Source organism: Symphalangus syndactylus, chromosome 22 (genome assembly GCF_028878055.3).
Source record: "Symphalangus syndactylus isolate Jambi chromosome 22, NHGRI_mSymSyn1-v2.1_pri, whole genome shotgun sequence".
Lineage (NCBI taxonomy): Eukaryota > Metazoa > Chordata > Mammalia > Primates > Hylobatidae > Symphalangus > Symphalangus syndactylus.
The window spans coordinates 5,642,900-5,714,988 of record NC_072444.2 but is presented as its reverse complement, the minus strand read 5'-3'; positions in this window follow the sequence as shown (position 1 = coordinate 5,714,988).

Below are 72,089 nucleotides of genomic sequence, written 5' to 3'. Positions count from 1 at the left end.
GACACTGCAATTGGACATTCTGAGCGCCAAGAGGCCTATATGGGGAAAAATAATATCTTCAAATAAAAACTACACAGAAGCATTGTGTGAAACTTATTTCTGATATGTTCATTAAGCTAACAGAGTTAAACCATACTTTTGATTGCGCAGTTCTGAACACTCTTTCTGTAGAAAATTCAAGTGGACATTCGGAGCGCTAAGAGGGTAATAGTGGAAAAAGGAATATATTCAAATATAAACTACACAGTAGCATTCTGTGAAAATTCTTTCTGTTCTGTGCATTCAACTAACAGAGTTGAACCTTACTTTTGATTGAGTCGTTCTGAAACACTCTTTCTGTAGAAACTGCAATTGGACATGCTAAGCGCTAAGAGGCCTACATTGGGAAAAAGAATATCTTCAAATAAAAACTACACAGATGCATTCTGTGAAACTTATTTCTGATCTGTAAATTCAGTTAACAGAGATAAAACATATTTTTGATTGAGCAGTTATGAAACACTCTTTTTGTAGAAAATGCAAGTGGAGATTCGGAGCGCTAAGAGGGTAATAGTGGAAAAAGGAATGTCTTCAAATATAAACTACACAGAATCATTCGGTGAAACTTCTTTCTGATCTGTGCATTCAGCTAACAGAGTTAAACCATACTTTTGATTGAGCAGATCTGAACACTCTTTCTGTAGAAAATGCAACTGGACATTTGGAGCGCTAAGAGTGTAGTAGTGGAAAAAGGAATATATTCAAATATAAACTACACAGAAGCATTCTGTGAAACTTCTTTCTGATCTGAGCATTCCGCTAACAGAGTTAAACCATACTTTTGATTGAGCAGTTTTGAAACACTCTGTCTGTAGAAAATGCAACTGGACATTCGTAGCGCTAAGTGGGTAATAGTGGAAAAAAGAATATGTTCAAATATAAACTACACAGAAGCATTGTATGAAACTTCTTTCTGTTCTGTGCATTCAACTAACAGAGTTGAATCTTACTTTTGATTGAGCCTTTCTGAAACACTCTTTCTGTAGAAACTGCAATTGGACATTCTGAGCGCTAAGAGGCCTATATTGGGAAAAATAATATCTTCAAATAAAAACTACACAGAAGCATTGTGTGAAACTTATTTCTGATATGTTCATTAAGCTAACAGAGTTAAACCATACTTTTGATTGCGCAGTTCTGAACACTCTTTCTGTAGAAAATTCAAGTGGACATTCGGAGCGCTAAGAGGGTAATAGTGGAAAAAGGAATATATTCAAATATAAACTACACAGTAGCATTCTGTGAAAATTCTTTCTGTTCTGTGCATTCAACTAACAGAGTTGAACCTTACTTTTGATTGAGTCGTACTGAAACACTCTTTCTGTAGAAACTGCAATTGGATATGCTAAGGGCTAAGAGGCCTACATTGGGAAAAAGAATATCTTCAAATAAAAACTACACAGATGCATTCTGTGAAACTTATTTCTGATCTGTAAATTCAGTTAACAGAGATAAAACATATTTTTGATTGAGCAGTTATGAAACACTCTTTTTGTAGAAAATGCAAGTGGAGATTCGGAGCGCTAAGAGGGTAATAGTGGAAAAAGGAATGTCTTCAAATATAAACTACACAGAATCATTCGGTGAAACTTCTTTCTGATCTGTGCATTAAGCTAACAGAGTTAAACCATACTTTTGATTGAGCAGATCTGAACTCTCTTTCTGTAGAAAATGCAACTGGACATTTGGAGCGCTAACAGCGTAGTAGTGGAAAAAGTAATATATTCAAATATAAACTACACAGAAGCATTCTGTGAAACTCTTTTCTGATCTGAGCATTCCGCTAACAGAGTTAAACCATACTTTTGATTGAGCAGTTTTGAAACACTCTGTCTGTAGAAAATGCAACTGGACATTCGTAGCGCTAAGTGGATAATAGTGGAAAAAAGAATATGTTCAAATATAAACTACACAGAAGCATTGTATGATACTTCTTTCTGTTCTGTGCATTCAACTAACAGAGTTGAACCTTACTTTTGATTGAGCCGTTCTGAAACACTCTTTCTGTAGAAACTGCTATTGGACATTCTGAGCGCTAAGAGGCCTATATTGGGAAAAAGAATGTCTACAAATAAAAACTACACAGAAGAATTGTGTGAAACTTCTTTCTGTTCTGTTTGTTCAACTAAAAGAGTTGAACCTTAGTTTTGTTTGAGCCGTTCTGAAACACTCTTTCTGTAGAAAATGCAAGTGGAGATTCGGAGCGCTAAGGGGGTAATAGTGGAAAAAGGAATGTCTCCAAATATAAACTACACAGAATCATTCTGTGAAACTTCTTTCTGATCTGTGCATTCAGCTAACAGAGTTAAACCATACTTTTGATTGAGCAGATCTGAACACTCTGTCTGTAGAAAATGCAACTGGACATTTGGAGCGCTAAGAGAGTAGTAGTGGAAAAAGGAATATATTCAAATATAAACTACACAGAAGCATTCTGTGAAACTTCTTTCTGATCTGAGCATTCCGCTAACAGAGTTAAACCACACTTTTGATTGAGCAGTTTTGAAACACTCTGTCTGTAGAAAATGCAACTGGACATTCGTAGCGCTAAGTGGGTAATAGTGGAAAAAAGAATATGTTCAAATATAAACTACACAGAAGCATTGTATGAAACTTCTTTCTGTTCTGTGCATTCAACTAACAGAGTTGAACCTTACTTTGAATTGAGCCTTTCTGAAACACTCTTTCTGTAGAAACTGCAATTGGACATTCTGACCGCCAAGAGGCCTATAAGGGGAAAAATAATATCTTCAAATAAAAACTACACAGAAGCATTGTGTGAATCTTATTTCTGATATGTTCATTAAGCTAACAGAGTTAAACCATACTTTTGATTGCGCAGTTCTGAACACTCTTTCTGTAGAAAATTCAAGTGGACATTCGGAGCGCTAAGAGGGTAATAGTGGAAAAAGGAATATATTCAAATATAAACTACACAGTAGCATTCTGTGAAAATTCTTTCTGTTCTGTGCATTCAACTAACAGAGTTGAACCTTACTTCTGATTGAGTCGTTCTGAAACACTCTTTCTGTAGAAACTGCAATCGGACATGCTAAGCGCTAAGAGGCCTACATTGGGAAAAAGAATATCTTCAAATAAAAACTACACAGATGCATTCTGTGAAACTTATTTCTGATCTGTAAATTCAGTTAACAGAGATAAAACATATTTTTGATTGAGCAGTTATGAAACACTCTTTTTGTAGAAAATGCAAGTGGAGATTCGGAGCGCTAAGAGAGTAATAGTGGAAAAAGGAATGTCTTCAAATATAAACTACACAGAAGCATTCGGTGAAACTTATTTCTGATCTGTGCATTCAGCTAACAGAGTTAAACCATACATTTGATTGAGCAGATCTGAACACTCTTTCTGTAGAAAATGCAACTGGACATTTGAAGCGCTAACAGCGTAGTAGTGGAAAAAGGAATATATTCAAATATAAACTACACAGAAGCATTCTGTGAAACTTCTTTCTGATCTGAGCATTCAGCTAACAGAGTTAAACCATACTTTTGATTGAGCAGTTTTGAAACACTCTGTCTGTACAAAATGCAACTGGACATTCGTAGCGCTAAGTGGATAATAGTGGAAAAAAGAATATGTTCAAATATAAACTACACAGAAGCATTGTATGATACTTCTTTCTGTTCTGTGCATTCAACTAACAGAGTTGAACCTTACTTTTGATTGAGCCGTTCTGAAACACTCTTTCTGTAGAAACTGCTATTGGACATTCTGAGCGCTAAGAGGCCCATATTGGGAAAAAGAATGTCTACAAATAAAAACTACACAGAAGAATTGTGTGAAACTTCTTTCTGTTCTGTTTGTTCAACTAAAAGAGTTGAACCTTAGTTTTGATTGAGCCGTTCTGAAACACTCTTTCTGTAGAAAATGCAAGTAGAGATTCGGAGCGCTAAGAGGGTAATAGTGGAAAAAGGAATGTCTCCAAATATAAACTACACAGAATCATTCTGTGAAACTTCTTTCTGATCTGGGCATTCAGATAACAGAGTTAAACCATACTTTTGATTGAGCAGATCTGAACACTCTTTCTGTAGAAAATGCAACTGGACATTTGGAGCGCTAAGAGAGCAGTAGTGGAAAAAGGAATATATTCAAATATAAACTACACAGAAGCATTCTGTGAAACTTCTTTCTGATCTGAGCATTCCGCTAACAGAGTTAAACCATACTTTTGATTGAGCAGTTTTGAAACACTCTGTCTGTAGAAAATGCAACTGGACATTCGTAGCTCTAAGTGGGTAATAGTGGAAAAAAGAATATGTTCAAATATAAACTACACAGAAGCATTGTATGAAACTTCTTTCTGTTCTGTGCATTCTACTAACAGAGTTGAACCTTACTTTTGATTGAGCCTTTCTGAAACACTCTTTCTGTAGAAACTGCAATTGGACATTCTGAGCGCTAAGAGGCCTATATTAGGAAAAATAATATCTTCAAATAAAAACTACACAGAAGCATTGTGTGAAACTTATTTCTGATATGTTCATTAAGCTAACAGAGTTAAACCATACTTTTGATTGCGCAGTTCTGAACACTCTTTCTGTAGAAAATTCAAGTGGACATTCGGAGCGCTAAGAGGGTAATAGTGGAAAAAGGAATATATTCAAATATAAACTACACAGTAGCATTCTGTGAAAATTCTTTCTGTTCTGTGCATTCAACTAACAGAGTTGAACCTTACTTTTGATTGAGTCGTTCTGAAACACTCTTTCTGTAGAAACTGCAATTGGACATGCTAAGCGCTAAGAGGCCTACATTGGGAAAAAGAATATCTTCAAATAAAAACTACACAGATGCATTCTGTGAAACTTATTTCTGATCTGTAAATTCAGTTAACAGAGATAAAACATATTTTTGATTGAGCAGTTATGAAACACTCTTTTTGTAGAAAATGCAAGTGGAGATTCGGAGCGCTAAGAGGGTAATAGTGGAAAAAGGAATGTCTTCAAATATAAACTACACAGAATCATTCTTTGAAACTTCTTTCTGATCTGTGCATTAAGCTAACAGAGTTAAACCATACTTTTGATTGAGCAGATCTGAACACTCTTTCTGTAGAAAATGCAACTGGACATTTGGAGCGCTAACAGCGTAGTAGTGGAAAAAGGAATATATTCAAATATAAACTACACAGAAGCATTCTGTGAAACTTCTTTCTGATCTGAGCATTCAGCTAACAGAGTTAAACCATACTTTTGATTGAGCAGTTTTGAAACACTCTGTCTGTAGAAAATGCAACTGGACATTCGTAGCGATAAGTGGATAATAGTGGAAAAAAGAATATGTTCAAATATAAACTACACAGAAGCATTGTATGATACTTCTTTCTGTTCTGTGCATTCAACTAACAGAGTTGAACCTTACTTTTGATTGAGCCGTTCTGAAACACTCTTTCTGTAGAAACTGCTATTGGACATTCTGAGCGCTAAGAGGCCTATATTGGGAAAAAGAATGTCTACAAATAAAAACTACACAGAAGAATTGTGTGAAACTTCTTTCTGTTCTGTTTGTTCAACTAAAAGAGTTGAACCTTAGTTTTGATTGAGCCGTTCTGAAACACTCTTTCTGTAGAAAATGCAAGTGGAGATTCGGAGCGCTAAGAGGGTAATAGTGGAAAAAGGAATGTCTCCAAATATAAACTACACAGAATCATTCTGTGAAACTTCTTTCTGATCTGTGCATTCAGATAACAGAGTTAAACCATACTTTTGATTGAGCAGATCTGAACACTCTTTCTGTAGAAAATGCAAGTGGACATTTGGAGCGCTAAGAGCTTAGTAGTGGAAAAAGGAATATATTCAAATATAAACTACACAGAAGCATTCTGTGAAACTTCTTTCTGATCTGAGCATTCCGCTAACAGAGTTAAACCATACTTTTGATTGAGCAGTTTTGAAACACTCTGTCTGTAGAAAATGCAACTGGACATTCGTAGCGCTAAGTGGGTAATAGTGGAAAAAAGAATATTTTCAAATATAAACTACACAGAAGCATTGTATGAAACTTCTTTCTGTTCTGTGCATTCAACTAACAGAGTTGAACCTTACTTTTGATTGAGCCTTTCTGAAACACTCTTTCTGTAGAAACTGCAATTGGACATTCTGAGCGCTAAGAGGCCTATATTGGGAAAAGTAATATCTTCAAATAAAAACTACACAGAAGCATTGTGTGAAACTTATTTCTGATATGTTCATTAAGCTAACAGAGTTAAACCATACTTTTGATTGCGCAGTTCTGAACACTCTTTCTGCAGAAAATGCAAGTGGACATTCCGAGCGCTAAGAGGGTAATAGTGGAAAAAGGAATATATTCAAATATAAACTACACAGTAGCATTCTGTGAAAATTCTTTCTGTTCTGTGCATTCAACTAACAGAGTTGAACCTTACTTTTGATTGAGCCGTTCTGAAACACTCTTTCTGTAGAAAGTGCAATTGGACATGCTAAGCGCTAAGAGGCCTACATTGGGAAAAAGAATATCTTCAAATAAAAACTACACAGATGCATTCTGTGAAACTTATTTCTGATCTGTAAATTCAGTTAACAGGGATAAAACATATTTTTGATTGAGCAGTTATGAAACACTCTTTTTGTAGAAAATGGAAGTGGAGATTCGGAGCGCTAAGAGGGTAATAGTGGAAAAAGGAATGTCTTCAAATATAAACTACACAGAATAATTCGGTGAAACTTCTTTCTGATCTGTGCATTCAGCTAACAGAGTTAAACCATACTTTTGATTGAGCAGATCTGAACACTCTTTCTGTAGAAAATGCAACTGGACATTTGGAGCGCTAAGAGCGTAGTAGTGGAAAATGAATATATTCAAATATAAACTACACAGAAGCATTCTGTGAAACTTCTTTCTGATCTGAGCATTCAGCTAACAGAGTTAAACCATACTTTTGATTGAGCAGTTTTGAAACACTCTGTCTGTAGAAAATGCAACTGGACATTCGTAGCGCTAAGTGGGTAATAGTGGAAAAAAGAATATGTTCAAATATAAACTACACAGAAGCATTGTATGATACTTCTTTCTGTTCTGTGCATTCAACTAACAGAGTTGAACCTTACTTTTGATTGAGTCGTTCTGAAACACTCTTTCTGTAGAAACTGCAATTGGACATGCTAAGCGCTAAGAGGCCTGCATTGGGAAAAAGAATACCTTCAAATAAAAACTACACAGATGCATTCTGTGAAACTTATTTCTGATCTGTAAATTCAGTTAACAGAGATAAAACATATTTTTGATTGAGCAGTTATGAAACACTCTTTTTGTAGAAAATGCAAGTGGAGATTCGGAGCGCTAAGAGGGTAATAGTGGAAAAAGGAATGTCTTCAAATATAAACTACACAGAATCATTCGGTGAAACTTCTTTCTGATCTGTGCATTCGGCTAACAGAGTTAAACCATACTTTTGATTGAGCAGATCTGAACACTCTTTCTGTAGAAAATGCAACTGGACATTTGGAGTGCTAAGAGCGTAGTAGTGGAAAAAGGAATATATTCAAATATAAACTACACAGAAGCATTCTGTGAAAATTCTTTCTGTTCTGAGCATTCAGCTAACAGAGTTAAACCATACTTTTGATTGAGCAGTTTTGAAACACTCTGTCTGTAGAAAATGCAACTGGACATTCGTAGCGCTAAGTGGGTAATAGTGGAAAAAAGAATATGTTCAAATATAAACTACACAGAAGCATTGTATGAAACTTCTTTCTGTTCTGTGCATTCAACTAACAGAGTTGAACCTTACTTTTGATTGAGCCGTTCTGAATCACTCTTTCTGTAGAAACTGCAATTGGACATTCTGAGCGCTAAGAGGCCTATATTGGGAAAAAGAATGTCTACAAATAAAAACTACACAGAAGAATTGTGTGAAACTTCTTTCTGTTCTGTTTGTTCAACTAAAAGAGTTGAACCTTAGTTTTGATTGAGCCGTTCTGAAACACTCTTTCTGTAGAAAATGCAAGTGGAGATTCGGAGCGCTCAGGGGGTAATAGTGGAAAAAGGAATGTCTCCAAATATAAACTACACAGAATCATTCTGTGAAACTTCTTTCTGATCTGTGCATTCAGCTAACAGAGTTAAACCATACTTTTGATTGAGCAGATCTGAACACTATTTCTGTAGAAAATGCAACTGGACATTTGGAGCGCTAAGAGCGTAGTAGTGGAAAAAGGAATATATTCAAATATAAACTACACAGAAACATTCTGTGAAACTTCTTTCTGATCTGAGCATTCCGCTAACAGAGTTAAACCACACTTTTGATTGAGCAGTTTTGAAACACTCTGTCTGTAGAAAATGCAACTGGACATTCGTAGCGCTAAGTGGGTAATAGTGGAAAAAAGAATATGTTCAAATATAAACTACACAGAAGCATTGTATGAAACTTCTTTCTGTTCTGTGCATTCAACTAACAGAGTTGAACCTTATTTGAATTGAGCCTTTCTGAAACACTCTTTCTGTAGACACTGCAATTGGACATTCTGAGCGCCAAGAGGCCTATATGGGGAAAAATAATATCTTCAAATAAAAACTACACAGAAGCATTGTGTGAAACTTATTTCTGATATGTTCATTAAGCTAACAGAGTTAAACCATACTTTTGATTGCGCAGTTCTGAACACTCTTTCTGTAGAAAATTCAAGTGGACATTCGGAGCGCTAAGAGGGTAATAGTGGAAAAAGGAATATATTCAAATATAAACTACACAGTAGCATTCTGTGAAAATTCTTTCTGTTCTGTGCATTCAACTAACAGAGTTGAACCTTACTTTTGATTGAGTCGTTCTGAAACACTCTTTCTGTAGAAACTGCAATTGGACATGCTAAGCGCTAAGAGGCCTACATTGGGAAAAAGAATATCTTCAAATAAAAACTACACAGATGCATTCTGTGAAACTTATTTCTGATCTGTAAATTCAGTTAACAGAGATAAAACATATTTTTGATTGAGCAGTTATGAAACACTCTTTTTGTAGAAAATGCAAGTGGAGATTCGGAGCGCTAAGAGGGTAATAGTGGAAAAAGGAATGTCTTCAAATATAAACTACACAGAATCATTCGGTGAAACTTCTTTCTGATCTGTGCATTCAGCTAACAGAGTTAAACCATACTTTTGATTGAGCAGATCTGAACACTCTTTCTGTAGAAAATGCAACTGGACATTTGGAGCGCTAAGAGTGTAGTAGTGGAAAAAGGAATATATTCAAATATAAACTACACAGAAGCATTCTGTGAAACTTCTTTCTGATCTGAGCATTCCGCTAACAGAGTTAAACCATACTTTTGATTGAGCAGTTTTGAAACACTCTGTCTGTAGAAAATGCAACTGGACATTCGTAGCGCTAAGTGGGTAATAGTGGAAAAAAGAATATGTTCAAATATAAACTACACAGAAGCATTGTATGAAACTTCTTTCTGTTCTGTGCATTCAACTAACAGAGTTGAATCTTACTTTTGATTGAGCCTTTCTGAAACACTCTTTCTGTAGAAACTGCAATTGGACATTCTGAGCGCTAAGAGGCCTATATTGGGAAAAATAATATCTTCAAATAAAAACTACACAGAAGCATTGTGTGAAACTTATTTCTGATATGTTCATTAAGCTAACAGAGTTAAACCATACTTTTGATTGCGCAGTTCTGAACACTCTTTCTGTAGAAAATTCAAGTGGACATTCGGAGCGCTAAGAGGGTAATAGTGGAAAAAGGAATATATTCAAATATAAACTACACAGTAGCATTCTGTGAAAATTCTTTCTGTTCTGTGCATTCAACTAACAGAGTTGAACCTTACTTTTGATTGAGTCGTACTGAAACACTCTTTCTGTAGAAACTGCAATTGGATATGCTAAGGGCTAAGAGGCCTACATTGGGAAAAAGAATATCTTCAAATAAAAACTACACAGATGCATTCTGTGAAACTTATTTCTGATCTGTAAATTCAGTTAACAGAGATAAAACATATTTTTGATTGAGCAGTTATGAAACACTCTTTTTGTAGAAAATGCAAGTGGAGATTCGGAGCGCTAAGAGGGTAATGGTGGAAAAAGGAATGTCTTCAAATATAAACTACACAGAATCATTCGGTGAAACTTCTTTCTGATCTGTGCATTAAGCTAACAGAGTTAAACCATACTTTTGATTGAGCAGATCTGAACTCTCTTTCTGTAGAAAATGCAACTGGACATTTGGAGCGCTAACAGCGTAGTAGTGGAAAAAGTAATATATTCAAATATAAACTACACAGAAGCATTCTGTGAAACTCTTTTCTGATCTGAGCATTCCGCTAACAGAGTTAAACCATACTTTTGATTGAGCAGTTTTGAAACACTCTGTCTGTAGAAAATGCAACTGGACATTCGTAGCGCTAAGTGGATAATAGTGGAAAAAAGAATATGTTCAAATATAAAATACACAGAAGCATTGTATGATACTTCTTTCTGTTCTGTGCATTCAACTAACAGAGTTGAACCTTACTTTTGATTGAGCCGTTCTGAAACACTCTTTCTGTAGAAACTGCTATTGGACATTCTGAGCGCTAAGAGGCCTATATTGGGAAAAAGAATGTCTACAAATAAAAACTACACAGAAGAATTGTGTGAAACTTCTTTCTGTTCTGTTTGTTCAACTAAAAGAGTTGAACCTTAGTTTTGTTTGAGCCGTTCTGAAACACTCTTTCTGTAGAAAATGCAAGTGGAGATTCGGAGCGCTAAGGGGGTAATAGTGGAAAAAGGAATGTCTCCAAATATAAACTACACAGAATCATTCTGTGAAACTTCTTTCTGATCTGTGCATTCAGCTAACAGAGTTAAACCATACTTTTGATTGAGCAGATCTGAACACTCTTTCTGTAGAAAATGCAACTGGACATTTGGAGCGCTAAGAGAGTAGTAGTGGAAAAAGGAATATATTCAAATATAAACTACACAGAAGCATTCTGTGAAACTTCTTTCTGATCTGAGCATTCCGCTAACAGAGTTAAACCACACTTTTGATTGAGCAGTTTTGAAACACTCTGTCTGTAGAAAATGCAACTGGACATTCGTAGCGCTAAGTGGGTAATAGTGGAAAAAAGAATATGTTCAAATATAAACTACACAGAAGCATTGTATGAAACTTCTTTCTGTTCTGTGCATTCAACTAACAGAGTTGAACCTTATTTGAATTGAGCCTTTCTGAAACACTCTTTCTGTAGACACTGCAATTGGACATTCTGAGCGCCAAGAGGCCTATATGGGGAAAAATAATATCTTCAAATAAAAACTACACAGAAGCATTGTGTGAAACTTATTTCTGATATGTTCATTAAGCTAACAGAGTTAAACCATACTTTTGATTGCGCAGTTCTGAACACTCTTTCTGTAGAAAATTCAAGTGGACATTCGGAGCGCTAAGAGGGTAATAGTGGAAAAAGGAATATATTCAAATATAAACTACACAGTAGCATTCTGTGAAAATTCTTTCTGTTCTGTGCATTCAACTAACAGAGTTGAACCTTACTTTTGATTGAGTCGTTCTGAAACACTCTTTCTGTAGAAACTGCAATTGGACATGCTAAGCGCTAAGAGGCCTACATTGGGAAAAAGAATATCTTCAAATAAAAACTACACAGATGCATTCTGTGAAACTTATTTCTGATCTGTAAATTCAGTTAACAGAGATAAAACATATTTTTGATTGAGCAGTTATGAAACACTCTTTTTGTAGAAAATGCAAGTGGAGATTCGGAGCGCTAAGAGGGTAATAGTGGAAAAAGGAATGTCTTCAAATATAAACTACACAGAATCATTCGGTGAAACTTCTTTCTGATCTGTGCATTCAGCTAACAGAGTTAAACCATACTTTTGATTGAGCAGATCTGAACACTCTTTCTGTAGAAAATGCAACTGGACATTTGGAGCGCTAAGAGTGTAGTAGTGGAAAAAGGAATATATTCAAATATAAACTACACAGAAGCATTCTGTGAAACTTCTTTCTGATCTGAGCATTCCGCTAACAGAGTTAAACCATACTTTTGATTGAGCAGTTTTGAAACACTCTGTCTGTAGAAAATGCAACTGGACATTCGTAGCGCTAAGTGGGTAATAGTGGAAAAAAGAATATGTTCAAATATAAACTACACAGAAGCATTGTATGAAACTTCTTTCTGTTCTGTGCATTCAACTAACAGAGTTGAATCTTACTTTTGATTGAGCCTTTCTGAAACACTCTTTCTGTAGAAACTGCAATTGGACATTCTGAGCGCTAAGAGGCCTATATTGGGAAAAATAATATCTTCAAATAAAAACTACACAGAAGCATTGTGTGAAACTTATTTCTGATATGTTCATTAAGCTAACAGAGTTAAACCATACTTTTGATTGCGCAGTTCTGAACACTCTTTCTGTAGAAAATTCAAGTGGACATTCGGAGCGCTAAGAGGGTAATAGTGGAAAAAGGAATATATTCAAATATAAACTACACAGTAGCATTCTGTGAAAATTCTTTCTGTTCTGTGCATTCAACTAACAGAGTTGAACCTTACTTTTGATTGAGTCGTACTGAAACACTCTTTCTGTAGAAACTGCAATTGGATATGCTAAGGGCTAAGAGGCCTACATTGGGAAAAAGAATATCTTCAAATAAAAACTACACAGATGCATTCTGTGAAACTTATTTCTGATCTGTAAATTCAGTTAACAGAGATAAAACATATTTTTGATTGAGCAGTTATGAAACACTCTTTTTGTAGAAAATGCAAGTGGAGATTCGGAGCGCTAAGAGGGTAATGGTGGAAAAAGGAATGTCTTCAAATATAAACTACACAGAATCATTCGGTGAAACTTCTTTCTGATCTGTGCATTAAGCTAACAGAGTTAAACCATACTTTTGATTGAGCAGATCTGAACTCTCTTTCTGTAGAAAATGCAACTGGACATTTGGAGCGCTAACAGCGTAGTAGTGGAAAAAGTAATATATTCAAATATAAACTACACAGAAGCATTCTGTGAAACTCTTTTCTGATCTGAGCATTCCGCTAACAGAGTTAAACCATACTTTTGATTGAGCAGTTTTGAAACACTCTGTCTGTAGAAAATGCAACTGGACATTCGTAGCGCTAAGTGGATAATAGTGGAAAAAAGAATATGTTCAAATATAAAATACACAGAAGCATTGTATGATACTTCTTTCTGTTCTGTGCATTCAACTAACAGAGTTGAACCTTACTTTTGATTGAGCCGTTCTGAAACACTCTTTCTGTAGAAACTGCTATTGGACATTCTGAGCGCTAAGAGGCCTATATTGGGAAAAAGAATGTCTACAAATAAAAACTACACAGAAGAATTGTGTGAAACTTCTTTCTGTTCTGTTTGTTCAACTAAAAGAGTTGAACCTTAGTTTTGTTTGAGCCGTTCTGAAACACTCTTTCTGTAGAAAATGCAAGTGGAGATTCGGAGCGCTAAGGGGGTAATAGTGGAAAAAGGAATGTCTCCAAATATAAACTACACAGAATCATTCTGTGAAACTTCTTTCTGATCTGTGCATTCAGCTAACAGAGTTAAACCATACTTTTGATTGAGCAGATCTGAACACTCTTTCTGTAGAAAATGCAACTGGACATTTGGAGCGCTAAGAGAGTAGTAGTGGAAAAAGGAATATATTCAAATATAAACTACACAGAAGCATTCTGTGAAACTTCTTTCTGATCTGAGCATTCCGCTAACAGAGTTAAACCACACTTTTGATTGAGCAGTTTTGAAACACTCTGTCTGTAGAAAATGCAACTGGACATTCGTAGCGCTAAGTGGGTAATAGTGGAAAAAAGAATATGTTCAAATATAAACTACACAGAAGCATTGTATGAAACTTCTTTCTGTTCTGTGCATTCAACTAACAGAGTTGAACCTTACTTTGAATTGAGCCTTTCTGAAACACTCTTTCTGTAGAAACTGCAATTGGACATTCTGACCGCCAAGAGGCCTATAAGGGGAAAAATAATATCTTCAAATAAAAACTACACAGAAGCATTGTGTGAATCTTATTTCTGATATGTTCATTAAGCTAACAGAGTTAAACCATACTTTTGATTGCGCAGTTCTGAACACTCTTTCTGTAGAAAATTCAAGTGGACATTCGGAGCGCTAAGAGGGTAATAGTGGAAAAAGGAATATATTCAAATATAAACTACACAGTAGCATTCTGTGAAAATTCTTTCTGTTCTGTGCATTCAACTAACAGAGTTGAACCTTACTTCTGATTGAGTCGTTCTGAAACACTCTTTCTGTAGAAACTGCAATCGGACATGCTAAGCGCTAAGAGGCCTACATTGGGAAAAAGAATATCTTCAAATAAAAACTACACAGATGCATTCTGTGAAACTTATTTCTGATCTGTAAATTCAGTTAACAGAGATAAAACATATTTTTGATTGAGCAGTTATGAAACACTCTTTTTGTAGAAAATGCAAGTGGAGATTCGGAGCGCTAAGAGAGTAATAGTGGAAAAAGGAATGTCTTCAAATATAAACTACACAGAAGCATTCGGTGAAACTTATTTCTGATCTGTGCATTCAGCTAACAGAGTTAAACCATACATTTGATTGAGCAGATCTGAACACTCTTTCTGTAGAAAATGCAACTGGACATTTGAAGCGCTAACAGCGTAGTAGTGGAAAAAGGAATATATTCAAATATAAACTACACAGAAGCATTCTGTGAAACTTCTTTCTGATCTGAGCATTCAGCTAACAGAGTTAAACCATACTTTTGATTGAGCAGTTTTGAAACACTCTGTCTGTACAAAATGCAACTGGACATTCGTAGCGCTAAGTGGATAATAGTGGAAAAAAGAATATGTTCAAATATAAACTACACAGAAGCATTGTATGATACTTCTTTCTGTTCTGTGCATTCAACTAACAGAGTTGAACCTTACTTTTGATTGAGCCGTTCTGAAACACTCTTTCTGTAGAAACTGCTATTGGACATTCTGAGCGCTAAGAGGCCCATATTGGGAAAAAGAATGTCTACAAATAAAAACTACACAGAAGAATTGTGTGAAACTTCTTTCTGTTCTGTTTGTTCAACTAAAAGAGTTGAACCTTAGTTTTGATTGAGCCGTTCTGAAACACTCTTTCTGTAGAAAATGCAAGTAGAGATTCGGAGCGCTAAGAGGGTAATAGTGGAAAAAGGAATGTCTCCAAATATAAACTACACAGAATCATTCTGTGAAACTTCTTTCTGATCTGGGCATTCAGATAACAGAGTTAAACCATACTTTTGATTGAGCAGATCTGAACACTCTTTCTGTAGAAAATGAAACTGGACATTTGGAGCGCTAAGAGAGCAGTAGTGGAAAAAGGAATATATTCAAATATAAACTACACAGAAGCATTCTGTGAAACTTCTTTCTGATCTGAGCATTCCGCTAACAGAGTTAAACCATACTTTTGATTGAGCAGTTTTGAAACACTCTGTCTGTAGAAAATGCAACTGGACATTCGTAGCTCTAAGTGGGTAATAGTGGAAAAAAGAATATGTTCAAATATAAACTACACAGAAGCATTGTATGAAACTTCTTTCTGTTCTGTGCATTCTACTAACAGAGTTGAACCTTACTTTTGATTGAGCCTTTCTGAAACACTCTTTCTGTAGAAACTGCAATTGGACATTCTGAGCGCTAAGAGGCCTATATTAGGAAAAATAATATCTTCAAATAAAAACTACACAGAAGCATTGTGTGAAACTTATTTCTGATATGTTCATTAAGCTAACAGAGTTAAACCATACTTTTGATTGCGCAGTTCTGAACACTCTTTCTGTAGAAAATTCAAGTGGACATTCGGAGCGCTAAGAGGGTAATAGTGGAAAAAGGAATATATTCAAATATAAACTACACAGTAGCATTCTGTGAAAATTCTTTCTGTTCTGTGCATTCAACTAACAGAGTTGAACCTTACTTTTGATTGAGTCGTTCTGAAACACTCTTTCTGTAGAAACTGCAATTGGACATGCTAAGCGCTAAGAGGCCTACATTGGGAAAAAGAATATCTTCAAATAAAAACTACACAGATGCATTCTGTGAAACTTATTTCTGATCTGTAAATTCAGTTAACAGAGATAAAACATATTTTTGATTGAGCAGTTATGAAACACTCTTTTTGTAGAAAATGCAAGTGGAGATTCGGAGCGCTAAGAGGGTAATAGTGGAAAAAGGAATGTCTTCAAATATAAACTACACAGAATCATTCTTTGAAACTTCTTTCTGATCTGTGCATTAAGCTAACAGAGTTAAACCATACTTTTGATTGAGCAGATCTGAACACTCTTTCTGTAGAAAATGCAACTGGACATTTGGAGCGCTAACAGCGTAGTAGTGGAAAAAGGAATATATTCAAATATAAACTACACAGAAGCATTCTGTGAAACTTCTTTCTGATCTGAGCATTCAGCTAACAGAGTTAAACCATACTTTTGATTGAGCAGTTTTGAAACACTCTGTCTGTAGAAAATGCAACTGGACATTCGTAGCGATAAGTGGATAATAGTGGAAAAAAGAATATGTTCAAATATAAACTACACAGAAGCATTGTATGATACTTCTTTCTGTTCTGTGCATTCAACTAACAGAGTTGAACCTTACTTTTGATTGAGCCGTTCTGAAACACTCTTTCTGTAGAAACTGCTATTGGACATTCTGAGCGCTAAGAGGCCTATATTGGGAAAAAGAATGTCTACAAATAAAAACTACACAGAAGAATTGTGTGAAACTTCTTTCTGTTCTGTTTGTTCAACTAAAAGAGTTGAACCTTAGTTTTGATTGAGCCGTTCTGAAACACTCTTTCTGTAGAAAATGCAAGTGGAGATTCGGAGCGCTAAGAGGGTAATAGTGGAAAAAGGAATGTCTCCAAATATAAACTACACAGAATCATTCTGTGAAACTTCTTTCTGATCTGTGCATTCAGATAACAGAGTTAAACCATACTTTTGATTGAGCAGATCTGAACACTCTTTCTGTAGAAAATGCAAGTGGACATTTGGAGCGCTAAGAGCTTAGTAGTGGAAAAAGGAATATATTCAAATATAAACTACACAGAAGCATTCTGTGAAACTTCTTTCTGATCTGAGCATTCCGCTAACAGAGTTAAACCATACTTTTGATTGAGCAGTTTTGAAACACTCTGTCTGTAGAAAATGCAACTGGACATTCGTAGCGCTAAGTGGGTAATAGTGGAAAAAAGAATATGTTCAAATATAAACTACACAGAAGCATTGTATGAAACTTCTTTCTGTTCTGTGCATTCAACTAACAGAGTTGAACCTTACTTTTGATTGAGCCTTTCTGAAACACTCTTTCTGTAGAAACTGCAATTGGACATTCTGAGCGCTAAGAGGCCTATATTGGGAAAAGTAATATCTTCAAATAAAAACTACACAGAAGCATTGTGTGAAACTTATTTCTGATATGTTCATTAAGCTAACAGAGTTAAACCATACTTTTGATTGCGCAGTTCTGAACACTCTTTCTGCAGAAAATGCAAGTGGACATTCCGAGCGCTAAGAGGGTAATAGTGGAAAAAGGAATATATTCAAATATAAACTACACAGTAGCATTCTGTGAAAATTCTTTCTGTTCTGTGCATTCAACTAACAGAGTTGAACCTTACTTTTGATTGAGCCGTTCTGAAACACTCTTTCTGTAGAAAGTGCAATTGGACATGCTAAGCGCTAAGAGGCCTACATTGGGAAAAAGAATATCTTCAAATAAAAACTACACAGATGCATTCTGTGAAACTTATTTCTGATCTGTAAATTCAGTTAACAGGGATAAAACATATTTTTGATTGAGCAGTTATGAAACACTCTTTTTGTAGAAAATGGAAGTGGAGATTCGGAGCGCTAAGAGGGTAATAGTGGAAAAAGGAATGTCTTCAAATATAAACTACACAGAATAATTCGGTGAAACTTCTTTCTGATCTGTGCATTCAGCTAACAGAGTTAAACCATACTTTTGATTGAGCAGATCTGAACACTCTTTCTGTAGAAAATGCAACTGGACATTTGGAGCGCTAAGAGCGTAGTAGTGGAAAATGAATATATTCAAATATAAACTACACAGAAGCATTCTGTGAAACTTCTTTCTGATCTGAGCATTCAGCTAACAGAGTTAAACCATACTTTTGATTGAGCAGTTTTGAAACACTCTGTCTGTAGAAAATGCAACTGGACATTCGTAGCGCTAAGTGGGTAATAGTGGAAAAAAGAATATGTTCAAATATAAACTACACAGAAGCATTGTATGATACTTCTTTCTGTTCTGTGCATTCAACTAACAGAGTTGAACCTTACTTTTGATTGAGTCGTTCTGAAACACTCTTTCTGTAGAAACTGCAATTGGACATGCTAAGCGCTAAGAGGCCTACATTGGGAAAAAGAATATCTTCAAATAAAAACTACACAGATGCATTCTGTGAAACTTATTTCTGATCTGTAAATTCAGTTAACAGAGATAAAACATATTTTTGATTGAGCAGTTATGAAACACACTTTTTGTAGAAAATGCAAGTGGAGATTCGGAGCGCTAAGAGGGTAATAGTGGAAAAAGGAATGTCTTCAAATATAAACTACACAGAATCATTCGGTGAAACATCTTTCTGATCTGTGCATTAAGCTAACAGAGTTAAACCATACTTTTGATTGAGCAGATCTGAACACTCTTTCTGTAGAAAATGCAACTGGACATTTGGAGCGCTAACAGCGTAGTAGTGGAAAAAGGAATATATTCAAATATAAACTACACAGAAGCATTCTGTGAAACTTCTTTCTGATCTGAGCATTCAGCTAACAGAGTTAAAACATACTTTTGATTGAGCAGTTTTGAAACACTCTGTCTGTAGAAAATGCAACTGGACATTCGTAGCGCTAAGTGGATAATAGTGGAAAAAAGAATATGTTCAAATATAAACTACACAGAAGCATTGTATGATACTTCTTTCTGTTCTGTGCATTCAACTAACAGAGTTGAACCTTACTTTTGATTGAGCCGTTCTGAAATACTCTTTCTGTAGAAACTGCTATTGGACATTCTGAGCGCTAAGAGGCCTATATTGGGAAAAAGAATGTCTACAAATAAAAACTACACAGAAGAATTGTGTGTAACTACTTTCTGTTCTGTTTGTTCAACTAAAAGAGTTGAACCTTAGTTTTGATTGAGCCGTTCTGAAACACTCTTTCTGTAGAAAATGCAAGTGGAGATTCGGAGCGCTAAGAGGGTAATAGTGGAAAAAGGAATGTCTCCAAATATAAACTACACAGAATCATTCTGTGAAACTTCTTTCTGATCTGTGCATTCAGCTAACAGAGTTAAACCATACTTTTGATTGAGCAGATCTGAACACTCTTTCTGTAGAAAATGCAACTGGACATTTGGAGCGCTAAGAGAGTAGTAGTGGAAAAAGGAATATATTCAAATATAAACTACACAGAAGCATTCTGTGAAACTTTTTTCTGATCTGAGCATTCCGCTAACAGAGTTAAACCATACTTTTGATTGAGCAGTTTTGAAACACTCTGTCTGTAGGAAATGCAACTGGACATTCGTAGCGCTAAGTGGGTAATAGTGGAAAAAAGAATATGTTCAAATATAAACTGCACAGAAGCATTGTATGAAACTTCTTTCTGTTCTGTGCATTCAACTAACAGAGTTGAACCTTACTTTGGATTGAGCCTTTCTGAAACACTCTTTCTGTAGAAACTGCAATTGGACATTCTGAGCGCTAAGAGGCCTATATTGGGAAAAATAATATCTTCAAATAAAAACTACACAGAAGCATTGTGTGAAACTTATTTCTGATATGTTCATTAAGCTAACAGAGTTAAACCATACTTTTGATTGCGCAGTTCTGAACACTCTTTCTGCAGAAAATGCAAGTGGACATTCGGAGCGCTAAGAGGGTAATAGTGGAAAAAGGAATATATTCAAATATAAACTACACAGTAGCATTCTGTGAAAATTCTTTCTGTTCTGTGCATTCAACTAACAGAGTTGAACCTTACTTTTGATTGAGCCGTTCTGAAACACTCTTTCTGTAGAAACTGCAATTGGACATGCTAAGCGCTAAGAGGCCTACAATGGGAAAAAGAATATCTTCAAATAAAAACTACACAGATGCATTCTGTGAAACTTATTTCTGATCTGTAAATTCAGTTAACAGAGATAAAACATATTTTTGATTGAGCAGTTATGAAACACTCTTTTTGTAGAAAATGCAAGTGGAGATTCGGAGCGCTAAGAGGGTAATAGTGGAAAAAGGAATGTCTTCAAATATAAACTACACAGAATCATTCGGTGAAACTTCTTTCTGATCTGTGCATTCAGCTAACAGAGTTAAACCATACTTTTGATTGAGCAGATCTGAACACTCTTTCTGTAGAAAATGCAACTGGACATTTGGAGCGCTAAGAGAGTAGTAGTGGAAAAAGGAATATATTCAAATATAAACTACACAGAAGCATTCTGTGAAAATTCTTTCTGTTCTGAGCATTCAGCTAACAGAGTTAAACCATACTTTTGATTGAGCAGTTTTGAAACACTCTGTCTGTAGAAAATGCAACTGGACATTCGTAGCGCTAAGTGGGTAATAGTGGAAAAAAGAATATGTTCAAATATAAACTACACAGAAGCATTGTATGAAACTTCTTTCTGTTCTGTGCATTCAACTAACATAGTTGAACCTTACTTTTGATTGAGCCGTTCTGAAACACTCTTTCTGTAGAAACTGCAATTGGACATTCTGAGCGCTAAGAGGCCTATATTGGGAAAAAGAATGTCTACAAATAAACACTACACAGAAGAATTGTGTGAAACTACTTTCTGTTCTGTTTGTTCAACTAAAAGAGTTGAACCTTAGTTTTGATTGAGCCGTTCTGAAACACTCTTTCTGTAGAAAATGCAAGGGGAGATTCGGAGCGCTAAGAGGGTAATAGTGGAAAAAGGAATGTCTCCAAATATAAACTACACAGAATCATTCTCTGAAACTTCTTTCTGATCTGTGCATTCAGCTAACAGAGTTAAACCATACTTTTGATTGAGCAGATCTGAACATTCTTTCTGTGGAAAATGCAACTGGACATTTGGAGCGCTAAGAGCGTAGTAGTGGAAAAAGGAATATATTCAAATATAAACTACACAGAAGCATTCTGTGAAACTTCTTTCTGATCTGAGCATTCAGCTAACAGAGTTAAACCATACTTTTGATTGAGCAGTTTTGAAACACTCTGTCTGTAGAAAATGCAACTGGACATTCGTAGCGCTAAGTGGGTAATAGTGGAAAAAAGAATATGTTCAAATATAAACTACACAGAAGCATTGTATGAAACTTCTTTCTGTTCTGTGCATTCAACTAACAGAGTTGAACCTTACTTTTGATTGAGCCGTTCTGAAACACTCTTTCTGTAGAAACTGCAATTGGACATGCTAAGCGCTAAGAGGCCTACATTGGGAAAAAGAATATCTTCAAATAAAAACTACACAGATGCATTCTGTGAAACTTATTTCTGATCTGTAAATTCAGTTAACAGAGATAAAACATATTTTTGATTGAGCAGTTATGAAACACTCTTTTTGTAGAAAATGCAAGTGGAGATTCGGAGCGCTAAGAGGGTAATAGTGGAAAAAGGAATGTCTTCAAATATAAACTACACAGAATCATTCGGTGAAACTTCTTTCTGGTCTGTGCATTCAGCTAACAGAGTTAAACCATACTTTTGATTGAGCAGATCTGAACACTCTTTCTGTAGAAAATGCAACTGGACATTTGGAGCGCTAAGAGCGTAGTAGTGGAAAAAGGAATATATTCAAATATAAACTACACAGAAGCATTCTGTGAAACTTGTTTCTGATCTGAGCATTCAGCTAACAGAGTTAAACCATACTTTTGATTGAGCAGTTTTGAAACACTCTGTCTGTAGAAAATGCAACTGGACATTCGTAGCGCTAAGTGGGTAATAGTGGAAAAAAGAATATGTTCAAATATAAACTACACAGGAGCATTGTATGAAACTTCTTTCTGTTCTGTGCATTCAACTAACAGAGTTGAACCTTACTTTTGATTGAGCCTTTCTGAAACACTCTTTCTGTAGAAACTGCAATTGGACATTCTGAGCGCTAAGAGGCCTATATTGGGAAAAATAATATCTTCAAATAAAAACTACACAGAAGCATTGTGTGAAACTTATTTCTGATATGTTCATTAAGCTAACCGAGTTAAACCATACTTTTGATTGCGCAGTTCTGAACACACTTTCTGCAGAAAATGCAAGTGGACATTCGGAGCGCTAAGAGGGTAATAGTGGAAAAAGGAATATATTCAAATATAAACTACACAGTAGCATTTTGTGAAAATTCTTTCTGTTCTGTGCATTCAACTAACAGATTTGAACCTTACTTTTGATTGAGCCGTTCTGAAACACTCTTTCTGTAGAAACTGCAATTGGACATGCTAAGCGCTAAGAGGCCTACATTGGGAAAAAGAATATCTTCAAATAAAAACTACACAGATGAATTCTGTGAAAGTTATTTCTGATCTGTAAATTCAGTTAACAGAGATAAAACATATTTTTGATTGAGCAGTTATGAAACACTCTTTTTGTAGAAAATGCAAGTGGAGATTCGGAGCGCTAAGAGGGTAATAGTGGAAAAAGGAATGTCTTCAAATATAAACTACACAGAATCATTCGGTGAAACATCTTTCTGATCTGTGCATTAAGCTAACAGAGTTAAACCATACTTTTGATTGAGCAGATCTGAACACTCTTTCTGTAGAAAATGCAACTGGACATTTTTAGCGCTAACAGCGTAGTAGTGGAAAAAGGAATATATTCAAATATAAACTACACAGAAGCATTCTGTGAAACTTCTTTCTGATCTGAGCATTCAGCTAACCGAGTTAAAACATACTTTTGATTGAGCAGTTTTGAAACACTCTGTCTGTAGAAAATGCAACTGGACATTCGTAGCGCTAAGTGGATAATAGTGGAAAAAAGAATATGTTCAAATATAAACTACACAGAAGCATTGTATGATACTTCTTTCTGTTCTGTGCATTCAACTAACAGAGTTGAACCTTACTTTTGATTGAGCCGTTCTGAAATACTCTTTCTGTAGAAACTGCTATTGGACATTCTGAGCGCTAAGAGGCCTATATTGGGAAAAAGAATGTCTACAAATAAAAACTACACAGAAGAATTGTGTGTAACTACTTTCTGTTCTGTTTGTTCAACTAAAAGAGTTGAACCTTAGTTTTGATTGAGCCGTTCTGAAACACTCTTTCTGTAGAAAATGCAAGTGGAGATTCGGAGCGCTAAGAGGGTAATAGTGGAAAAAGGAATGTCTCCAAATATAAACTACACAGAATCATTCTGTGAAACTTCTTTCTGATCTGTGCATTCAGCTAACAGAGTTGAACCTTACTTTTGATTGAGCCGTTCTGAAATACTCTTTCTGTAGAAACTGCTATTGGACATTCTGAGCGCTATGAGGCCTATATTGGGAAAAAGAATGTCTACAAATAAAAACTACACAGAAGAATTGTGTGTAACTACTTTCTGTTCTGTTTGTTCAACTAAAAGTGTTGAACCTTAGTTTTGATTGAGCCGTTCTGAAACACTCTTTCTGTAGAAAATGCAAGTGGAGATTCGGAGCGCTAAGAGGGTAATAGTGGAAAAAGGAATGTCTCCAAATATAAACTACACAGAATCATTCTGTGAAACTTCTTTCTGATCTGTGCATTCAGCTAACAGAGTTAAACCATACTTTTGATTGAGCAGATCTGAACACTCTTTCTGTAGAAAATGCAACTGGACATTTGGAGCGCTAAGAGAGTAGTAGTGGAAAAAGGAATATATTCAAATATAAACTACACAGAAGCATTCTGTGAAACTTCTTTCTGATCTGAGCATTCCGCTAACAGAGTTAAACCATACTTTTGATTGAGCAGTTTTGAAACACTCTGTCTGTAGAAAATGCAACTGGACATTCGTAGCGCTAAGTGGGTAATAGTGGAAAAAAGAATATGTTCAAATATAAACTGCACAGAAGCATTGTATGAAACTTCTTTCTGTTCTGTGCATTCAACTAACAGAGTTGAACCTTACTTTGGATTGAGCCTTTCTGAAACACTCTTTCTGTAGAAACTGCAATTGGACATTCTGAGCGCTAAGAGGCCTATATTGGGAAAAATAATATCTTCAAATAAAAACTACACAGAAGCATTGTGTGAAACTTATTTCTGATATGTTCATTAAGCTAACAGAGTTAAACCATACTTTTGATTGCGCAGTTCTGAACACTCTTTCTGCAGAAAATGCAAGTGGACATTCGGAGCGCTAAGAGGGTAATAGTGGAAAAAGGAATATATTCAAATATAAACTACACAGTAGCATTCTGTGAAAATTCTTTCTGTTCTGTGCATTCAACTAACAGAGTTGAACCTTACTTTTGATTGAGCCGTTCTGAAACACTCTTTCTGTAGAAACTGCAATTGGACATGCTAAGCGCTAAGAGGCCTACAATGGGAAAAAGAATATCTTCAAATAAAAACTACACAGATGCATTCTGTGAAACTTATTTCTGATCTGTAAATTCAGTTAACAGAGATAAAACATATTTTTGATTGAGCAGTTATGAAACACTCTTTTTGTAGAAAATGCAAGTGGAGATTCGGAGCGCTAAGAGGGTAATAGTGGAAAAAGGAATGTCTTCAAATATAAACTACACAGAATCATTCGGTGAAACTTCTTTCTGATCTGTGCATTCAGCTAACAGAGTTAAACCATACTTTTGATTGAGCAGATCTGAACACTCTTTCTGTAGAAAATGCAACTGGACATTTGGAGCGCTAAGAGAGTAGTAGTGGAAAAAGGAATATATTCAAATATAAACTACACAGAAGCATTCTGTGAAAATTCTTTCTGTTCTGAGCATTCAGCTAACAGAGTTAAACCATACTTTTGATTGAGCAGTTTTGAAACACTCTGTCTGTAGAAAATGCAACTGGACATTCGTAGCGCTAAGTGGGTAATAGTGGAAAAAAGAATATGTTCAAATATAAACTACACAGAAGCATTGTATGAAACTTCTTTCTGTTCTGTGCATTCAACTAACATAGTTGAACCTTACTTTTGATTGAGCCGTTCTGAAACACTCTTTCTGTAGAAACTGCAATTGGACATTCTGAGCGCTAAGAGGCCTATATTGGGAAAAAGAATGTCTACAAATAAACACTACACAGAAGAATTGTGTGAAACTACTTTCTGTTCTGTTTGTTCAACTAAAAGAGTTGAACCTTAGTTTTGATTGAGCCGTTCTGAAACACTCTTTCTGTAGAAAATGCAAGGGGAGATTCGGAGCGCTAAGAGGGTAATAGTGGAAAAAGGAATGTCTCCAAATATAAACTACACAGAAGCATTGTGTGAAACTTATTTCTGATATGTTCATTAAGCTAACCGAGTTAAACCATACTTTTGATTGCGCAGTTCTGAACACACTTTCTGCAGAAAATGCAAGTGGACATTCGGAGCGCTAAGAGGGTAATAGTGGAAAAAGGAATATATTCAAATATAAACTACACAGTAGCATTCTGTGAAAATTCTTTCTGTTCTGTGCATTCAACTAACAGATTTGAACCTTACTTTTGATTGAGCCGTTCTGAAACACTCTTTCTGTAGAAACTGCAATTGGACATGCTAAGCGCTAAGAGGCCTACATTGGGAAAAAGAATATCTTCAAATAAAAACTACACAGATGCATTCTGTGAAACTTATTTCTGATCTGTAAATTCAGTTAACAGAGATAAAACATATTTTTGATTGAGCAGTTATGAAACACTCTTTTTGTAGAAAATGCAAGTGGAGATTCGGAGCGCTAAGAGGGTAATAGTGGAAAAAGGAATGTCTTCAAATATAAACTACACAGAATCATTCGGTGAAACTTCTTTCTGATCTGTGCATTCAGCTAACAGAGTTAAACCATACTTTTGATTGAGCAGATCTGAACACTCTTTCTGTAGAAAATGCAAGTGGACATTTGGAGCGCTAAGAGCGTAGTAGTGGAAAATGAATATATTCAAATATAAACTACACAGAAGCATTCTGTGAAAATTCTTTCTGTTCTGAGCATTCAGCTAACAGAGTTAAACCATACTTTTGATTGAACAGTTTTGAAACACTCTGTCTGTAGAAAATGCAACTGGACATTCGTAGCGCTAAGTGGGTAATAGTGGAAAAAAGAATATGTTCAAATATAAACTACACAGAAGCATTGTATGAAACTACTTTCTGTTCTGTGCATTCAACTAACAGAGTTGAACCTTACTTTTGATTGAGCCGTTCTGAAACACTCTTTCTGTAGAAACTGCAATTGGACATTCTGAGCGCTAAGAGGCCTATATTGGGAAAAATAATATCTTCAAATAAAAACTACACAGAAGCATTGTGTGAAACTTATTTCTGATATGTTCATTAAGCTAACAGAGTTAAACCATACTTTTGATTGCGCAGTTCTGAACACTCTTTCTGTAGAAAATGCAAGTGGACATTCGGAGCGCTAAGAGGTTAATAGTGGAAAAAGGAATATATTCAAATATAAACTACACAGTAGCATTCTGTGAAAATTCTTTCTGTTCTGTGCATTCAACTAACAGAGTTGAACCTTACTTTTGATTGAGCCGTTCTGAAACACTCTTTCTGTAGAAATTGCAATTGGACATGCTAAGCGCTAAGAGGCCAACATTGGGAAAAAGAATATCTTCAACTAAAAACTACACAGAAGAATTGTGTGAAACTCCTTTCTGTTCTGTTTGTTCAACTAAAAGAGTTGAACCTTAGTTTTGATTGAGCCGTTCTGAAACACTCTTTCTGTAGAAAATGCAAGTGGAGATTCGGAGCGCTAAGAGGGTAATAGTGGAAAAAGGAATGTCTCCATATATAAACTACACAGAATCATTCTGTGAAATTTCTTTCTGATCTGTGCATTCAGATAACAGAGTTAAACCATACTTTTGATTGAGCAGATCTGAACACTCTTTCTGTAGAAAATGCAAGTGGACATTTGGAGCGCTAAGAGCGTAGTAGTGGAAAAAGGAATATATTCAAATATAAACTACACAGAAGCATTCTGTGAAACTTCTTTCTGATCTGAGCATTCCGCTAACAGAGTTAAACCATACTTTTGATTGAGCAGTTTTGAGACACTCTGTCTGTAGAAAATGCAACTGGACATTCGTAGCGCTAAGTGGGTAATAGTGGAAAAAAGAATATGTTCAAATATAAACTACACAGAAGCATTGTATGAAACTTCTTTCTGTTCTGTGCATTCAACTAAGAGAGTTGAACCTTACTTTTGATTGAGCCTTTCTGAAACACTCTTTCTGTAGAAACTGCAATTGGACATTCTGAGCGCTAAGAGGCCTATATTGGGAAAAATAATATCTTCAAATAAAAACTACACAGAAGCATTGTGTGAAACTTATTTCTGATATGTTCATTAAGCTAACAGAGTTAAACCATACTTTTGATTGCGCAGTTCTGAACACTCTTTCTGCAGAAAATGCAAGTGGACATTCGGAGCGCTAAGAGGGTAATAGTGGAAAAAGGAATATATTCAAATATAAACTACACAGTAGCATTCTGTGAAAATTCTTTCTGTTCTGTGCATTCAACTAACAGAGTTGAACCTTACTTTTGATTGAGCCGTTCTGAAACACTCTTTCTGTAGAAAGTGCAATTGGACATGCTAAGCGCTAAGAGGCCTACATTGGGAAAAAGAATATCTTCAAATAAAAACTACACAGATGCATTCTGTGAAACTTATTTCTGATCTGTAAATTCAGTTAACAGAGATAAAACATATTTTTGATTGAGCAGTTATGAAACACTCTTTTTGTAGAAAATGCAAGTGGAGATTCGGAGCGCTAAGAGGGTAATAGTGGAAAAAGGAATGTCTTCAAATATAAACTACACAGAATAATTCGGTGAAACTTCTTTCTGATCTGTGCATTCAGCTAACAGAGTTAAACCATACTTTTGATTGAGCAGATCTGAACACTCTTTCTGTAGAAAATGCAACTGGACATTTGGAGCGCTAAGAGCGTAGTAGTGGAAAATGAATATATTCAAATATAAACTACACAGAAGCATTCTGTGAAACTTCTTTCTGATCTGAGCATTCAGCTAACAGAGTTAAACCATACTTTTGATTGAGCAGTTTTGAAACACTCTGTCTGTAGAAAATGCAACTGGACATTCGTAGCGCTAAGTGGGTAATAGTGGAAAAAAGAATATGTTCAAATATAAACTACACAGAAGCATTGTATGATACTTCTTTCTGTTCTGTGCATTCAACTAACAGAGTTGAACCTTACTTTTGATTGAGTCGTTCTGAAACACTCTTTCTGTAGAAACTGCAATTGGACATGCTAAGCGCTAAGAGGCCTACATTGGGAAAAAGAATATCTTCAAATAAAAACTACACAGATGCATTCTGTGAAAGTTATTTCTGATCTGTAAATTCAGTTAACAGAGATAAAACATATTTTTGATTGAGCAGTTATGAAACACTCTTTTTGTAGAAAATGCAAGTGGAGATTCGGAGCGCTAAGAGGGTAATAGTGGAAAAAGGAATGTCTTCAAATATAAACTACACAGAATCATTCGGTGAAACATCTTTCTGATCTGTGCATTAAGCTAACAGAGTTAAACCATACTTTTGATTGAGCAGATCTGAACACTCTTTCTGTAGAAAATGCAACTGGACATTTGGAGCGCTAACAGCGTAGTAGTGGAAAAAGGAATATATTCAAATATAAACTACACAGAAGCATTCTGTGAAACTTCTTTCTGATCTGAGCATTCAGCTAACAGAGTTAAACCATACTTTTGATTGAGCAGTTTTGAAACACTCTGTCTGTAGAAAATGCAACTGGACATTCGTAGCGCTAAGTGGATAATAGTGGAAAAAAGAATATGTTCATATATAAACTACACAGAAGCAATGTATGATACTTCTTTCTGTTCTGTGCATTCAACTAACAGAGTTGAACCTTACTTTTGATTGAGCCGTTCTGAAACACTCTTTCTGTAGAAACTGCTATTGGACATTCTGAGCGCTAAGAGGCCTATATTGGGAAAAAGAATGTCTACAAATAAAAATTACACAGAAGAATTGTGTGAAACTCATTTCTGTTCTGTTTGTTCAACTAAAAGAGTTGAACCTTAGTTTTGATTGAGCCGTTCTGAAACACTCTTTCTGTAGAAAATGCAAGTGGAGATTCGGAGCGCTAAGAGGGTAATAGTGGAAAAAGGAATGTCTCCAAATATAAACTACACAGAATCATTCTGTGAAACTTCTTTCTGATCTCTGCATTCAGCTAACAGAGTTAAACCATACTTTTGATTGTGCAGATCTGAACACTCTTTCTGTAGAAAATGCAACTGGACATTTGGAGCGCTAAGAGAGTAGTAGTGGAAAAAGGAATATATTCAAATATAAACTACACAGAAGCATTCTGTGAAACTTCTTTCTGATCTGAGCATTCCGCTAACAGAGTTAAACCATACTTTTGATTGAGCAGTTTTGAAACACTCTGTCTGTAGAAAATGCAACTGGACATTCGTAGCGCTAAGTGGGTAATAGTGGAAAAAAGAATATGTTCAAATATAAACTACACAGAAGCATTGTATGAAACTTCTTTCTGATCTGTGCATTCAACTAACAGAGTTGAACCTTACTTTGGATTGAGCCTTTCTGAAACACTCTATCTGTAGAAACTGCAATTGGACATTCTGATCGCTAAGAGGCCTATATTGGGAAAAATAATACCTTCAAATAAAAACTACACAGAAGCATTGTGTGAAACTTATTTGTGATATGTTCATTAAGCTAACAGAGTTAAACCATACTTTTGATTGCGCAGTTCTGAACACTCTTTCTGCAGAAAATGCAAGTGGACATTCGGAGCGCTAAGAGGGTAATAGTGGAAAAAGGAATATATTCAAATATAAACTACACAGTAGCATTCTGTGAAAATTCTTTCTGTTCTGTGCATTCAACTAACAGAGTTGAACCTTACTTTTGATTGAGCCGTTCTGAAACACTCTTTCTGTAGAAACTGCAATTGGACATGCTAAGCGCTAAGAGGCCTACATTGGGAAAAAGAATATCTTCAAATAAAAACTACACAGATGCATTCTGTGAAACTTATTTCTGATCTGTAAATTCAGTTAACAGAGATAAAACATATTTTTGATTGAGCAGTTATGAAACACTCTTTTTGTAGAAAATGCAAGTGGAGATTCGGAGCAATAAGAGGGTAATAGTGGAAAAAGGAATGTCTTCAAATATAAACTACACAGAATCATTCGGTGAAACTTCTTTCTGGTCTGTGCATTCAGCTAACAGTGTTAAACCATACTTTTGATTGAGCAGATCTGAACACTCTTTCTGTAGAAAATGCAACTGGACATTTGGAGCGCTAAGAGCGTAGTAGTGGAAAAAGGAATATATTCAAATATAAACTACACAGAAGCATTCTGTGAAACTTCTTTCTGATCTGAGCATTCAGCTAACAGAGTTAAACCATACTTTTGATTGAGCAGTTTTGAAACACTCTGTCTGTAGAAAATGCAACTGGACATTCGTAGCGCTAAGTGGGTAATAGTGGAAAAAAGAATATGTTCAAATATAAACTACACAGAAGCATTGTATGAAACTTCTTTCTGTTCTGTGCATTCAACTAACAGAGTTGAACCTTACTTTGGATTGAGCCTTTCTGAAACACTCTTTCTGTAGAAACTGCAATTGGACATTCTGAGCGCTAAGAGGCCTATATTGGGAAAAATAATATCTTCAAATAAAAACTACACAGAAGCATTGTGTGAAACTTATTTCTGATATGTTCATTAAGCTAACAGAGTTAAACCATACTTTTGATTGCGCAGTTCTGAACACACTTTCTGCAGAAAATGCAAGTGGACATTCGGAGCGCTAAGAGGGTAATAGTGGAAAAAGGAATATATTCAAATATAAACTACACAGTAGCATTCTGTGAAAATTCTTTCTGTTCTGTGCATTCAACTAACAGATTTGAACCTTACTTTTGATTGAGCCGTTCTGAAACACTCTTTCTGTAGAAACTGCAATTGGACATGCTAAGCGCTAAGAGGCCTACATTGGGAAAAAGAATATCTTCAAATAAAAACTACACAGATGCATTCTGTGAAACTTATTTCTGATCTGTAAATTCAGTTAACAGAGATAAAACATATTTTTGATTGAGCAGTTATGAAACACTCTTTTTGTAGAAAATGCAAGTGGAGATTCGGAGCGCTAAGAGGGTAATAGTGGAAAAAGGAATGTCTTCAAATATAAACTACACAGAATCATTCGGTGAAACTTCTTTCTGATCTGTGCATTCAGCTAACAGAGTTAAACCATACTTTTGATTGAGCAGATCTGAACACTCTTTCTGTAGAAAATGCAACTGGACATTTGGAGCGCTAAGAGCGTAGTAGTGGAAAAAGGAATATATTCAAATATAAACTACACAGAAGCATTCTGTGAAAATTCTTTCTGTTCTGAGCATTCAGCTAACAGAGTTAAACCATACTTTTGATTGAGCAGTTTTGAAACACTCTGTCTGTAGAAAATGCAACTGGACATTCGTAGCGCTAAGTGGGTAATAGTGGAAAAAAGAATATGTTCAAATATAAACTACACAGAAGCATTGTATGAAACTACTTTCTGTTCTGTGCATTCAACTAACAGAGTTGAACCTTACTTTTGATTGAGCCGTTCTGAAGCACTCTTTCTGTAGAAACTGCAATTGGACATTCTGAGCGCTAAGAGGCCTATATTGGGAAAAAGAATGTCTACAAATAAAAACTACACAGAAGAATTGTGTGAAACTTCTTTCTGTTCTGTTTGTTCAACTAAAAGAGTTGAACCTTAGTTTTGATTGAGCCGTTCTGAAACACTCTTTCTGTAGAAAATGCAAGTGGAGATTCGGAGCGCTAAGAGGGTAATAGTGGAAAAAGGAATGTCTCCAAATATAAACTACACAGAATCATTCTGTGAAACTTCTTTCTGATCTGTGCATTCAGCTAACAGAGTTAAACCATACTTTTGATTGAGCAGATCTGAACACTCTTTCTGTAGAAAATGCAACTGGACATTTGGAGCGCTAAGAGAGTAGTAGTGGAAAAAGGAATATATTCAAATATAAACTACACAGAAGCATTCTGTGAAACTTCTTTCTGATCTGAGCATTCAGCTAACAGATTTAAACCATACTTTTGATTGAGCAGTTTTGAAACACTCTGTCTGTAGTAAATGCAACTGGACCTTCGTAGCGCTAAGTGGGTAATAGTGGAAAAAAGAATATGTTCAAATATAAACTACACAGAAGCATTGTATGAAACTTCTTTCTGTTCTGTGCATTCAACTAACAGAGTTGAACCTTACATTTGATTGAGCCTTTCTGAAACACTCTTTCTGTAGAAACTGCAATTGGACATTCTGAGCGCCAAGAGGCCTATATGGGGAAAAATAATATCTTCAAATAAAAACTACACAGAAGCATTGTGTGAAACTTATTTCTGATATGTTCATTAAGCTAACAGAGTTAAACCATACTTTTGATTGCGCAGTTCTGAACACTCTTTCTGTAGAAAATGCAAGTGGACATTCGGAGCGCTAAGAGGGTAATAGTGGAAAAAGGAATATATTCAAATATAAACTACACAGTAGCATTCTGTGAAAATTCTTTCTGTTCTGTGCATTCAACTAACAGAGTTGAACCTTACTTTTGATTGAGCCGTTCTGAAACACTCTTTCTGTAAAAACTGCAATTGGACATGCTAAGCGCTAAGAGGCCTACATTGGGAAAAAGAATATCTTCAAATAAAAACTACACAGATGCATTCTGTGAAACTTATTTCTGATCTGTAAATTCAGCTAACAGAGATAAAACATATTTTTGATTGAGCAGTTATGAAACACTCTTTTTGTAGAAAATGCAAGTGGAGATTCGGAGCGCTAAGAGGGTAATAGTGGAAAAAGGAATGTCTTCAAATATAAACTACACAGAATCATTCGGTGAAACTTCTTTCTGGTCTGTGCATTCAGCTAACAGAGTTAAACCATACTTTTGATTGAGCAGATCTGAACACTCTTTCTGTAGAAAATGCAACTGGACATTTGGAGCGCTAAGAGCGTATTAGTGGAAAAAGGAATATATTCTAATATAAACTACACAGAAGCATTCTGTGAAACTTCTTTCTGATCTGAGCATTCAGCTAACAGAGTTAAACCATACTTTTGATTGAGCAGTTTTGAAACACTCTGTCTGTAGAAAATGCAACTGGACATTCGTAGCGCTAAGTGGGTAATAGTGGAAAAAAGAATATGTTCAAATATAAACTACACAGAAGCATTGTATGATACTTCTTTCTGTTCTGTGCATTCAACTAACAGAGTTGAACCTTACTTTTGATTGAGTCGTTCTGAAACACTCTTTCTGTAAAAACTGCAATTGGACATGCTAAGCGCTAAGAGGCCTACATTGGGAAAAAGAATATCTTCAAATAAAAACTACACAGATGCATTCTGTGAAAGTTATTTCTGATCTGTAAATTCAGTTAACAGAGATAAAACATATTTTTGATTGAGCAGTTATGAAACACTCTTTTTGTAGAAAATGCAAGTGGAGATTCGGAGCGCTAAGAGGGTAATAGTGGAAAAAGGAATGTCTTCAAATATAAACTACACAGAATCATTCGGTGAAACTTCTTTCTGGTCTGTGCATTCAGCTAACAGAGTTAAACCATACTTTTGATTGAGCAGATCTGAACACTCTTTCTGTAGAAAATGCAACTGGACATTTGGAGCGCTAAGAGCGTATTAGTGGAAAAAGGAATATATTCTAATATAAACTACACAGAAGCATTCTGTGAAACTTCTTTCTGATCTGAGCATTCAGCTAACAGAGTTAAACCATACTTTTGATTGAGCAGTTTTGAAACACTCTGTCTGTAGAAAATGCAACTGGACATTCGTAGCGCTAAGTGGGTAATAGTGGAAAAAAGAATATGTTCAAATATAAACTACACAGAAGCATTGTATGAAACTTCTTTCTGTTCTGTGCATTCAACTAACAGAGTTGAACCTTACTTTGATTGAGCCGTTCTGAAACACTCTTTCTGTAGAAACTGCAATTGGACATTCTGAGCGCTAAGAGGCCTATATTGGGAAAAATAATATCTTCAAATAAAAACTACACAGAAGCATTGTGTGAAACTTATTTCTGATATGTTCATTAAGCTAACAGAGTTAAACCATACTTTTGATTGCGCAGTTCTGAACACTCTTTCTGTAGAAAATGCAAGTGGACATTCGGAGCGCTAAGAGGGTAATAGTGGAAAAAGGAATATATTCAAATATAAACTTCACAGTAGCATTCTGTGAAAATTCTTTCTGTTCTGTGCATTCAACTAACAGAGTTGAACCTTACTTTTGATTGAGCCGTTCTGAAACACTCTTTCTGTAGAAATTGCAATTGGACATGCTAAGCGCTAAGAGGCCAACATTGGGAAAAAGAATATCTTCAAATAAAAATTACACAGATGCATTCTGTTAAACTTATTTCTGATCTGTAAATTCAGTTAACAGAGATAAAACATATTTTTGATTGAGCATTTATGAAACACTCTTTTTGTAGAAAATGCAAGTGGAGATTCGGAGCGCTAAGTGAGTAATAGTGGAAAAAGGAATGTCTTCAAATATAAACTACACAGAATCATTCGGTGAAACTTCTTTCTGATCTGTGCATTCACCTAACAGAGTTAAACCATACTTTTGATTGAGCAGATCTGAACACTCTTTCTGTAGAAAATGCAACTGGACATTTGGAGCGCTAAGAGCGTAGTAGTGGAAAAAGGAATATATTCAAATATAAACTACACAGAAGCATTCTGTGAAACTTCTTTCTGATCTGAGCATTCAGCTAACAGAGTTAAACCATACTTTTGATTGAGCAGTTTTGAAACACTCTGTCTGTAGAAAATGCAACTGGACATTCGTAGCGCTAAGTGGGTAATAGTGGAAAAAAGAATATGTTCAAATATAAACTACACAGAAGCATTGTATGAAACTTCTTTCTGTTCTGTGCATTCAACTAACAGAGTTGAACCTTACTTTTGATTGAGCCGTTCTGAAACACTCTTTCTGTAGAAACTGCAATTGGACATTCTGAGCGCTAAGAGGCCTATATTGGGAAAAAGAATGTCTACAAATAAAAACAACACAGAAGAATTGTGTGAAACTTCTTTTTGTTCTGTTTGTTGAACTAAAAGAGTTGAACCTTAGTTTTGATTGAGCCGTTCTGAAACACTCTTTCTGTAGAAAATGCAAGTGGAGATTCAGAGCGTTAAGAGGTTAATAGTGGAAAAAGGAATGTCTCCAAATATAAACTACACAGAATCATTCTGTGAAACATCTTTCTGATCTGTGCATTCAGCTAACAGAGTTAAACCATACTTTTGATTGAGCAGATCTGAACACTCTTTCTGTAGAAAATGCAACTGGACATTTGGAGCGCTAAGAGAGTAGTAGTGGAAAAAGTAATATATTCAAATATAAACTACACAGAAGCATTCTGTGAAACTTCTTTCTGATCTGAGCATTCAGCTAACAGAATTAAACCATACTTTTGATTGAGCAGTTGTGAAACACTCTGTCTGTAGAAAATGCAACTGGACCTTCGTAGCGCTAAGTGGGTAATAGTGGAAAAAAGAATATGTTCAAATATAAACTACACAGAAGCATTGTATGAAACTTCTTTCTCTTCTGTGCATTCAACTAACAGAGTTGAACCTTACTTTGGATTGAGCCTTTCTGAAACACTCTTTCTGTAGAAACTGCAATTGGACATTCTGAGCGCTAAGAGGCCTATATTGGGAAAAATAATATCTCCAAAAAAAACTACACAGAAGCATTGTGTGAAACTTACTTCTGATATGTTCATTTAGCTAACAGAGTTAAACCATACTTTTGATTGCGCAGTTCTGAACACTCTTTCTGTAGAAAATGCAACTGGACATTTGGAGCGCTAAGAGAGTAGTAGTGGAAAAAGGAATATATTCAAATATAAACTACACAGAAGCATTCTGTGAAACTTCTTTCTGATCTGAGCATTCAGCTAACAGAGTTAAACCATACTTTTGATTGAGCAGTTTTGAAACACTCTGTCTGTAGAAAATGCAACTGGACATTCGTAGCGCTAAGTGGGTAATAGTGGAAAAAAGAATATGTTCAAATATAAACTACACAGAAGCATTGTATGAAACTTCTTTCTGTTCTGTGCATTCAACTAACAGAGTTGAACCTTACTTTTGATTGAGCCGTTCTGAAACACTCTTTCTGTAGAAATTGCAATTGGACATGCTAAGCGCTAAGAGGCCAACATTGGGAAAAAGAATATCTTCAACTAAAAACTACACAGATGCATTCTGTGAAACTTATTTCTGATCTGTAAATTCATTTAATAGAGATAAAAGATATTTTTGATTGAGCAGTTATGAAACACTCTTTTTGTAGAAAATGCAAGTGGAGATTCGGAGCGCTAAGAGGGTAATAGTGGAAAAAGGAATGTCTTCAAATGTAAACTACACAGAATCATTCGGTGAAACTTCTTTCTGATCTGTGCATTCAACTAACAGAGTTAAACCATACTTTTGATTGAGCAGATCTGAACACTCTTTCTGTAGAAAATGCAACTGGACATTTGGAGCGCTAAGAGCGTAGTAGTGGAAAAAGGAATATATTCAAATATAAACTACACAGAAGCATTCTGTGAAACTTCTTTCTGATCTGAGCATTCAGCTAACAGAGTTAAACCATACTTTTGATTGAGCAGTTTTGAAACACTCTGACTTTAGAAAATGCAACTGGACATTCGTAGCGCTAAGTGGGTAATAGTGGAAAAAGGAATATGTTCAAATATAAACTACACAGAAGCATTGTATGAAACTTCTTTCTGTTCTGTGCATTCAACTAACAGAGTTGAACCTTACTTTTGATTGAGCCGTTCTGAAACACTCTTTCTGTAGAAACTGCAATTGGACATTCTGAGCGCTAAGAGGCCTATATTGGGAAAAATAATATCTTCAAATAAAAACTACACAGAAGCATTGTTTGAAACTTATTTCTGATATGTTCATTAAGCTAACAGAATTAAACCATACTTTTGATTGCGCAGTTCTGAACACTCTTTCTGTAGAAAATGCAAGTGGACATTCGTAGCGCTAAGAGGGTAATAGTGGAAAAAGGAATATATTCAAATATAAACTACACAGTAGCATTCTGTGAAAATTCTTTCTGTTCTGTGCATTCAACTAACAGAGTTGAACCTTACTTTTGATTGAGCCGTTCTGAAACACTCTTTCTGTAGAAACTGCAATTGGACATGCTAAGCGCTAAGAGGCCTACATTGGGAAAAAGAATATCTTCAAATAAAAACTACACAGATGCATTCTGTGAAACTTATTTCTGATCTGTAAATTCAGTTAACAGAGATAAAACATATTTTTGATTGAGCAGTTATGAAACACTCTTTTTGTAGAAAATGCAAGTGGAGATTCGGAGCGCTAAGAGGGTAATAGTGGAAAAAGTAATGTCTTCAAATATAAACTACACAGAATCATTCGGTGAAACTTCTTTCTGATCTGTGCATTCAGCTAACAGAGTTAAACCATACTTTTGATTGAGCAGATCTGAACACTCTTTCTGTAGAAAATGCAACTGGACATTTGGAGCGCTAAGAGAGTAGTAGTGGAAAAAGGAATATATTCAAATATAAACTACACAGAAGCATTCTGTGAAACTTCTTTCTGATCTGAGCATTCACCTAACAGAATTAAACCATACTTTTGATTGAGCAGTTTTGAAACACTCTGTCTGTAGAAAATGCAACTGGACATTCGTAGCGCTATGTGGGTAATAGTGGAAAAAAGAATATGTTCAAATATAAACTACACAGATGCATTGTATGAAACTTCCTTCTGTTCTGTGCATTCAACTAACAGAGTTGAACCTTACTTTTGATTGAGCCGTTCTGAAACACTCTTTCTGTAGAAACTGCAATTGGACATTCTGAGCGCTAGGAGGCCTATATTGGGAAAAAGAATGTCTACAAATAAAAACTACACAGAAGAATTGTGTGAAACTTCTTTCTGTTCTGTTTGTTCAACTAAAAGAGTTGAACCTTAGTTTTGATTGAGCCGTTCTGAAACACTCTTTCTGTAGAAAATTCAAGTGGAGATTCGGAGCGCTAAGAGGGTAATAGTGGAAAAAGGAATGTCTCCAAATATAAACTACACAGAATCATTCTGTGAAACATCTTTCTGATCTGTGCATTCAGCTAACAGAGTTAAACCATACTTTTGATTGAGCAGATCTGAACACTCTTTCTGTAGAAAATGCAACTGGACATTTGGAGCGCTAAGAGAGTAGTAGTGGAAAAAGTAATATATTCAAATATAAACTACACAGAAGCATTCTGTGAAACTTCTTTCTGATCTGAGCATTCAGCTAACAGAATTAAACCATACTTTTGATTGAGCAGTTGTGAAACACTCTGTCTGTAGAAAATGCAACTGGACCTTCGTAGCGCTAAGTGGGTAATAGTGGAAAAAAGAATATGTTCAAATATAAACTACACAGAAGCATTGTATGAAACTTCTTTCTCTTCTGTGCATTCAACTAACAGAGTTGAACCTTACTTTGGATTGAGCCTTTCTGAAACACTCTTTCTGTAGAAACTGCAATTGGACATTCTGAGCGCTAAGAGGCCTATATTGGGAAAAATAATATCTCCAAAAAAAACTACACAGAAGCATTGTGTGAAACTTATTTCTGATATGTTCATTTAGCTAACAGAGTTAAACCATACTTTTGATTGCGCAGTTCTGAACACTCTTTCTGTAGAAAATGCAACTGGACATTTGGAGCGCTAAGAGAGTAGTAGTGGAAAAAGGAATATATTCAAATATAAACTACACAGAAGCATTCTGTGAAACTTCTTTCTGATCTGAGCATTCAGCTAACAGAGTTAAACCATACTTTTGATTGAGCAGTTTTGAAACACTCTGTCTGTAGAAAATGCAACTGGACATTCGTAGCGCTAAGTGGGTAATAGTGGAAAAAAGAATATGTTCAAATATAAACTACACAGAAGCATTGTATGAAACTTCTTTCTGTTCTGTGCATTCAACTAACAGAGTTGAACCTTACTTTTGATTGAGCCTTTCTGAAACACTTTTTCTGTAGAAACTGCAATTGGACATTCTGAGCGTTAAGAGGCCTATATTGGGAAAAATAATATCTTCAAATAAAAACTACACAGAAGCATTGTGTGAAACTTATTTCTGATATGTTCATTAAGCTAACAGAGTTAAACCATACTTTTGATTGCGCAGTTCTGAACACTCTTTCTGTAGAAAATGCAAGTGGACATTCGGAGCGCTAAGAGGGTAATAGTGGAAAAAGGACTATATTCAAATATAAACTACACAGTAGCATTCTGTGAAAATTCTTTCTGTTCTGTGCATTCAACTAACAGAGTTGAACCTTACTTTTGATTGAGCCGTTCTGAAACACTCTTTCTGTAGAAATTGCAATTGGACATGCTAAGCGCTAAGAGGCCAACATTGGGAAAAAGAATATCTTCAACTAAAAACTACACAGATGCATTCTGTGAAACTTATTTCTGATCTGTAAATTCATTTAATAGAGATAAAAGATATTTTTGATTGAGCAGTTATGAAACACTCTTTTTGTAAAAATGCAAGTGGAGATTCGGAGCGCTAAGAGGGTAATAGTGGAAAAAGGAATGTCTTCAAATGTAAACTACACAGAATCATTCGGTGAAACTTCTTTCTGATCTGTGCATTCAACTAACAGAGTTAAACCATACTTTTGATTGAGCAGATCTGAACACTCTTTCTGTAGAAAATGCAACTGGACATTTGGAGCGCTAAGAGCGTAGTAGTGGAAAAAGGAATATATTCAAATATAAACTACACAGAAGCATTCTGTGAAACTTCTTTCTGATCTGAGCATTCAGCTAACAGAGTTAAACCATACTTTTGATTGAGCAGTTTTGAAACACTCTGACTTTAGAAAATGCAACTGGACATTCGTAGCGCTAAGTGGGTAATAGTGGAAAAAGGAATATGTTCAAATATAAACTACACAGAAGCATTGTATGAAACTTCTTTCTGTTCTGTGCATTCAACTAACAGAGTTGAACCTTACTTTTGATTGAGCCGTTCTGAAACACTCTTTCTGTAGAAACTGCAATTGGACATTCTGAGCGCTAAGAGGCCTATATTGGGAAAAATAATATCTTCAAATAAAAACTACACAGAAGCATTGTTTGAAACTTATTTCTGATATGTTCATTAAGCTAACAGAATTAAACCATACTTTTGATTGCGCAGTTCTGAACACTCTTTCTGTAGAAAATGCAAGTGGACATTCGTAGCGCTAAGAGGGTAATAGTGGAAAAAGGAATATATTCAAATATAAACTACACAGTAGCATTCTGTGAAAATTCTTTCTGTTCTGTGCATTCAACTAACAGAGTTGAACCTTACTTTTGATTGAGCCGTTCTGAAACACTCTTTCTGTAGAAACTGCAATTGGACATGCTAAGCGCTAAGAGGCCTACATTGGGAAAAAGAATATCTTCAAATAAAAACTACACAGATGCATTCTGTGAAACTTATTTCTGATCTGTAAATTCAGTTAACAGAGATAAAACATATTTTTGATTGAGCAGTTATGAAACACTCTTTTTGTAGAAAATGCAAGTGGAGATTCGGAGCGCTAAGAGGGTAATAGTGGAAAAAGTAATGTCTTCAAATATAAACTACACAGAATCATTCGGTGAAACTTCTTTCTGATCTGTGCATTCAGCTAACAGAGTTAAACCATACTTTTGATTGAGCAGATCTGAACACTCTTTCTGTAGAAAATGCAACTGGACATTTGGAGCGCTAATTGCGTAGTAGTGGAAAAAGGAATATATTCAAATATAAACTACACAGAAGCATTCTGTGAAACTTCTTTCTGATCTGAGCATTCAGCTAACAGAATTAAACCATACTTTTGATTGAGCAGTTTTGAAACACTCTGTCTGTAGAAAATGCAACTGGACATTCGTAGCGCTATGTGGGTAATAGTGGAAAAAAGAATATGTTCAAATATAAACTACACAGATGCATTGTATGAAACTTCCTTCTGTTCTGTGCATTCAACTAACAGAGTTGAACCTTACTTTTGATTGAGCCGTTCTGAAACACTCTTTCTGTAGAAACTGCAATTGGACATTCTGAGCGCTAGGAGACCTATATTGGGAAAAAGAATGTCTACAAATAAAAACTACACAGAAGAATTGTGTGAAACTTCTTTCTGTTCTGTTTGTTCAACTAAAAGAGTTGAACCTTAGTTTTGATTGAGCCGTTCTGAAACACTCTTTCTGTAGAAAATTCAAGTGGAGATTCGGAGCGCTAAGAGGGTAATAGTGGAAAAAGGAATGTCTCCAAATATAAACTACACAGAATCATTCTGTGAAACTTCTTTCTGATCTGTGCATTCATCTAACAGAGTTAAACCATACTTTTGATTGAGCAGATCTGAACACTCTTTCTGTAGAAAATGCAACTGGACATTTGGAGCGCTAAGAGAGTAGTAGTGGAAAAAGGAATATATTCAAATATAAACTACACAGAAGCATTCTGTGAAACTTCCTTCTGATCTGAGCATTCAGCTAACAGAGTTAAACCATACTTTTGATTGAGCAGTTTTGAAACACTCTGTCTGTAGAAAATGCAACTGGACATTCGTAGCGCTAAGTGGGTAATAGTGGAAAAAAGAATATGTTCAAATATAAACTACACAGAAGCATTGTATGAAACTTCTTTCTGTTCTGTGCATTCAACTAACAGAGTTGAACCTTACTTTTGATTGAGCCGTTCTGAAACACTCTTTCTGTAGAAACTGCAATTGGACATTCTGAGCGCTAAGAGGCCTATATTGGGAAAAAGAATGTCTACAAATAAAAACTACACAGAAGAATTGTGTGAAACTTATTTCTGTTCTGTTTGTTCAACTAAAAGAGTTGAACCTTACTTTGATTGAGCCGTTCTGAAACACTCTTTCTGTAGAAAATGCAAGTGGAGATTCGGAGCGCTAAGAGGGTAATAGTGGAAAAAGGAATGTCTCCAAATATAAACTACACAGAATCATTCTGTGAAATTTCTTTCTGATCTGTGCATTCAGCTAACAGAGTTAAACCATACTTTTGATTGAGCAGATCTGAACACTCTTTCTCTAGAAAATGCAACTGGACATTTGGAGCGCTAAGAGAATAGTAGTGGAAAAAGGAATATATTCAAATATAAACTACACAGAAGCATTCTGTGAAACTTCTTTCTGATCTGAGCATTCAGCTAACAGAGTTAAACCATACTTTTGATTGAGCAGCTTTGAAACACCCTGTGTGTAGAAAATGCAACTGGACATTCGTAGCGCTAAGTGGGTAATAGTGGAAAAAAGAATATGTTCAAATATAAACTACACAGAAGCATTGTATGAAACTTCTTTCTGTTCTGTGCATTCAACTAACAGAGTTGAACCTTACATTTGATTGAGCCTTTCTGAAACACTCTTTCTGTAGAAACTGCAATTGGACATTCTGAGCGCTAAGAGGCCTCTATTGGGAAAAATAATATCTTCAAATAAAAACTACACAGAAGCATTGTGTGAAACTTATTTCTGATATGTTCATTAAGCTAACAGAGTTAAACCATACCTTTGATTGCGCAGTTCTGAACACTCTTTCTGTAGAAAACGCAAGTGGACATTCGGAGCGCTAAGAGGGTAATAGTGGAAAAAGGAATGTCTTCAAATATAAACTACACAGAATCATTCGGTGACACTTCTTTCTGATCTGTGCATTCAGCTAACAGAGTTAAACCATACTTTTGATTGAGCAGATCTGAACACTCTTTCTGTAGAAAATGCAACTGGACATTTGGAGCGCTAAGAGAGTAGTAGTGGAAAAAGGAATATATTCAAATATAAACTACACAGAAGCATTGTATGAAACTTCTTTCTGTTCTGTGCATTCAACTAACAGAGTTGAACCTTACTTTTGATTGAGCCTTTCTGAAACACTCTTTCTGTAGAAACTGCAATTGGACATTCTGAGCGCTAAGAGGCCTCTATTTGGAAAAATAATATCTTCAAATAAAAACTACACAGAAGCATTGTGTGAAACTTATTTGTGATATGTTCATTAAGCTAACAGAGTTAAACCATACTTTTGATTGCGCAGTTCTGAACACTCTTTCTGTAGAAAATGTAAGTGGACATTCGGAGCGCTAAGAGGGTAATAGTGGAAAAAGGAATATATTCAAATATAAACTACACAGTAGCATTCTGTGAAAATTCTTTCTGTTCTGTGCATTCAACTAACAGAGTTGAACCTTACTTTTGATTTAGCCGTTCTGAAACACACTTTCTGTAGAAACTGCAATTGGACATGCTAAGCGCTAAGAGGCCTACATTGGGAAAAAGAATATCTTCAAATAAAAACTACACAGATGCATTCTGTGAAACTTATTGCTGATCTGTAAATTCAGTTAACAGAGATAAAACATATTTTTGATTGAGCAGTTATGAAACACTCTTTTTGTAGAAAATGCAAGTGGAGATTCGGAGCGCTAAGAGGGTAATAGTGGAAAAATGAATGTCTTCAAATATAAACGACACAGAATCATTCGGTGAAACTTCTTTCTGATCTGTGCATTCAGCTAACAGAGTTGAACCTTACTTTTGATTGAGCCATTCTGAAACACTCTTTCTGTAGAAACTGCAATTGGACATTCTGAGCGCAAAGAGGCCTATATTGGGAAAATGAATGTCTACAAATAAAAACTACACAGAAGAATTGTGTGAAACTTCTTTCTGTTCTGTTTGTTCAACTAAAAGAGTTGAACCTTAGTTTTGATTGAGCCGTTCTGAAACACTCTTTCTGTAGAAAATGTAAGTGGAGATTCGGAGCGCTAAGAGGGTAATAGTGGAAAAAGGAATGTCTCCAAATATAAACTAAACAGAATCATTCTGTGAAACTTCTTTCTGATCTGTGCATTCAGCTAACAGAGTTAAACCATACTTTTGATTGAGCAGATCTGAACACTCTTTCTGTAGAAAATGCAACTGGACATTTGGTGCGCTAAGAGAGTAGTAGTGGAAAAAGGAATATATTCAAATATAAACTACACAGAAGCATTCTGTGAAACTTCTTTCTGATCTGAGCATTCAGCTAACAGAGTTAAACCATACTTTTGATTGAGCAGTTTTGAAACAGTCTGTCTGTAGAAAATGCAACTGGACATTCGTAGCGCTAAGTGGGTAATAGTGGAAAAAAGAATATGTTCAAATATAAACTACACAGAAGCATTGTATGAAACTTCTTTCTGTTCTGTGCATTCAACTAACAGAGTTGAACCTTACTTTTGATTGAGCCTTTCTGAAACACTCTTTCTGTAGAAACTGCAATTGGACATTCTGAGCGCTAAGAGGCCTCTATTGGGAAAAATAATATCTTCAAATAAAAACTACACAGAAGCATTGTGTGAAACTTATTTCTGATATGTTCATTAAGCTAACAGAGTTAAACCATACTTTTGATTGCGCAGTTCTGAACACTCTTTCTGTAGAAAATGCAAGTGGACATTCGGAGCGCTAAGAGGGTAATAGTGGAAAAAGGAATATATTCAAATATAAACTACACAGTAGCATTCTGTGAAAATTCATTCTGTTCTGTGCATTCAACTAACAGAGTAGAACCTTACTTTTGATTGAGCCGTTCTGAAACACTCTTTCTGTAGAAACTGCAATTGGACATGCTAAGCGCTAAGAGGCCTACATTGGGAAAAAGAATATCTTCAAATAAAAACTACACAGATGCATTCTGTGAAACTTATTTCTGATCTGTAAATTCAGTTAACAGAGATAAAACATATTTTTGATTGAGCAGTTATGAAACACTCTTTTTGTAGAAAATGCAAGTGGAAATTCGGACCGCTAAGAGGGTAATAGTGGAAAAAGGAATGTCTTCAAATATAAACTACACAGAATCATTCGGTGAAACTTCTTTCTGATCTGTGCATTCAGCTAACAGAGTTAAACCATACTTTTGATTGAGCTGATCTGAACACTCTTTCTGTAGAAAATGCAACTGGACATTGGGAGCGCTAAGAGCGTAGTAGTGGAAAAAGGAATATATTCAAATATAAACTACACAGAAGCATTCTGTGAAACTTCTTTCTGATCTGAGCATTCAGCTAACAGAGTTAAACCATACTTTTGATTGAGCAGTTTTGAAACACTCTGTCTGTAGAAAATGCAACTGGACATTCGTAGCGCTAAGTGGGTAATAGTGGAAAAAAGAATATGTTCAAATATACACTACACAGAAGCATTGTATGAAACTTCTTTCTGTTCTGTGCATTCAACTAACAGAGTTGAACCTTACTTTTGATTGAGCCGTTCTGAAACACTCTTTCTGTAGAAACTGCAATTGGACATTCTGAGCGCTAGGAGGCCTATATTGGGAAGAAGAATGTCTACAAATAAAAACTACACAGAAGAATTGTGTGAAATATCTTTCTGTTCTGTTTGTTCAACTAAAAGAGTTGAACCTTAGTTTTGATTGAGCCGTTCTGAAACACTCTTTCTGTAGAAAACGCATGTGGAGATTCGGAGCGCTAAGAGGGTAATAGTGGAAAAAGGAATGTCTCCAAATATAAACTACACAGAATCATTCTGTGAAACTTCTTTCTGATCTGTGCATTCAGCTAACAGAGTTAAACCATACTTTTGATTGAGCAGATCTGAACACTCTTTCTGTAGAAAATGCAACTGGACATTTGGAGCGCTAAGAGAGTAGTAGTGGAAAAAGGAATATATTCAAATATAAACTACACAGAAGCATTCTGTGAAACTTGTTTCTGATCTGAGCATTCAGCTAACAGAGTTAAACCATACTTTTGATTGAGCAGTTTTGAAACACTCTGTCTGTAGAAAATGCAACTGGACATTCGTAGCGCTAAGTGGGTAATAGTGGAAAAAAGAATATGTTCAAATATAAACTACACAGAAGCATTGTATGAAACTTCTTTCTGTTCTGTGCATTCAACTAAAAGAGTTGAACCTTACTTTTGATTGAGCCTTTCTGAAACACTCTTTCTGTAGAAACTGCAATTGGACATTCTGAGCGCTAGGAGGCCTCTATTGGGAAAAATAATATCTTCAAATAAAAACTACACAGAAGAATTGTGTGAAACTTATTTCTGATATGTTCATTAAGCTAACAGAGTTAAACCTTAGTTTTGATTGAGCCGTTCTGAACACTCTTTCTGTAGAAAATGCAAGTGGACATTCGGAGCGCTAAGAGGGTAATAGTGGAAAAAGGAATATATTCAAATATAAACTACACAGTAGCATTCTGTGAAAATTCTTTCTGTTCTGTGCATTCAACTAACAGAGTAGAACCTTACTTTTGATTGAGCCGTTCTGAAACACTCTTTCTGTAGAAACTGCAATTGGACATGCTAAGCGCTAAGAGGCCTACATTGGGAAAAAGAATATCTTCAAATAAAAACTACACAGATGCATTCTGTGAAACTTATTTCTGATCTGTAAATTCAGTTAACAGAGAAAAAACATATTTTTGATTGAGCAGTTATGAAACACACTTTTTGTAGAAAATGCAAGTGGAGATTCGGAGCGCTAAGAGGGTAATAGTGGAAAAAGGAATGTCTTCAAATATAAACTACACAGAATCATTCGGTGAAACTTCTTTCTGATCTGTGCATTCAGCTAACAGAGTTAAACCATACTTTTGATTGAGCAGATCTGAACACTCTTTCTGTAGAAAATGCAACTGGACATTGGGAGCGCTAAGAGCGTAGTAGTGGAAAAAGGAATATATTCAAATATAAACTACACAGAAGCATTCTGTGAAACTTCTTTCTGATCTGAGCATTCAGCTAACAGAGTTAAACCATACTTTTGATTGAGCAGTTTTGAAACACTCTGTCTGTAGAAAATGCAACTGGACATTCGTAGCGCTAAGTGGGTAATAGTGGAAAAAAGAATATGTTCAAATATACACTACACAGAAACATTGTATGAAACTTCTTTCTGTTCTGTGCATTCAACTAACAGAGTTGAACCTTACTTTTGATTGAGCCGTTCTGAAACACTCTTTCTGTAGAAACTGCAATTGGACATTCTGAGCGCTAAGAGGCCTATATTGGGAAAAAGAATGTCTACAAAAAAAACTACACAGAAGAAGTGTGTGAAACTTCTTTCTGTTCTGTTTGTTCAACTAAAAGAGTTGAACCTTAGTTTTGATTGAGCCGTTCTGAAACACTCTTTCTGTAGAAAATGCAAGTGGAGATTCAGAGCGCTAAGAGGGTAATAGTGGAAAAAGGAATGTCTCCAAATATAAACTACACAGAATCATTCTGTGAAACTTCTTTCTGATCTGTGCATTCAGCTAACAGAGTTAAACCATACTTTTGATTGAGCAGATCTGAACACTCTTTCTGTAGAAAATGCAACTGGACATTTGGAGCGCTAAGAGAGTAGTAGTGGAAAAAGGAATATATTCAAATATAAACTACACAGAAGCATTCTGTGAAACTTCTTTCTGATCTGAGCATTCAGCTAACAGAGTTAAACCATATTTTTGATTGAGCAGTTTTGAAACACTCTGTCTGTAGAAAATGCAACTGGACATTCGTAGCGCTAAGTGGGTAATAGTAAAAAAAAAATATGTTCAAATATAAACTACACAGAAGAATTGTATGAAACTTCTTTCGGTTCTGTGCATTCAACTAACAGAGTTGAACCTTACTTTTGATTGAGCCTTTCTGAAACACTCTTTCTGTAGAAACTGCAATTGGACATTCTGAGCGCTAAGTGGCCTCTATTGGGAAAAATAATATCTTCAAATAAAAACTACACAGAAGCATTGTGTGAAACTTATTTCTGATATGTTCATTAAGCTAACAGAGTTAAAGCATACTTTTGATTGCGCAGTTCTGAACACTCTTTCTGTAGAAAATGCAAGTGGACATTCGGAGCGCTAAGAGGGTAATAGTGGAAAAAGGAATATATTCTAATATAAACTACACAGTAGCCTTCTGTGAAAATTCATTCTGTTCTGTGCATTCAACTAACAGAGTAGAACCTTACTTTTGATTGAGCCGTTCTGAAACACTCTTTCTGTAGAAACTGCAATTGGACATGCTAAGCGCTAAGAGGCCTACATTGGGAAAAAGAATATCTTCAAATAAAAACTACACAGATGCATTCTGTGAAACTTATTTCTGATCTGTAAATTCAGTTAACAGAGATAAAACATAGTTTTGATTGAGCAGTTATGAAACACTCTTTTTGTAGAAAATGCAAGTGGAAATTCGGACCGCTAAGAGGGTAATAGTGGAAAAAGGAATGTCTTCAAATATAAACTACACAGAATCATTTGGTGAAACTTCTTTCTGATCTGTGCATTCAGCTAACAGAGTTAAACAATACTTTTGATTGAGCAGATCTGAACACTCTTTCTGTAGAAAATGCAACTGGACATTGGGAGCGCTAAGAGCGTAGTAGTGGAAAAAGGAATATATTCAAATATAAACTACACAGAAGCATTCTGTGAAACTTCTTTCTGATCTGAGCATTCAGCTAACAGAGTTAAACCATACTTTTGATTGAGCAGTTTTGAAACACTCTGTCTGTAGAAAATGCAACTGGACATTCGTAGCGCTAAGTGGGTAATAGTGGAAAAAAGAATATGTTCAAATATACACTACACAGAAGCATTGTATGAAACTTCTTTCTGTTCTGTGCATTCAACTAACAGAGTTGAACCTTACTTTTGATTGAGCCGTTCTGAAACACTCTTTCTGTAGAAACTGCAATTGGACATTCTGAGCGCTAGGAGGCCTATATTGGGAAAAAGAATGTCTACAAATAAAAACTACACAGAAGAATTGTGTGAAACTTCTTTCTGTTCTGTTTGTTCAACTAAAAGAGTTGAACCTTAGTTTTGATTGAGCCGTTCTGAAACACTCTTTCTGTAGAAAACGCAAGTGGAGATTCGGAGCGCTAAGAGGATAATAGTGGAAAAAGGAATGTCTCCAAATATAAACTACACAGAATCATTCTGTGAAACTTCTTTCTGATCTGTGCATTCAGCTAACAGAGTTAAACCATACTTTTGATTGAGCAGATCTGAACACTCTTTCTGTAGAAAATGCAACTGGACATTTGGAGCGCTAAGAGAGTAGTAGTGGAAAAAGGAATATATTCAAATATAAACTACACAGAACCATTCTGTGAAGCTTGTTTCTGATCTGAGCATTCAGCTAACAGAGTTAAACCATACTTTTGATTGAGCAGTTTTGAAACACTCTGTCTGTAGAAAATGCAACTGGACATTCGTAGCGCTAAGTGGGTAATAGTGGAAAAAAGAATATGTTCAAATATAAACTACACAGAAGCATTGTATGAAACTTCTTTCTGTTCTGTGCATTCAACTAACAGAGTTGAACCTTACTTTTGATTGAGCCTTTCTGAAACACTCTTTCTGTAGAAACTGCAATTGGACATTCTGAGCGCTAAGAGGCCTCTATTGGTAAAAATAATATCTTCAAATAAAAACTACACAGAAGCATTGTGTGAAACTTATTTCTGATATGTTCATTAAGCTAACAGAGTTAAACCATACTTTTGATTGCGCAGTTCTGAACACTCTTTCTGTAGAAAATGCAAGTGGACATTCGGAGCGCTAAGAGGGTAATAGTGGAAAAAGGAATATATTCATATATAAACTACACAGTAGCATTCTGTGAAAATTCTTTCTGTTCTGTGCATTCAACTAACAGAGTTGAACCTTACTTTTGATTGAGCCGTTCTGAAACACTCTTTCTGTAGAAACTGCAATTGGACATGCTAAGCGCTAAGAGGCCTACATTGGGAAAAAGAATATCTTCAAATAAAAACTACACAGATGCATTCTCTGAAACTTATTTCTGATCTGTAAATTCAGTTAACAGAGAAAAAACATATTTTTGATTGAGCAGTTATGAAACACACTTTTTGTAGAAAATGCAAGTGGAGATTCGGAGCGCTAAGAGGGTAATAGTGGAACAAGGAATGTCTTCAAATATAAACTACACAGAATCGTTCGGTGAAACTTCTTTCTGATCTGTGCATTCAGCTAACAGAGTTAAACCATACTTTTGATTGAGCAGATCTGAACACTCTTTCTGTAGAAAATGCAACTGGACATTGGGAGCGCTAAGAACGTAGTAGTGGAAAAAGGAATATATTCAAATATAAACTACACAGAAGCATTCTGTGAAACTTCTTTCTGATCTGAGCATTCAGCTAACAGAGTTAAACCATACTTTTGATTGAGCAGTTTTGAAACACTCTGTCTGTAGAAAATGCAACTGGACATTCGTAGCGCTAAGTGGGTAATAGTGGAAAAAAGAATATGTTCAAATATACACTACACAGAAACATTGTATGAAACTTCTTTCTGTTCTGTGCATTCAACTAACAGAGTTGAACCTTACTTTTGATTGAGCCGTTCTGAAACACTCTTTCTGTAGAAACTGCAATTGGACATTCTGAGCGCTAAGAGGCCTATATTGGGAAAAAGAATGTCTACAAAAAAAACTACACAGAAGAATTGTGTGAAACTTCTTTCTGTTCTGTTTGTTCAACTAAAAGAGTTGAACCTTAGTTTTGATTGAGCCGTTCTGAAACACTCTTTCTGTAGAAAATGCAAGTGGAGATTCAGAGCGCTAAGAGGGTAATAGTGGAAAAAGAATGTCTCCAAATATAAACTACACAGAATCATTCTGTGAAACTTCTTTCTGATCTGTGCATTCAGCTAACAGAGTTAAACCATACTTTTGATTGAGCAGATCTGAACACTCTTTCTGTAGAAAATGCAACTGGACATTTGGAGCGCTAAGAGAGTAGTAGTGGAAAAAGGAATATATTCAAATATAAACTACACAGAAGCATTCTGTGAAACTTCTTTCTGATCTGAGCATTCAGCTAACAGAGTTAAACCATATTTTTGATTGAGCAGTTTTGAAACACTCTGTCTGTAGAAAATGCAACTGGACATTCGTAGCGCTAAGTGGGTAATAGTAAAAAAAAAATATGTTCAAATATAAACTACACAGAAGAATTGTATGAAACTTCTTTCGGTTCTGTGCATTCAACTAACAGAGTTGAACCTTACTTTTGATTGAGCCTTTCTGAAACACTCTTTCTGTAGAAACTGCAATTGGACATTCTGAGCGCTAAGTGGCCTCTATTGGGAAAAATAATATCTTCAAATAAAAACTACACAGAAGCATTGTGTGAAACTTATTTCTGATATGTTCATTAAGCTAACAGAGTTAAACCATACTTTTGATTGCGCAGTTCTGAACACTCTTTCTGTAGAAAATGCAAGTGGACATTCGGAGCGCTAAGAGGGTAATAGTGGAAAAAGGAATATATTCTAATATAAACTACACAGTAGCCTTCTGTGAAAATTCATTCTGTTCTGTGCATTCAACTAACAGAGTAGAACCTTACTTTTGATTGAGCCGTTCTGAAACACTCTTTCTGTAGAAACTGCAATTGGACATGCTAAGCGCTAAGAGGCCTACATTGGGAAAAAGAATATCTTCAAATAAAAACTACACAGATGCATTCTGTGAAACTTATTTCTGATCTGTAAATTCAGTTAACAGAGATAAAACATATTTTTGATTGAGCAGTTATGAAACACTCTTTTTGTAGAAAATGCAAGTGGAAATTCGGACCGCTAAGAGGGTAATAGTGGAAAAAGGAATGTCTTCAAATATAAACTACACAGAATCATTCGGTGAAACTTCTTTCTGATCTGTGCATTCAGCTAACAGAGTTAAACAATACTTTTGATTGAGCAGATCTGAACACTCTTTCTGTAGAAAATGCAACTGGACATTGGGAGCGCTAAGAGCGTAGTAGTGGAAAAAGGAATATATTCAAATATAAACTACACAGAAGCATTCTGTGAAACTTCTTTCTGATCTGAGCATTCAGCTAACAGAGTTAAACCATACTTTTGATTGAGCAGTTTTGAAACACTCTGTCTGTAGAAAATGCAACTGGACATTCGTAGCGCTAAGTGGGTAATAGTGGAAAAAAGAATATGTTCAAATATACACTACACAGAAGCATTGTATGAAACTTCTTTCTGTTCTGTGCATTCAACTAACAGAGTTGAACCTTACTTTTGATTGAGCCGTTCTGAAACACTCTTTCTGTAGAAACTGCAATTGGACATTCTGAGCGCTAGGAGGCCTATATTGGGAAAAAGAATGTCTACAAATAAAAACTACACAGAAGAATTGTGTGAAACTTCTTTCTGTTCTGTTTGTTCAACTAAAAGAGTTGAACCTTAGTTTTGATTGAGCCGTTCTGAAACACTCTTTCTGTAGAAAACGCAAGTGGAGATTCGGAGCGCTAAGAGGATAATAGTGGAAAAAGGAATGTCTCCAAATATAAACTACACAGAATCATTCTGTGAAACTTCTTTCTGATCTGTGCATTCAGCTAACAGAGTTAAACCATACTTTTGATTGAGCAGATCTGAACACTCTTTCTGTAGAAAATGCAACTGGACATTTGGAGCGCTAAGAGAGTAGTAGTGGAAAAAGGAATATATTCAAATATAAACTACACAGAACCATTCTGTGAAGCTTGTTTCTGATCTGAGCATTCAGCTAACAGAGTTAAACCATACTTTTGATTGAGCAGTTTTGAAACACTCTGTCTGTAGAAAATGCAACTGGACATTCGTAGCGCTAAGTGGGTAATAGTGGAAAAAAGAATATGTTCAAATATAAACTACACAGAAGCATTGTATGAAACTTCTTTCTGTTCTGTGCATTCAACTAACAGAGTTGAACCTTACTTTGGATTGAGCCTTTCTGAAACACTCTTTCTGTAGAAACTGCAATTGGACATTCTGAGCGCTAAGAGGCCTCTATTGGGAAAAATAATATCTTCAAATAAAAACTACACAGAAGCATTGTGTGAAACTTATTTCTGATATGTTCATTAAGCTAACAGAGTTAAACCATACTTTTGATTGCGCAGTTCTGAACACTCTTTCTGTAGAAAATGCAAGTGGACATTCGGAGCGCTAAGAGGGTAATAGTGGAAAAAGGAATATATTCATATATAAACTACACAGTAGCATTCTGTGAAAATTCTTTCTGTTCTGTGCATTCAACTAACAGAGTTGAACCTTACTTTTGATTGAGCCGTTCTGAAACACTCTTTCTGTAGAAACTGCAATTGGACATGCTAAGCGCTAAGAGGCCTACATTGGGAAAAAGAATATCTTCAAATAAAAACTACACAGATGCATTCTCTGAAACTTATTTCTGATCTGTAAATTCAGTTAACAGAGAAAAAACATATTTTTGATTGAGCAGTTATGAAACACACTTTTTGTAGAAAATGCAAGTGGAGATTCGGAGCGCTAAGAGGGTAATAGTGGAACAAGGAATGTCTTCAAATATAAACTACACAGAATCATTCGGTGAAACTTCTTTCTGATCTGTGCATTCAGCTAACAGAGTTAAACCATACTTTTGATTGAGCAGATCTGAACACTCTTTCTGTAGAAAATGCAACTGGACATTGGGAGCGCTAAGAACGTAGTAGTGGAAAAAGGAATATATTCAAATATAAACTACACAGAAGCATTCTGTGAAACTTCTTTCTGATCTGAGCATTCAGCTAACAGAGTTAAACCATACTTTTGATTGAGCAGTTTTGAAACACTCTGTCTGTAGAAAATGCAACTGGACATTCGTAGCGCTAAGTGGGTAATAGTGGAAAAAAGAATATGTTCAAATATACACTACACAGAAACATTGTATGAAACTTCTTTCTGTTCTGTGCATTCAACTAACAGAGTTGAACCTTACTTTTGATTGAGCCGTTCTGAAACACTCTTTCTGTAGAAACTGCAATTGGACATTCTGAGCGCTAAGAGGCCTATATTGGGAAAAAGAATGTCTACAAAAAAAACTACACAGAAGAATTGTGTGAAACTTCTTTCTGTTCTGTTTGTTCAACTAAAAGAGTTGAACCTTAGTTTTGATTGAGCCGTTCTGAAACACTCTTTCTGTAGAAAATGCAAGTGGAGATTCAGAGCGCTAAGAGGGTAATAGTGGAAAAAGGAATGTCTCCAAATATAAACTACACAGAATCATTCTGTGAAACTTCTTTCTGATCTGTGCATTCAGCTAACAGAGTTAAACCATACTTTTGATTGAGCAGATCTGAACACTCTTTCTGTAGAAAATGCAACTGGACATTTGGAGCGCTAAGAGAGTAGTAGTGGAAAAAGGAATATATTCAAATATAAACTACACAGAAGCATTCTGTGAAACTTCTTTCTGATCTGAGCATTCAGCTAACAGAGTTAAACCATATTTTTGATTGAGCAGTTTTGAAACACTCTGTCTGTAGAAAATGCAACTGGACATTCGTAGCGCTAAGTGGGTAATAGTAAAAAAAAAATATGTTCAAATATAAACTACACAGAAGAATTGTATGAAACTTCTTTCGGTTCTGTGCATTCAACTAACAGAGTTGAACCTTACTTTTGATTGAGCCTTTCTGAAACACTCTTTCTGTAGAAACTGCAATTGGACATTCTGAGCGCTAAGTGGCCTCTATTGGGAAAAATAATATCTTCAAATAAAAACTACACAGAAGCATTGTGTGAAACTTATTTCTGATATGTTCATTAAGCTAACAGAGTTAAACCATACTTTTGATTGCGCAGTTCTGAACACTCTTTCTGTAGAAAATGCAAGTGGACATTCCGAGCGCTAAGAGGGTAATAGTGGAAAAAGGAATATATTCTAATATAAACTACACAGTAGCCTTCTGTGAAAATTCATTCTGTTCTGTGCATTCAACTAACAGAGTAGAACCTTACTTTTGATTGAGCCGTTCTGAAACACTCTTTCTGTAGAAACTGCAATTGGACATGCTAAGCGCTAAGAGGCCTACATTGGGAAAAAGAATATCTTCAAATAAAAACTACACAGATGCATTCTGTGAAACTTATTTCTGATCTGTAAATTCAGTTAACAGAGATAAAACATATTTTTGATTGAGCAGTTATGAAACACTCTTTTTGTAGAAAATGCAAGTGGAAATTCGGACCGCTAAGAGGGTAATAGTGGAAAAAGGAATGTCTTCAAATATAAACTACACAGAATCATTCGGTGAAACTTCTTTCTGATCTGTGCATTCAGCTAACAGAGTTAAACAATACTTTTGATTGAGCAGATCTGAACACTCTTTCTGTAGAAAATGCAACTGGACATTGGGAGCGCTAAGAGCGTAGTAGTGGAAAAAGGAATATATTCAAATATAAACTACACAGAAGCATTCTGTGAAACTTCTTTCTGATCTGAGCATTCAGCTAACAGAGTTAAACCATACTTTTGATTGAGCAGTTTTGAAACACTCTGTCTGTAGAAAATGCAACTGGACATTCGTAGCGCTAAGTGGGTAATAGTGGAAAAAAGAATATGTTCAAATATACACTACACAGAAGCATTGTATGAAACTTCTTTCTGTTCTGTGCATTCAACTAACAGAGTTGAACCTTACTTTTGATTGAGCCGTTCTGAAACACTCTTTCTGTAGAAACTGCAATTGGACATTCTGAGCGCTAGGAGGCCTATATTGGGAAAAAGAATGTCTACAAATAAAAACTACACAGAAGAATTGTGTGAAACTTCTTTCTGTTCTGTTTGTTCAACTAAAAGAGTTGAACCTTAGTTTTGATTGAGCCGTTCTGAAACACTCTTTCTGTAGAAAACGCAAGTGGAGATTCGGAGCGCTAAGAGGATAATAGTGGAAAAAGGAATGTCTCCAAATATAAACTACACAGAATCATTCTGTGAAACTTCTTTCTGATCTGTGCATTCAGCTAACAGAGTTAAACCATACTTTTGATTGAGCAGATCTGAACACTCTTTCTGTAGAAAATGCAACTGGACATTTGGAGCGCTAAGAGAGTAGTAGTGGAAAAAGGAATATATTCAAATATAAACTACACAGAACCATTCTGTGAAGCTTGTTTCTGATCTGAGCATTCAGCTAACAGAGTTAAACCATACTTTTGATTGAGCAGTTTTGAAACACTCTGTCTGTAGAAAATGCAACTGGACATTCGTAGCGCTAAGTGGGTAATAGTGGAAAAAAGAATATGTTCAAATATAAACTACACAGAAGCATTGTATGAAACTTCTTTCTGTTCTGTGCATTCAACTAACAGAGTTGAACCTTACTTTTGATTGAGCCTTTCTGAAACACTCTTTCTGTAGAAACTGCAATTGGACATTCTGAGCGCTAAGAGGCCTCTATTGGTAAAAATAATATCTTCAAATAAAAACTACACAGAAGCATTGTGTGAAACTTATTTCTGATATGTTCATTAAGCTAACAGAGTTAAACCATACTTTTGATTGCGCAGTTCTGAACACTCTTTCTGTAGAAAATGCAAGTGGACATTCGGAGCGCTAAGAGGGTAATAGTGGAAAAAGGAATATATTCATATATAAACTACACAGTAGCATTCTGTGAAAATTCTTTCTGTTCTGTGCATTCAACTAACAGAGTTGAACCTTACTTTTGATTGAGCCGTTCTGAAACACTCTTTCTGTAGAAACTGCAATTGGACATGCTAAGCGCTAAGAGGCCTACATTGGGAAAAAGAATATCTTCAAATAAAAACTACACAGATGCATTCTCTGAAACTTATTTCTGATCTGTAAATTCAGTTAACAGAGAAAAAACATATTTTTGATTGAGCAGTTATGAAACACACTTTTTGTAGAAAATGCAAGTGGAGATTCGGAGCGCTAAGAGGGTAATAGTGGAACAAGGAATGTCTTCAAATATAAACTACACAGAATCATTCGGTGAAACTTCTTTCTGATCTGTGCATTCAGCTAACAGAGTTAAACCATACTTTTGATTGAGCAGATCTGAACACTCTTTCTGTAGAAAATGCAACTGGACATTGGGAGCGCTAAGAACGTAGTAGTGGAAAAAGGAATATATTCAAATATAAACTACACAGAAGCATTCTGTGAAACTTCTTTCTGATCTGAGCATTCAGCTAACAGAGTTAAACCATACTTTTGATTGAGCAGTTTTGAAACACTCTGTCTGTAGAAAATGCAACTGGACATTCGTAGCGCTAAGTGGGTAATAGTGGAAAAAAGAATATGTTCAAATATACACTACACAGAAACATTGTATGAAACTACTTTCTGTTCTGTGCATTCAACTAACAGAGTTGAACCTTACTTTTGATTGAGCCGTTCTGAAACACTCTTTCTGTAGAAACTGCAATTGGACATTCTGAGCGCTAAGAGGCCTATATTGGGAAAAAGAATGTCTACAAAAAAAACTACACAGAAGAATTGTGTGAAACTTCTTTCTGTTCTGTTTGTTCAACTAAAAGAGTTGAACCTTAGTTTTGATTGAGCCGTTCTGAAACACTCTTTCTGTAGAAAATGCAAGTGGAGATTCAGAGCGCTAAGAGGGTAATAGTGGAAAAAGGAATGTCTCCAAATATAAACTACACAGAATCATTCTGTGAAACTTCTTTCTGATCTGTGCATTCAGCTAACAGAGTTAAACCATACTTTTGATTGAGCAGATCTGAACACTCTTTCTGTAGAAAATGCAACTGGACATTTGGAGCGCTAAGAGAGTAGTAGTGGAAAAAGGAATATATTCAAATATAAACTACACAGAAGCATTCTGTGAAACTTCTTTCTGATCTGAGCATTCAGCTAACAGAGTTAAACCATATCTTTGATTGAGCAGTTTTGAAACACTCTGTCTGTAGAAAATGCAACTGGACATTCGTAGCGCTAAGTGGGTAATAGTAAAAAAAAAATATGTTCAAATATAAACTACACAGAAGAATTGTATGAAACTTCTTTCGGTTCTGTGCATTCAACTAACAGAGTTGAACCTTACTTTTGATTGAGCCTTTCTGAAACACTCTTTCTGTAGAAACTGCAATTGGACATTCTGAGCGCTAAGTGGCCTCTATTGGGAAAAATAATATCTTCAAATAAAAACTACACAGAAGCATTGTGTGAAACTTATTTCTGATATGTTCATTAAGCTAACAGAGTTAAACCATACTTTTGATTGCGCAGTTCTGAACACTCTTTCTGTAGAAAATGCAAGTGGACATTCGGAGCGCTAAGAGGGTAATAGTGGAAAAAGGAATATATTCTAATATAAACTACACAGTAGCCTTCTGTGAAAATTCATTCTGTTCTGTGGATTCAACTAACAGAGTAGAACCTTACTTTTGATTGAGCCGTTCTGAAACACTCTTTCTGTAGAAACTGCAATTGGACATGCTAAGCGCTAAGAGGCCTACATTGGGAAAAAGAATATCTTCAAATAAAAACTACACAGATGCATTCTGTGAAACTTATTTCTGATCTGTAAATTCAGTTAACAGAGATAAAACATATTTTTGATTGAGCAGTTATGAAACACTCTTTTTGTAGAAAATGCAAGTGGAAATTCGGACCGCTAAGAGGGTAATAGTGGAAAAAGGAATGTCTTCAAATATAAACTACACAGAATCATTCGGTGAAACTTCTTTCTGATCTGTGCATTCAGCTAACAGAGTTAAACAATACTTTTGATTGAGCAGATCTGAACACTCTTTCTGTAGAAAATGCAACTGGACATTGGGAGCGCTAAGAGCGTAGTAGTGGAAAAAGGAATATATTCAAATATAAACTACACAGAAGCATTCTGTGAAACTTCTTTCTGATCTGAGCATTCAGCTAACAGAGTTAAACCATACTTTTGATTGAGCAGTTTTGAAACACTCTGTCTGTAGAAAATGCAACTGGACATTCGTAGCGCTAAGTGGGTAATAGTGGAAAAAAGAATATGTTCAAATATACACTACACAGAAGCATTGTATGAAACTTCTTTCTGTTCTGTGCATTCAACTAACAGAGTTGAACCTTACTTTTGATTGAGCCGTTCTGAAACACTCTTTCTGTAGAAACTGCAATTGGACATTCTGAGCGCTAGGAGGCCTATATTGGGAAAAAGAATGTCTACAAATAAAAACTACACAGAAGAATTGTGTGAAACTTCTTTCTGTTCTGTTTGTTCAACTAAAAGAGTTGAACCTTAGTTTTGATTGAGCCGTTCTGAAACACTCTTTCTGTAGAAAACGCAAGTGGAGATTCGGAGCGCTAAGAGGATAATAGTGGAAAAAGGAATGTCTCCAAATATAAACTACACAGAATCATTCTGTGAAACTTCTTTCTGATCTGTGCATTCAGCTAACAGAGTTAAACCATACTTTTGATTGAGCAGATCTGAACACTCTTTCTGTAGAAAATGCAACTGGACATTTGGAGCGCTAAGAGAGTAGTAGTGGAAAAAGGAATATATTCAAATATAAACTACACAGAACCATTCTGTGAAGCTTGTTTCTGATCTGAGCATTCAGCTAACAGAGTTAAACCATACTTTTGATTGAGCAGTTTTGAAACACTCTGTCTGTAGAAAATGCAACTGGACATTCGTAGCGCTAAGTGGGTAATAGTGGAAAAAAGAATATGTTCAAATATAAACTACACAGAAGCATTGTATGAAACTTCTTTCTGTTCTGTGCATTCAACTAACAGAGTTGAACCTTACTTTTGATTGAGCCTTTCTGAAACACTCTTTCTGTAGAAACTGCAATTGGACATTCTGAGCGCTAAGAGGCCTCTATTGGGAAAAAAAATATCTTCAAATAAAAACTACACAGAAGCATTGTGTGAAACTTATTTCTGATATGTTCATTAAGCTAACAGAGTTAAACCATACTTTTGATTGCGCAGTTCTGAACACTCTTTCTGTAGAAAATGCAAGTGGACATTCGGAGCGCTAAGAGGGTAATAGTGGAAAAAGGAATATATTCATATATAAACTACACAGTAGCATTCTGTGAAAATTCTTTCTGTTCTGTGCATTCAACTAACAGAGTTGAACCTTACTTTTGATTGAGCCGTTCTGAAACACTCTTTCTGTAGAAACTGCAATTGGACATGCTAAGCGCTAAGAGGCCTACATTGGGAAAAAGAATATCTTCAAATAAAAACTACACAGATGCATTCTCTGAAACTTATTTCTGATCTGTAAATTCAGTTAACAGAGAAAAAACATATTTTTGATTGAGCAGTTATGAAACACACTTTTTGTAGAAAATGCAAGTGGAGATTCGGAGCGCTAAGAGGGTAATAGTGGAACAAGGAATGTCTTCAAATATAAACTACACAGAATCATTCGGTGAAACTTCTTTCTGATCTGTGCATTCAGCTAACAGAGTTAAACCATACTTTTGATTGAGCAGATCTGAACACTCTTTCTGTAGAAAATGCAACTGGACATTGGGAGCGCTAAGAACGTAGTAGTGGAAAAAGTAATATATTCAAATATAAACTACACAGAAGCATTCTGTGAAACTTCTTTCTGATCTGAGCATTCAGCTAACAGAGTTAAACCATACTTTTGATTGAGCAGTTTTGAAACTCTCTGTCTGTAGAAAATGCAACTGGACATTCGTAGCGCTAAGTGGGTAATAGTGGAAAAAAGAATATGTTCAAATATACACTACACAGAAACATTGTATGAAACTTCTTTCTGTTCTGTGCATTCAACTAACAGAGTTGAACCTTACTTTTGATTGAGCCGTTCTGAAACACTCTTTCTGTAGAAACTGCAATTGGACATTCTGAGCGCTAGGAGGCCTATATTGGGAAAAAGAATGTCTACAAATAAAAACTACACAGAAGAATTGTGTGAAACATCTTTCTGTTCCGTTTGTTCAAATAAAAGGGTTGAACCTTAGTTTTGATTGAGCCGTTCTGAAAAACTCTTTCTGTAGAAAATGCAAGTGGAGGTTCGGAGTGCTAAGAGGGTAATAGTGGAAAAAGGAATGTCTCCAAATATAAACTACACAGAATCATTCTGTGAAACTTCTTTCTGATCTGTGCATTCAGCTAACAGAGTTAAACCATACTTTTGATTGAGCAGATCTGAACACTCTTTCTGTAGAAAATGCAACTGGACATTGGGAGCGCTAAGAGCGTAGTAGTGGAAAAAGGAATATATTCAAATATAAACTACACAGAAGCATTCTGTGAAACTTCTTTCTGATCTGAGCATTCAGCTAACAGAGTTAAACCATACTTTTGATTGAGCAGTTTTGAAACACTCTGTCTGTAGAAAATGCAACTGGACATTCGTAGCGCTAAGTGGGTAATAGTGGAAAAAAGAATATGTTCAAATATAAACTACACAGAAGCATTGTATGAAACTTCTTTCTGTTCTGTGCATTCAACTAACAGAGTCGAACCTTACCTTTGATAGAGCCTTTCTGAAACACTCTTTCTGTAGAAACTGCAATTGGACATTCTGAGCGCTAAGAGGCCTCTATTGGGAAAAATAATATCTTCAAATAAAAACTACACAGAAGCATTGTGTGAAACTTATTTCTGATATGTTCATTAAGCTAACAGATTTAAACCATACTTTTGATTGCGCAGTTCTGAACACTCTTTCTGTAGAAACTGCAAGTGGACATTCGGAGCGCTAAGAGGGTAATAGTGGAAAAAGGAATATATTCTAATATAAACTACACAGTAGCATTCTGTGAAAATTCATTCTGTTCTGTGCATTCAACTAACAGAGTAGAACCTTACTTTTGATTGAGCCGTTCTGAAACACTCTTTCTGTAGAAACTGCAATTGGACATGCTAAGCGCTAAGAGGCCTACAATGGGAAAAAGAATATCTTCAAATAAAAACTACACAGATGCATTCTGTGAAACTTATTTCTGATCTGTAAATTCAGTTAACAGAGATAAAACATATTTTTGATTGAGCAGTTATGAAACACACTTTTTGTAGAAAATGCAAGTGGAGATTCGGAGCGCTAAGAGGGTAATAGTGGAAAAAGGAATGTCTTCAAATATAAACTACACAGAATCATTCGGTGAAACTTCTTTCTGATCTGTGCATTCAGCTAACAGAGTTAAACCATACTTTTGATTGAGCAGATCTGAACACTCTTTCTGTAGAAAATGCAACTGGACATTTGGAGCGCTAAGAGAGAAGTAGTGGAAAAAGGAATATATTCAAATATAAACTACACAGAAGCATTCTGTGAAACTTCTTTCTGATCTGAGCATTCAGCTAACAGAGTTAAACCATACTTTTGATTGAGCAGTTTTGAAACACTCTGTCTGTAGAAAATGCAACTGGACATTCGTAGCGCTAAGTGGGTAATAGTGGAAAAAAGAATATGTTCAAATATAAACTACACAGAAGCATTTTATGAAACTCCTTTCTGTTCTGTGCATTCAACTAACAGAGATGAACCTTACTTTTGATTGAGCCTTTCTGAAACACTCTTTCTGTAGAAACTGCAATTGGACATTCTGAGCGCTAAGAGGCCTCTATTGGGAAAAATAATATCTTCAAATAAAAACTACACAGAAGCATTGTGTGAAACTTATTTCTGATATGTTCATTAAGCTAACAGAGTTAAACCATACTTTTGATTGCGCAGTTCTGAACACTCTTTCTGTAGAAAATGCAAGTGGACATTCGGAGCGCTAAGAGGGTAATAGTGGAAAAAGGAATATATTCAAATATAAACTACACAGTGTCATTCTGTGAAAATTCATTCTGTTCTGTGCATTCAACTAACAGAGTAGAACCTTACTTTTGATTGAGCCGTTCTGAAACACTCTTTCTGTAGAAACTGCAATTGGACATGCTAAGCGCTAAGAGGCCTACATTGGGAAAAAGAATATCTTCAAATAAAAACTACACAGATGCATTCTGTGAAACTTATTTCTGATCTGTAAATTCAGTTAACAGAGATAAAACATATTTTTGATTGAGCAGTTATGAAACACTCTTTTTGTAGAAAATGCAAGTGGAGATTCGGAGCGCTAAGAGGGTAATAGTGGAAAAAGGAATGTCTTCAAATATAAACTACACAGAATCATTCGGTGAAACTTCATTCTGTTCTGTGCATTCAGCTAACAGAGTTAAACCATACTTTTGATTGAGCAGATCTGAACACTCTTTCTGTAGAAAATGCAACTGGACATTTGGAGCGCTAAGAGCGTAGTAGTGGAAAAAGGAATATATTCAAATATAAACTACACAGAAGCATTCTGTGAAACTTCTTTCTGATCTGAGCATTCAGCTAACAGAGTTAAACCATACTTTTGATTGAGCAGTTTTGAAACACTCTGTCTGTAGAAAATGCAACTGGACATTCGTAGCGCTAAGTGGGTAATAGTGGAAAAAACAATATGTTCAAATATACACTACACAGAAGCATAGTATGAAACTTCTTTCTGTTCTGTGCATTCAACTAACAGAGTTGAACCTTACTTTTGATTGAGCCGTTCTGAAACACTCTTTCTGTAGAAACTGCAATTGGACATTCTGAGCGCTAGGAGGCCTATATTGGGAAAAAGAATGTCTACAAATAAAAACTACACAGAAGAATTGTGTGAAACTTCTTTCTGTTCTGTTTTTTCAACTAAAAGAGTTGAACCTTAGTTTTGATTGAGCCGTTCTGAAACACTCTTTCTGTAGAAAATGCAAGTGGAGATTCGGAGCGCTAAGAGGGTAATAGTGGAAAAAGGAATATCTCCAAATATAAACTACACAGAATCATTCTGTGAAACTTCTTTCTGATCTGTGCATTCAGCTAACAGTGTTAAACCATACTTTTGATTGAGCAGATCTGAACACTCTTTCTGTAGAAAATGCAACTGGACATTTTGAGCGCTAAGAGCGTAGTAGTGGAAAAAGGAATATATTCAAATATAAACTACACAGAAGCACTCTGTGAAACTTCTTTCTGATCTGAGCATTCAGCTAACAGAGTTAAACCATACTTTTGATTGAGCAGTTTTGAAACACTCTGTCTGTAGAAAATGCAACTGGACATTCGTAGCGCTAAGTGGGTAATAGTGGAAAAAAGAATATGTTCAAATATAAACTACACAGAAGCATTGTATGAAACTTCTTTCTGTTCTGTGCATTCAACTAACAGAGTTGAACCTTACTTTTGATTGAGCCTTTCTGAAACACTCTTTCTGTAGAAACTGCAATTGGACATTCTGAGCGCTAAGAGGCCTCTATTGGGAAAAATAATATCTGCAAATAAAAACTACACAGAAGCATTGTGTGAAACTTATTTCTGATATGTTCATTAAGCTAACAGAGTTAAACCATACTTTTGATTGCGCAGTTCTGAACACTCTTTCTGTAGAAAATGCAAGTGGACATTCGGAGCGCTAAGAGGGTAATAGTGGAAAACGGAATATATTCAAATATAAACTACACAGTAGCATTCTGTGAAAATTCTTTCTGTTCTGTGCATTCAACTAACAGAGTTGAACCTTACTTTTGATTGAGCCGTTCTGAAACACTCTTTCTGTAGAAACTGCAATTGGACATGCTAAGCGCTAAGAGGCCTACATTGGGAAAAAGAATATCTTCAAATAAAAACTACACAGATGCATTCTGTGAAACTTATTTCTGATCTGTAAATTCAGTTAACAGAGATAAAACATATTTTTGATTGAGCAGTTCTGAAACACTCTTTTTGTAGAAAATGCAAGTGGAGATTCGGAGCGCTAAGAGGGTAATAGTGGAAAAAGGAATGTCTTCAAATATAAACTCCACAGAATCATTCGGTGAAACTTCTTTCTGATCTGTGCATTCAGCTAACAGAGTTAAACCATACTTTTGATTGAGCAGATCTGAACACTCTTTCTGTAGAAAATGCAACTGGACATTTGGAGCGCTAAGAGCGTAGTAGTGGAAAAAGGAATATATTCAAATATAAACTACACAGAAGCATTCTGTGAAACTTCTTTCTGATCTGAGCATTCAGCTAACAGAGTTAAACCATACTTTTGATTGAGCAGTTTTGAAAAACTCTGTCTGTAGAAAATGCAACTGGACATTCGTAGCGCTAATTGGGTAATAGTGGAAAAAAGAATATGTTCAAATATACACTACACAGAAGCATTGTATGAAACTTCTTTCTGTTCTGTGCATTCAACTAACAGAGTTGAACCTTACTTTTGATTGAGCCGTTCTGAAACACTCTTTCTGTAGAAACTGCAATTGGACATTCTGAGCGCTAGGAGGCCTATATTGGGAAAAAGAATGTCTACAAATAAAAACTACACAGAAGAATTGTGTGAAACATCTTTCTGTTCTGTTTGTTCAACTAAAAGAGTTGAACCTTAGTTTTGATTGAGCCATTCTGAAACACTCTTTCTGTAGAAAATGCAAGTGGAGATTCGGAGTGCTAAGAGGGTAATAGTGGAAAAAGGAATGTCTCCAAATATAAACTACACAGAATCATTCTGTGAAACTTCTTTCTGATCTGTGCATTCAGCTAACAGAGTTAAACCATACTTTTGATTGAGCAGATCTGAACACTCTTTCTGTAGAAAATGCAACTGGACATTTGGAGCGCTAAGAGAGTAGTAGTGGAAAAAGGAATATATTCAAATATAAACTACACAGAAGCATTCTGTGAAACTTGTTTCTGATCTGAGCATTCAGCTAACAGAGTTAAACCATACTTTTGATTGAGCAGTTTTGAAACACTCTGTCTGTAGAAAATGCAACTGGACATTCGTAGCGCTAAGTGGGTAATAGTGGAAAAAAGAATATGTTCAAATATAAACTACACAGAAGCATTGTATGAAACTTCTTTCTGTTCTGTGCATTCAACTAACAGAGTTGAACCTTACTTTTGATTGAGCCTTTCTGAAACACTCTTTCTGTAGAAACTGCAATTGGACATTCTGAGCGCTAAGAGGCCTCTATTGGGAAAAATAATATCTTCAAATAAAAACTACACAGAAGCATTGTGTGAAACTTATTTCTGATATGTTCATTAAGCTAACAGAGTTAAACCATACTTTTGATTGCGCAGTTCTGAACACTCTTTCTGTAGAAAATGCAAGTGGACATTCGGAGCGCTAAGAGGGTAATAGTGGAAAAAGGAATATATTCAAATATAAACTACACAGTAGCATTCTGTGAAAATTCTTTCTGTTCTGTGCATTCAACTAACAGAGTTGAACCTTACTTTTGATTGAGCCGTTCTGAAACACTCTTTCTGTAGAAACTGCAATTGGACATGCTAAGCGCTAAGAGGCCTACATTGGGAAAAAGAATATCTTCAAATAAAAACTACACAGATGCATTCTGTGAAACTTATTTCTGATCTGTAAATTCAGTTAACAGAGAAAAAACATATTTTTGATTGAGCAGTTATGAAACACACTTTTTGTAGAAAATGCAAGTGGAGATTCGGAGCGCTAAGAGGGTAATAGTGGAAAAAGGAATGTCTTCAAATATAAACTACACAGAATCATTCGGTGAAACTTCTTTCTGATCTGTGCATTCAGCTAACAGAGTTAAACCATACTTTTGATTGAGCAGATCTGAACACTCTTTCTGTAGAAAATGCAACTGGACATTGGGAGCGCTAAGAGTGTAGTAGTGGAAAAAGGAATATATTCAAATATAAACTACACAGAAGCATTCGGTGAAACTTCTTTCTGATCTGAGCATTCAGCTAACAGAGTTAAACCATACATTTGATTGAGCAGTTTTGAAACACTCTGTCTGTAGAAAATGCAACTGGACATTCGTAGCGCTAAGTGGGTAATAGTGGAAAAAAGAATAAGTTCAAATATAAACTACACAGAAGCATTGTATGAAACTTCTTTCTGTTCTGTGCATTCAACTAACAGAGTTGAACCTTACCTTTGATTGAGCCTTTCTGAAACACTCTTTCTGTAGAAACTGCAATTGGACATTCTGAGCGCTAAGAGGCCTCTATTGGGAAAAATAATATCTTCAAATAAAAACTACACAGAAGCATTGTGTGAAACTTATTTCTGATATGTTCATTAAGCTAACAGAGTTAAACCATACTTTTGATTGCGCAGTTCTGAACACTCTTTCTGTAGAAAATGCAAGTGGACATTCGGAGTGCTAAGAGGGTAATAGTGGAAAAAGGAATATATTCTAATATAAACTACACAGTAGCATTCTGTGAAAATTCATTCTGTTCTGTGCATTCAACTAACAGAGTAGAACCTTACTTTTGATTGAGCCGTTCTGAAACACTCTTTCTGTAGAAACTGCAATTGGACATGCTAAGCGCTAAGAGGCCTACATTGGGAAAAAGAATATCTTCAAATAAAAACTACACAGATGCATTCTGTGAAATTATTTCTGATCTGTAAATTCAGTTAACAGAGATAAAACATATTTTTGATTGAGCAGTTATGAAACACTCTTTTTGTAGAAAATGCATGTGGAGATTCGGAGCGCTAAGAGGGTAATAGTAGAAAAAGGAATGTCTTCAAATATAAACTACACAGAATCATTCGGTGAAACTTCTTTCTGGTCTGTGCATTCAGCTAACAGAGTTAAACCATACTTTTGATTGAGCAGATCTGAACACTCTTTCTGTAGAAAATGCAACTGGACATTTGGAGCGCTAAGAGCGTAGTAGTGGAAAAAGGAATATATTCAAATATAAACTACACAGAAGCATTCTGTGAAACTTCTTTCTGATCTGAGCATTCAGCTAACAGAGTTAAACCATACTTTTGATTGAGCAGTTTTGAAACACTCTGTCTGTAGAAAATGCAACTGGACATTCGCAGCCCTAAGTGGGTAATAGTGGAAAAAAGAATATGTTCAAATATACACTACACAGAAGCATTGTATGAAACTTCTTTCTGTTCTGTGCATTCAACTAACAGAGTTGAACCTTACTTTTGATTGAGCCGTTCAGAAACACTCTTTCTGTAGAAACTGAAATTGGACATTCTGAGCGCTAGGAGGCCTATATTGGGAAAAAGAATGTCTACAAATAAAAACTACACAGAAGAATTGTGTGAAACTTCTTTCTGTTCTGTTTTTTCAACTAAAAGAGTTGAACCTTAGTTTTGATTGATCCGTTCTGAAACACTCTTTCTGTAGAAAATGCAAGTGGAGATTCGGAGCGCTAAGAGGGTAATAGTGGAAAAAGGAATGTCTCCAAATATAAACTACACAGAATCATTCTGTGAAACTTCTTTCTGATCTGTGCATTCAGCTAACAGAGTTAAACCATACTTTTGATTGAGCAGATCTGAACACTCTTTCTGTAGAAAATGCAACTGGACATTTGGAGCGCTAAGAGAGTAGTAGTGGAAAAAGGAATATATTCAAATATAAACTACACAGAAGCATTCTGTGAAAATTCTTTCTGATCTGAGCATTCAGCTAACAGAGTTAAACCATACTTTTGATTGAGCAGTTTTGAAACACTCTGTCTGTAGAAAATGCAACTTGACATTCGTAGCGCTAAGTGGGTAATAGTGGAAAAAAGAATATGTTCAAATATAAACTACACAGAAGCATTGTATGAAACTTCTTTCTGTTCTGTGCATTCAACTAACAGATTTGAACCTTACTTTTGATTGAGCCTTTCTGAAACACTCTTTCTGTAGAAACTGCAATTGGACATTCTGAGCGCTAAGAGGCCTCTATTGGGAAAAATAATATCTTCAAATAAAAACTACACAGAAGCATTGTGTGAAACTTATTTCTGATATGTTCATTAAGCTAACAGAGTTAAACCATACTTTTGATTGCGCAGTTCTGAACACTCTTTCTGTAGAAAATGCAAGTGGACATTCGGAGCGCTAAGAGGGTAATAGTGGAAAAAGGAATATATTCAAATATAAACTACACAGTAGCATTCTGTGAAAATCCTTTCTGTTCTGTGCATTCAACTAACAGAGTTGAACCTTACTTTTGATTGAGCCGTTCTGAAACACTCCTTCTGTAGAAACTGCAATTGGACATGCTAAGCGCTAAGAGGCCTACATTGGGAAAAAGAATATCTTCAAATAAAAACTACACAGATGCATTCTGTGAAACTTATTTCTGATCTGTAAATTCAGTTAACAGAGATAAAACATATTTTTGATTGAGCAGTTATGAAACACTCTTTTTGTAGAAAATGCAAGTGGAGATTCGGAGCGCTAAGAGGGTAATAGTGGAACAAGGAATGTCTTCAAATATAAACTACACAGAATCATTCGGTGAAACTTCTTTCTGATCTGTGCATTCAGCTAACAGAGTTAAACCATACTTTTGATTGAGCAGATCTGAACACTCTTTCTGTAGAAAATGCAACTGGACATTTGGAGCGCTAAGACCGTAGTAGTGGAAAAAGGAATATATTCAAATATAAACTACACAGAAGCATTCTGTGAAACTTCTTTCTGATCTGAGCATTCAGCTAACAGAGTTAAACCATACTTTTGATTGAGCAGTTTTGAAACACTCTGTCTGTAGAAAATGCAACTGGACATTCGTAGCGCTAAGTGGGTAATAGTGGAAAAAAGAATATGTTCAAATATAAACTACACAGAAGCATTGTATGATACTTCTTTCTGTTCTGTGCATTCAACTAACAGAGTTGAACCTTACTTTTGATTGAGCCGTTCTGAAACACTCTTTCTGTAGAAACTGCAATTGGACATGCTAAGCGCTAAGAGGCCTACATTGGGAAAAAGAATATCTTCAAATAAAAACTGCACAGATGCATTCTGTGAAACTTATTTCTGATCTGTAAATTCAGTTAACAGAGATAAAACATATTTTTGATTGAGCAGTTATGAAACACTCTTTTTGTAGAAAATGCAAGTGGAGATTCGGAGCGCTAAGAGGGTAATAGTGGAAAAAGGAATGTCTTCAAATATAAACTACACAGAATCATTCGGTGAAACTTCTTTCTGATCTGTGCATTCAGCTAACAGAGTTAAACCATACTTTTGATTAAGCAGATCTGAACACTCTTTCTGTAGAAAATGCAACTGGACATTTGGAGCGCTAAGAGCGTAGTAGTGGAAAAAGGAATATATTCAAATATAAACTACACAGAAGCATTCTGTGAAACTTCTTTCTGATCTGAGCATTCAGCTAACAGAGTTAAACCATACTTTTGATTGAGCAGTTTTGAAACACTGTCTGTAGAAAATGCAACTGGACATTCGTAGCGCTAAGTGGGTAATAGTGGAAAAAAGAATATGTTCAAATATAAACTACACAGAAGCATTGTATGAAACTTCTTTCTGTTCTGTGCATTCAACTAACAGAGTTGAACCTTACTTTTGATTGAGCCTTTCTGAAACACTCTTTCTGTAGAAACTGCAATTGGACATTCTGAGCGCTAAGAGGCCTCTATTGGGAAAAATAATATCTTCAAATAAAAACTACACAGAAGCATTGTGTGAAACTTATTTCTGATATGTTCATTAAGCTAACAGAGTTAAACCATACTTTTGATTGCGCAGTTCTGAACACTCTTTCTGTAGAAAATGCAAGTGGACATTCGGAGCGCTAAGAGGGTAATAGTGGAAAAAGGAATATATTCAAATATAAACTACACAGTAGCATTCTGTGAAAATTCTTTCTGTTCTGTGCATTCAACTAACAGAGTTGAACCTTACTTTTGATTGAGCCGTTCTGAAACACTCTTTCTGTAGAAACTGCAATTGGACATGCTAAGCGCTAAGAGGCCTACATTGGGAAAAAGAATATCTTCAAATAAAAACTACACAGATGCATTCTGTGAAACTTATTTCTGATCTGTAAATTCAGTTAACAGAGATAAAACATATTTTTGATTGAGCAGTTCTGAAACACTCTTTTTGTAGAAAGTGCAAGTGGAGATTCGGAGCGCTAAGAGGGTAATAGTGGAAAAAGGAATGTCTTCAAATATAAACTCCACAGAATCATTCGGTGAAACTTCTTTCTGATCTGTGCATTCAGCTAACAGAGTTAAACCATACTTTTGATTGAGCAGATCTGAACACTCTTTCTGTAGAAAATGCAACTGGACATTTGGAGCGATAAGTGGGTAATAATGGAAAAAAGAATATGTTCAAATATAAACTACACAGAAGCATTGTATGATACTTCTTTCTGTTCTGTGCATTCAACTAACAGAGTTGAACCTTACTTTTGATTGAGCCGTTCTGAAACACTCTTTCTGTAGAAACTGCAATTGGACATTCTGAGAGCTAAGAGGCCTATATTGGGAAAAAGAATGTCTACAAATAAAAACTACACAGAAGAATTGTGTGAAACTTCTTTCTGTTCTGTTTGTTCAACTAAAGAGTTGAACCTTAGTTTTGATTGAGCCGTTCTGAAACACTCTTTCTGTAGAAAATGCAAGTGGAGATTCGGAGCGCTAAGAGGGTAATAGTGGAAAAAGGAATGTCTCCAAATATAAACTACACAGAATCATTCTGTGAAACTTCTTTCTGATCTGTGCATTCAGCTAACAGAGTTAAACCATACTTTTGATTGAGCAGATCTGAACACTCTTTCTGTAGAAAATGCAACTGGACATTTGGAGCGCTAAGAGAGTAGTAGTGGAAAAAGGAATATATTCAAATATAAACTACACAGAAGCATTCTGTGAAACTTCTTTCTGATCTGAGCATTCAGCTAACAGAGTTAAACCATACTTTTGATTGAGCAGTTTTGAAACACTCTGTCTGTAGAAAATGCAACTGGACATTCGTAGCGCTAAGTGGGTAATAGTGGAAAAAAGAATATGTTCAAATATAAACTACACAGAA